The sequence below is a fragment of the Cydia splendana genome, chromosome 7 (assembly GCF_910591565.1).
Source record: "Cydia splendana chromosome 7, ilCydSple1.2, whole genome shotgun sequence".
Classification (NCBI taxonomy): domain Eukaryota; kingdom Metazoa; phylum Arthropoda; class Insecta; order Lepidoptera; family Tortricidae; genus Cydia; species Cydia splendana.
In genome coordinates, this window is record NC_085966.1 from 16193343 (window position 1) to 16265431 (window position 72089).

The 72089-nt window shown below is 35.9% G+C and overlaps 2 protein-coding genes across 2 annotated transcripts; one reads left to right on the top strand and one right to left on the bottom strand.

Moving 5' to 3' along the window:
* Positions 1-2250: 2250 nt before the first annotated feature.
* Positions 2251-6448, bottom strand: LOC134792306 (uncharacterized protein K02A2.6-like). The gene has a single exon (XM_063763575.1). The coding sequence runs from the start codon at positions 6355-6357 to the stop codon at positions 2251-2253; it is 4107 nt and encodes a 1368-aa protein (XP_063619645.1). The 5' UTR covers positions 6358-6448.
* Positions 6449-16264: 9816 nt separating this feature from the next.
* On the top strand, positions 16265-29759 carry LOC134792368 (sodium- and chloride-dependent glycine transporter 1-like). The gene is made up of 11 exons (XM_063763649.1): positions 16265-16383; positions 16540-16818; positions 16906-17128; positions 18721-18835; positions 23019-23198; positions 23689-23878; positions 24813-25012; positions 25626-25757; positions 26514-26648; positions 28924-29076; positions 29505-29759. Exons 2-11 carry the CDS (start codon positions 16566-16568, stop codon positions 29625-29627), a joined length of 1704 nt encoding a protein of 567 aa, XP_063619719.1. The 5' UTR covers positions 16265-16383; positions 16540-16565; the 3' UTR covers positions 29628-29759.
* The last annotated feature ends 42330 nt before the right edge of the window (positions 29760-72089 follow it).

Consider the following 72089-nt stretch of genomic DNA (forward strand, 5'->3'; position numbering starts at 1 on the left):
CTCTAAAAACATAAGTAACAAACGCTGAAAAATATACATATTTCGACCTTACATACGTATTCCTTTATACATTAATAGAAATGCAATTTATCTGTCCTATTAAAAAATAATCCAAACAAAGTCAGTAGTGCATAAACCTTCGTATTTTTGTAGAAGAAAATAGTAAGTATTGGAAAGTCGACAATGCCATCCCTGAGGATGGGATGCTTATCGGCTAATGAGAGCCGGATCAAATGCACCTCACTATCTTTTGTTGTCCCATGCTATGAATTACATTTCAGCTCAGCTGTTCTAGAGAGGGGAACGTTCCGAATTTATTATATCGGTATATTAGAACGTTTAGCCAGCATTGTATTTAAATTTCTGGAAGACTGGGGTATTGTGTATTTTGGATTACTAATTGGGACAGTTACTGTGCCTAGTAAACGATTTAAAAGTAATACTCAAGAAATAAATGAATAAGTTAAAGCATTTATTACTAACACTTTTGGAAGTCGCTACTTAACAGTATAAAAACAAACAAAAAGTTGTACATAATTGTTACGAATTTCGCACAATTGACGGTCAAAGTTGATACAGTACTAGTAGGTAGGTACTTAGAATATAAAAATCGTTTACATGCAATTGCATTGGTTAAAATGCCTGTTACACCAGCCGCCGAAGAAGATTAAAAGAAAATTAATTGATGAATCTATGCTGGAGAAACTAAACAAACGAAGCAAACCATGCCAAGAGAAAAGTCAAGGTCCTCAAAAATTTCCTGGATTTAAGATAAAAACACTTTATAATTCCAAAACCTTTTCAGTGAAGCATATTTGCTGTAATAAAGGTGAGTGAAAGTAGCGATATTAAGGGTTGCACGATTAGTCTTCTCAAAATTAAAAATATTCAGCCAATGTAACCTCATAAAACCCCGCGTACAAATTTTTGTACATGTTCCACAGTGTGTTGCGAACTTTTATAGAGTAACAAAAGAGTTGCAAATTCAAAAACAAAACAATTGCTTCTGGGTCTCAGGAGTTTGCAAAAAAACATTGATTTATTGAGAAAAGAGACAGATAGCTAAAAGTATAAAATCAAGATCTAGTGCAGATAGTTTGTAAGTCTCCCGCAGCTAGAACACGTCTAGGTAACGTCGATAATGTAATTCAGTTGTCTTTAATGTAAATTTCGATACTTGTTGATATTATGTATGTAACTAGAAGGGGCCTTCAGGTATATCCAGGACCAGCAATGAAACACCGGGCTAGCTCAATCGTGTGTAATTCAGAACTGACAAACTGACATACAGAAATGTTTGACTACCCTCTAGTCGGCGCATGTAAACTTAGGTCTACCCCATATTACATATATAACACCCCCCTTCTTAATTTAGTAGTAGTAGTAGTAGTAAAATACTTTATTGTACAAAAAGAAACATAAAACATGAAAGAACACACATCATTAGTACAAAGGCGAACTTATCCCTTTCAGGGATCTCTTCCAGTTAACCCTTGAGCAGTTGAGGGAAAATTGGAGAACGGTAGACATAAAAGCTGTACTAAACGGCATAAAGATAAAATATTTAATATCCTACAAGATAGGTAAACCTATATCCTACTATAATTATGTACCTATATACAAAGTATGGGATATGAAATATAACAAATATGTAAACAACTATATATATTTAAAATATATAATACATATAATACATTGTATATGATACAATACATATATACTAAAACTACCTAACCGCATACATCTTTTAGATTTCAAGTTCCGTCAGAAAGCCATAACTTTTTTAAATTCGCCTTTAGCGATGCGACCGATTGACACTTACGAAGAGAAGACGGTAAGGAATTCCATAATTTGACAGAGTACACAGTAAAAGACTTGTCATAGGATCGGTGTTTGTGTGGCGGGATAGCCAGAGAGAGATCTGCACTGGAACGGAGCCGGTGCCCGCTGCCGTCTGCTAAAAATTTAAACCTCTCCGAGAGATAAGGGGGAGAAGAGGGAGAGAAAAGGACGTTAAATAGAAGGGAAAGTACATGAATGATTTATAATTTATACTACCAATCTTAAACATTAGAGGTAATAATTAACATATTTAAACAATACAGTTAACAGCGGTAACTCCCTAAGAGCAAAGTATTTAACTTTAATAACATAATAAGTTTGTCTTAAGTATGTACTACTAACTAGGTATATAAAGAAAAACAAAGTATACAATAATTATTAAATATTAACAGCTTAGCGTTATTTAATTTAATCTATTTCGAAACCAAAACGCACAGGTGGTTTTCTAATGCGTTTCAATTCTGGGGTCGGGGCTAGTGTCAATGCGGGCGCGGCAGGTGGCGCTAGCGGCGCGGGCGCGGGCGCCGGCGGCGCGGGGGCGGGCGCGGCCGGGGAGCGCGGCGGCGGCACCGACGCGCGCAAGGGTGACACCTGCGGGGTGCTATCTGACGGACTAGAGCTTGGCAAACAATACGCATATCGCGACTTTAATTGATCTAAGTGTCTACTACATGTGGTACCATTTTCCTTTGTCACTACGTAATTACGAGAACCCGTTACTTTTGATACTGTTCCCGGTACCCACTTATCCCTCGCGTTAAATTCTTGTACCCATACTGGGTCCCCTTCGTCCATTTGATTAGGTAAAATACCTCCTGCTGATTCGATCTGTTTATGTTGAGCGCGATGGACTCTCTTTTCAACTGCGCAGGTAGGCTTTAATTGGTCCAATCTAGAACGAAGTCGTCGTTTCTGTAGTAACATAGCTGGAGTTTCTCCCGTAGTACCTTGCTCACAGTTACGGTAATTCAGTAAGAAAGTTTGTAATGTCTCCTCTATGTCTCGATTTTCTCTTATAGCTTTTTTTATAGCTCTTTTACACAACTTAACTGCACCTTCTGCGGCCCCGTTAGAACTTGGGTGATATGGTGCTGTAAATGTATGTGTTATTCCATTTAATCTCATAAATTCATCCATCTCTTGACTTGTGAACGGCGGTCCGTTATCTGACACGACTTCCTTTGGCAGTCCGAACCTCGCAAAAGTCTCCCGCAACACCTTAATTACTGCCTTTGCTGTTGTCCTGGTCATTAGGAAAGCCTCAATCCATTTGGTGGTTGAGTCGATCAAAATAAAAAAAGTCCTACCTTCATAAGGTCCCAGAAAGTCCACCTGAAGCCTACTCCAGGGCTCCGAGTAGTACGGCCAGGGTTGAGATTTAACTCGGGGTGGTGCACAAGCCTCCACAGCGCAAATAGCGCAGTTTCGACTCATCGCTTCTATATCACTATCGATATTTGGCCACCAAACGAAACTACGAGCAACACTCTTCATCTTGACCATACCTTGGTGACTGCTGTGTAATTCCTTTAAAATATTGGCTCTTAAGTTTTCTGGAATTACCATACGATAACCCCACATTACACAGCCACCTTCGACATACAGTTCGTGCCTTCTGGAGAAAAATGGTTTTAATTCTTCGCTAGTAGAAGATGCTGGCCACCCTCCTCTAATGTATGTAAGTACTTGCCTTAAAATAATATTTTTCTCCGTCGCTTTCTGGACGTCCTGGCTGGTAAGGGGCAAAAAGTTTTGTACGAAATTCAGATATGTTATTTCCTCACTGGTCTGATTACTATCGGGCCTGTGCGGCGGTAGTCGAGAGAGGGCGTCAGCTCCATTTTTAGTAGTGTGTACATACTCAATATCATATTGATAGCCGCCTAAAATAATTGCCCATCTCTGCATGCGACTGGCCGCCATCACCGGTATCCCGGCTTTGTCTCCGAAGATCGTCACCAACGGCTTGTGGTCGGTCCTCAAAATGAATCTGCGGCCGTACAAGTATTGGTGGAATTTCTTTACTCCATAAATAATGGCAAGTCCCTCTCGTTCTATCTGTGAGTATGCCTTCTCCGCGCTGTTCAATACTCTCGAAGCGTAGGCTATGGGGCGCTCCGTACCGTCCGGCCATGCATGCGATATCACGGCGGCCACGCCCACGCTGCTCGCATCTGTCGTCAGAATCAGTGGGAGGTCTGGCGAGTAGTGGGCCAGCACCTCACTGGAAGCCAACAATCGTTTAACCTTATTTAAAGCTTCCTGACAAGACTGCGACCACTCAAATTTAACATTTTTTTTTAGCAACTCATATAAGGGTGTCAGTATTGTGCTAATATTTCTCACAAATTTCGCATAGTACATCGCCATTCCAAGAAAAGAACGTAACTCGGACACGTTACTAGGCGTTGTTACATTCAAAATATCCCTAACCTTCTTGGGACAGGTGTGGAGTCCTTCTTTATCAACTACATAACCTAAATAGGTAATTGAATTGGCCAGGAAAGAACATTTATCTTTTTTAATCTTTAAACCGTATTTCTCGAGCCTTTCAAACACTCTATAAAGGTTTTCTATGTGTTCCTTGTCATTTTCGCCCGTAATGACTACGTCGTCTAGGAACACACCCACTTTCGGCAAATCTGCAAACATCTGTTCTAGAATCCTTTGGAAAATGCCTGGACTCGAGGATAAACCGTAAATCAACCGGTTGTATTTAAATAAACCTTTGTGCGTATTAATCACAGTGTATTTGGCAGTATCATCCAGCACCAATTGTGCATATGCTTGAGAGAGGTCAATTTTACTAAATTTTTGACCTCCATGCAATTTTGTAAACAAATCTTCGACCCTAGGCAAAGGAAAACGGTCCACATCTAAATGTTTATTAAGACTTATCTTGTAATCTCCGCAGATGCGTATAGTTCCGTCAGACTTGACCACCGCTACGATAGGTGTCGCCCACTCGGAGGTCTCGACGGGCGTGATGACGCCGTCGCGCTCCAGCCGCTCCAGCTCGCGCTCCACCGGCTCGCGCAGCGCGTACGCCAGGGGGCGCGCGCGTAGAAACACGGGATGCGCGTCCGGCCGCACTCGCAGTGACACTAGACCGCCGTTGTACCTCCCCAGGCCCTCCGAGAACACACTCTTAAACCTGGAACTGAAATTTGACAAATTAAAATCTTTCGATGTTTTTACATAATTAATCAAGTCTGACTCGAACGAAACCTTAATAATTCCTAACTCAACTAACCATTGTCTGCCTAGTAAATTAGTTTTACCATCCTCTATAACAAACAAATCGAGCGGCATTGAGCGATCCTTATACTTAATTAGTGGCTTCAATCTACCCAACGGACGAACTTTCTCCCCCGAATAATATCTTAATATTAGGTGACCCGGTTTAAGCTCACAATTAGAAAAATATTTTTCATAAACTTTTGGACTAATACAACTTATAGCACTACCCGTGTCAATCTCCATCTTAATATCGTGATTGTTAACATTTAGGGTCACATAATAGGGTTTATATTTACTGAAATTATCTTCTTTTACAAAGGAAAGATTTACCTCTAAGTCATATGTTTCCTCTTCCGAATACTCATCCTCAACGTAGTTAACTTTCGTCAACCTCGGGCACATTTTTTTCAAGTGTCCGTCTTGATTACAAACACGGCACACATAAAGTCGAAATTTACACGTCTGAGCCGCATGCGCACCACCACACGCTGAGCACGTCCCTTGTCCTTGACCTACTTGCGCGCGGTTGCCGTCAGCTGATCTCGACGTCACAGGTCCCCGGTAACTATTGTTCGGCCGCTGTCCGTTCGGCCTCCATCGGTTAACTTCGTTGCGAACTACTTTGGTTTGCTCGTCGCTTTTCGGATAACTTCGTGTGTTCCGTAATGGCGTCTTGAAATTTGAATGCTTGTCGTTGCTTATCGAAAAACATGGCGTCGTGGCGTCATTTCCTGATGACCGACCTCGACTTTCTACCGCTGCCGCATTAACCTCTGCTGCCTCCATCGCTATTGCTAATCCCTTAGCCTTAGCAAACTTCAGGTCTTTTTCCGTAAATAACCGCATTCGAATAGTCTCATTATACAATCCACACACAAATTGATCTCGCAAGCTGTCATCCAACCACGTACCAAACTCACAATATTTAGTTAGCTTTTGCAAGTCCGTAATAAAATCCGCTATCGATTCATTTTTCGACTGCTTGCGTTGACGAAATTTATATCTTTCCGCTAAAACACTCGGCCGCGGCTGCAGATGACTTGACATAAGTTTGACAAGTTCATTGTAGGTTTTTTCTGATGGCTTAGTCGGAGTACACAAGGTCACTAATAAATCGTAGCTATCTGCTCCCATCGCGGTAATTAATAATGGTACTTTGCGGTCATCTTGCACAACATTTACTATAAAATACTGCTCCAGCCTGTCTATATACGTCGCCCAATTATCTTTGTTCCGATCAAACGCGTCCATCTTGCCAACCGACATTTTTGCCATTCTGTTCGCACAAGATATCACTCAAGTCACTCAACTACGTTCGCGCACTCGCTGATTCGATCACGACTCGTCGCCAGATTATTATGTATGTAACTAGAAGGGGCCTTCAGGTATATCCAGGACCAGCAATGAAACACCGGGCTAGCTCAATCGTGTGTAATTCAGAACTGACAAACTGACATACAGAAATGTTTGACTACCCTCTAGTCGGCGCATGTAAACTTAGGTCTACCCCATATTACATATATAACAGTTGACTTATTGATAACATCACTAGTACGATCATTGAAGAGCTGCGACCCGTCGATACTCGACATGAAGCATTCCTACAATGATAAGAAAAATAAACGACAGTTTGCCTTCCATTCCCATCTAGCAACAGCGTACATTTCGAAAGTACTTGAGTGTTCGAGATTTTATTTTTTTAAGCTTTTAAGTTTATTGCTGACTGCTAATGATTCTGTCTAAAGTTTTACCTGTTTATTTTTTCTTAAACATCAAAGATCCGTATTACAATAGAGCATTAACTACCCTTTACTTACATATTTTGATTTCCTGCTTTTATTGCTTACACGTAGAAAGGCACATAATAAAAACTACTCAATCCTTAAAATGAATGTAGTGAATTGTGATTCTATTCTAAAAATGACAATTATCGAATTGTCAACTGAGATAAGCCAACGGTATCGAGTCGAGAGTATAATAGTCACCACACACAGTCATCAATCCGTTACAGCTGAATTTTTGGCATAAAATCCTTTGAAAAATTAACTTTGTTACCGGGCAGGATGGAAAAATAAAAGAGAATTTTCGAACACGTCAATGTATACATTCGCTATGACATCTAAAACGTGTCATTGGTTTTAATCCGTGTAGTTTTTGATAGGCGAGTCGAGCTCGACGAACAGAATCGCAGGAATTCGGCATCGAATGATTGAGCTATTCAGTTTTATCCACTTTCCTCGAATCGAGAGATACCTGTATTCGATTGTTAAAAAACAAAACCAGAAAGGTTGTTTATGATACATACGAGTATGTGGGGCCTGAAACACGGGCAAATAAATAAAATATAGATTGTAGTCCTCAGTCAATGACACTTTTATTTAATAACTTTTAAATATTATGTAGTCTTTGGACTTTTTTTTTCATACAATACATTACATGTTTGTAATATGTATGATAAATTTGAAGATTTTCATCTACATTGCAATACTGTTGCAATCAGAATGTAGCTTTTAGTCGAATCTCCATATTTTTGTTTACTCGGAAGCACTGTATTACAGGAGGTCGTATAATATAAAGCGGGTTAATGAATAAATTAATGAAACCTTGCTCTCATTTTCGCACTGTTCCAATTCAAAGGGTAAAAGAGCATAACAAGTAACAATACTTAAAATTACAAAAATAACTGGCACATCAGCACCAGAATCGCATCTTAGTTACAAGTAAAAATTACTTACAAACCTTTCAAAGTTGGTGCCTATAACTAAAATTTAGAGAACATACACATGAACACATTGAGATTTAAGTATAATGATGTCACTTCTTACTTGTATGAAAATATTTACGGCCAGAGAGAGTTAATTGATCAACAGGGCAATTCGAACGTACACTGACATTATAATGATAGTTGAATCATATTATTTAGTTATGGTGTATCTAATCCAGCCAGCCAGCGCTAATACAATACATGTACGGACAAGTACAAGCGAAATGCTCGATGTTTGAATGACACCAGTAAAGTTATACTCTGTATCTTTAGGTATTTAAATAAAAGTAAACAAATAATTTGTACATTTTCGGGTAGTTATAACATTTATTGGTTAACCAACCAAATACAAAAAACCGTCTGGTTCTGTCACTGAACGACCTGGCTTTAACCTACATTATTTGATCATGTAATGTTTTCATCTACCCTCATCTGACTTAAGGAGCCATTTGTGGGTAGATTTTGTTAACTTTTATACTTTCAGGAAATTTTCCGCAACTTTGACATCTGTAAGCTCACTACGAGCTAGTGGCAGTTTATAAAGCCTCCTAGAAAACTCGGAGGCTGTGATCATTTAATATATAAACCGCTACGCTCTCCCAGTTTAGACACGCCATACCGTTCCCACGTCGGGCACCAGGTATAAATCTTAGCCGCAGCTGCTCTACCTTCCGGTAGTCCCTCGCAACAACAATAATTAATTCAATACTTTGCCCTTTAATTAAAATGTTTTAATGTGAGACACTTGGCACGAATGTGTGGGAGTATATTACTCTCGTGTGTGCTTAAAATTAAAGTGCTAAAATTTTAAAAGCCGTAGGAGGTGCAAGCACGTACTGCTGGCCCTAGGCTTAGACGCACTGGTTTCAGTACCGCAAAAAGTGTAACGTACCTATACGGCATACTTCATAAGCGCACGCACTTGCAAGACTGAAACTGCAAGAAATTAGACCGAAACCGCAAGAAATTAATCGCAGTGCGTTCTAAGCCTTAGCCCGGTTAGCTAAAGACGCCGATGCGAATCCAGCCTTCACCACTGGAGGGCTTCGTCACTTGTTTTTTTATGTACCACCTATTACAGTTTAGTATTGAATAAACTTTTATATGCGCTGGAATAATGCATTTACTTGGTGAATTATGATAATTCCACATTACTTCGGAATATCTGGTTATTCCGAAAATCAGCCATAATTCTATCATGTAAGAGTCTATTTTCGGAATAACCCGACATTTGGCGATAGAGATTTGAAATCACTCGAATACCCTCAAACGAGTGTCAATAACATACGTACCGTAAAATGGGGTGAGTAGGGTCAAAACTGAAATTCAAACCTCGATAACATTTTATTTTTACATATGAAAACTGAATGGTGTATATAATAAGTGTTCCGGACGTTTGTATTTTAGTTTTTATTTTATTTTGGGTAGTTCCATTTCATAACTTTGACGATAAAGAGGAAAATCCACCTCACCCCGTAGTGCGTCGTATTTGGGGTGAGAGGGGTTTTCATACAAAGGTGATTTTGGAAGATTGTTGGATCGATTTTTTTTTTTATTATGCGTATTACTATAGCTCCATTTTAAATTGGAATACATTATTATTGTAGCAGTAGCCTTAAAAACCCTTCTCACCCCCCTCTCAAACCTTCTCTCCCCATTCATAATCCACCTCTCCCCGCGAAACCTACTCACCCCGTTTTACGGTACGTCATAATCAAAAGAAATATATAATAAGTACTCTAAAGATCAATATAGTTTTCTACCGTATTATCTTTCAAAATTAATTACTACAATCAGTATTATTAAGTCACTAGGCTTGTCAGATACGGAGTGAAATTTACCCAATAAACGATTGATATTTATCATCTCCTATCAAATTCGCGCGATAAGGTTTTAGGAATACTGTAATCGGTTACCTTAGTCGGTAATAAGTATCGCAGTGTTGTGCTTGTATGAATGCATATGCATAGGTCTTGGCGTAATAACAGTTCTTATGTGTTCCCTAAAGTGCTGCAACATTGCCTTCGACAATTCTGAGGTCTGTTTCTTGCAATGGCTGGTAGAAATTACACTATGAACGAGGCAAGTTTTTGTGTATTGCTTTTTTAATATTTTCATAAAGAACAATCATATTTGAATATAAACATATACCGTGAACGATAATATTTGTTTGATTCATAAGATATTTTTATGCAAATCAAAGAAGAGAATGATAAGTTGATGTTGATAACGAAGCAATTCGCTCAAAATGGTTTTTCTTATTTCTTCTACCAAATTATACCTATATATTTATATTTATAAGACATTGATTTAAACTTTCATGATTTGTACACATTATTAACTACATCTAACACGGGACTTAATCGCGTATAATTAAGTTTTAAAATTTTGATGACCGTTTTATTTATGTTGCAAAAATGTATAGGTATAAAACTTTTTTCCAGGTTATTTTTCACGATGATATGATTTTTTTATTATAATACTCAATACTTATAGTTTATTATTAACATAAATAAATAAAACATACATAAAACAGATTAAGCTCACAGTTTTCTCTGTCTATCTATGTATATTTATCTTGTTTTAGTATACATCTATTTAGTAAGATATATACTGTGAGCACCTATTTACGTTTTTAAGGTGACAGAATATATGTAGGTAATTTGTGCAAAATGTATGTATTTTTTAAGTTTATATTTATTTGAAATAAATCACCTCATTAATTTTTGTAGGTAATAATTGTATTGAAATATTGTGTGTATCATCCTAAGTTATTCTTATTCTTGTAATATTTTTTATTCAATTGTGATATCACATTTGAATGTACTTACAGTACACTTGATAGAGTCTGTGCGGAAAAAGAAGAGTCATAGAATATATTGGTTCCCCTATATTCCACGACTCTTCTCTTTTTTTTTTAATTAATGATAGTTATTAAAGAATGTTGATTACCTTATCAGTTATTGACAATCGTCCGATAGTAATTTAAGGATTATCTATAGCCAATCACACTGACACACACCTACATTATGAATGACATTTGTACTAACAGTGCAATAAAAAATCTGATTCCGGTTTCGTTATCGGTAATGATTAAAATGTAATACCAAACCGGTCACTTCCAGTCTTAGAGCATTTAGTAACTGGAGACGCCTTAGCTGTCACTTTCTGTACCTACAAAACAGTTTGCCGATGTTTGCGGGGGAGGGGCACGTCAAATGTATGTCTTTGTCTATTTCTATATGATTTGTACGTAAGGTACAAATAGCCATATCAGATAAACGTCAGTCCATACAAAAGTTTGCACAATTGTGCAAGGTTTTTGGCAGAGGGGTAAGCAAAGAGTAGTACATAATATAATATAATTATAGGGGTAAGCTCTAAAAGGCGACTCCGGCTAATATATGCTCTAAGCTTCCAGTACTAATGTACCGTACCCAGGTACATCAAAAAATAATTTTTCTGTTTGATCTGTATTCAACCCGTCAAAATCAGGTTTCTGAATAAAAATATTACAAATGTGCCACTATGTACGCATTAAAATTTTTGAATTCACTGAGAAATTAAATTCCAGCTGTCTGGTAATTTCTTGGTCGTACGTAGGTATTTTTAAATGGCCCATGTTTTGCAAATACTCGATTTATAAAAACTAGAATGAAAAACGGGTGCGCCAAAGTTCATATAAAATTGCAAATTCGATGATTGAAACTCCGAAAATGTATCTCATACAATTTTACATCCTAATGATCATTATACATTTGTAGTAAGGGTTACTCCACGGACGAAAACAACGTAGTTATATCTCAGTCGGCTTCTTTATTGAAATGCTTCCTATAAACTATCTATGTACAGTTACTAACAACTTTTACGTAGCTATTGTAACGTCAGCAGGCGTTTCGACAGAGACACCGCACTGTGATCACAATAACTAGTTCGCAAGATTAATGTTGGAAGGTGTTCAATAGCTTGAATGCAGCCAACCAAGCAACAACACACACCGTTAGCGTGTTCTATCTCGGAGGTGGCGCCATCTCTGGACGAGTTTGGGTACTACACATTTTCATTTTAAACAATACCCAAGACATATGTAACTTCGTATAAGACGAATAAAGTCTAAGGAAAAAACGTGCCTCGGAATTCAAGTAAAAGTCATTCTCGAATAGATGCCGCACACACCTTTAGCCTATCCTCGGCTAGATGGCGTAACGACACCGTTTCATATTTAACAATTTTAACACATAGATATCAGTGAATGAACATGGGTCAAAATGATATAAAAATAATAAAATTATTTATCCATATATATTCATTTTTTGATAACTTTATACGTTTTCATTTTGAGTTTTAGTCGTGTGTCGATAGATGGCAGTAAATTTACAGTGACTACAAAATTTACAATGACAGGACCCCTCTATACTATCTATTCTTTTTGACAATACTCATTGGAACTTCAAATTTATTATATTCATAATGACATTCTACATAAATATCTCTATTACTAAAATTTATGCATATATTATTACTCGACATATCGATGCACCTGCAATAGTAAATTCTAAATAAGAAAAAAATACAAAAATAAACAGAAAAGTAGGTAAAGTCTGGTTAACATCCTGCCAGAAAGGTGGGTTAGGTTGGGTTAGAACTGCGACCCTCACAGAACCGAAATGCTGCCAGAAAGGTGGGTTAGGTTAAGTTAGAACTGCGAAAGGTGGGTTAGGTTAGGTTAGAACTGCGACCCTCACAGAACCGAAATGCTGCCAGAAAGGTGGGTTAGGTTAGGTTAGAACTGCGACCCTTACAGAACCGAAATGCTGCCAGACAGGTGGGTTAGGTTAGGTTAGAACTGTGACCCTCACAGAACCGAAATGCTGCCTCAAAGGTGGGTTAAGTTAGGTTAGAACTGCGACCCTCACAGAACCGAAATCCTGTGACCCTCACAGTGAGCGAGCGTAGCCGAGAGCAAATGCTCCCGCCTTAGTCTTCGAGGTTATTTTTTTTTAACAACACATAAAGTATAAGTATGTACGCAGTTAGTCCAGTACTTGGAGATATCGGGTTGAACATTATTGGTACAGCGACAGTGAAAAAGTATTGGTAATTTACGTTTCGCTCTGTAAAAATGATTGTATGAAATAAGTTTATAAACAAAGAAATTCTTACAAATAACATTATGGGCACAGATACATTCTCAGTGATAACATTATGAGTAAAAAAATGGAATATGTATCGTTATGAATAATGTAGGTAGTAGTACAAAAAACTATTAAAAAATATATGAGAAACAATTTTCGGAGAAATGATGATTATGACTACAAAGCGGAATTATTAGAAATATTCGAATAATAAATTGTATATGAGCCAATATGGACCCATGAAAAACAAATACATTTCTTACAAGTTGATGTTTTTTAGACACAAAATCTTTGGTATCGGTTTGGTTCTTGTGCGCACGTAAAATATAGTTCAGTTAAAAGAGATTCATTTCATGATCCGTCTGTGAAAGTTTCACGGTTGTTTTATATTTATGACGCGAATGTATTTTTATATTTTATATCAAATTTTAGAGTTATTTTCATTGGAATGGATTTTTCAATGAACGAACAACAGAAAATAATTTCTTATCGTAATCTGCCTCTTCCCACAAATCGATGCTTACCTACTTAAAAATGATCTCAGATTCTGTTTTCTGAAAACTACTTAGCTCGCTATCTTAACATTCTTAACGGTTAAATAATTTACTCGTAAAACTATAAAAATTTTATCCAACACTATTCATATTATTTAGGAACCTGAATCAACTCTGAAAGAAATGATAATAATGTCAGGTTCATTTTAATGACATTCATTCTAATTAAATAAATATTTATTATTGCTAATCAAGCATGTCCAGTCCATTCATGTCCGAGCATGTTAATTTTTTTTTCTTATGTTGATGATTTACCTAATAAAATTCCTCCATTATATCAGTTACCTAATTAATTTATAATTAAAGAATGATGAAGCCCACACTGTGTTGCGGAATATACCTTACCTATGAAATATTTATGTTTAAATTTATCTCAAAGCATTTATAATTTATTTTTATAAATCGAAACGTTTTTAAGTCGGTATTATCTTGAGCTTCGAAAAGTAAATTAAAATATGCTATTTTCTTTTAGAATGAGCAATAAACTGCCATGTCTAAATATACCCACGGACAAATTTAGAGGAACGCAAAAAAAGGTTTAATTACAGTAATTTCAAATTTAGTAATTACACTTTTTTTGGGTTCCTCTAAATTTGTCCATGAGTGTACCTATGCCAAGACGCCGAATTCCGCTTAAATCCAAACTCGTAATTCAATTAGCACCAGCCATCGTTAATTATCCGAGTAAAATGGCACCATAATACCTAACTGTGCCGTAAGTTATGTTCAGAAATTTGGAGTCAAAGGTCTGGAGTTGGGAGTCGGGCACAGGTGCATGATGCACACGTTCTCAGAAATCAGGCAAAGTTTTATTCAACAGAACTCCGGTGCCACCGCGTAAGAAGATTCTAAGTACAAGAGCAGGGCCCGCGCGAAGAAGATTTGTGACAATAAAAGTGACTTTATGTAATTCTTAAAACTCTTAAGACTTTTACCCGTACCGTGCTATTTAATATCGTTAAACTTTATACTAGTCAACGTCCGTTTACTCTACGAGTATCTGCTTCAGAATATTAGTGCAATTTTGCAGGCTTATTTTTAGTTGTGGATTGTGGAAGATGGAAACACTCTTTAAATATAACGTCAAAAATATTTAAACGCACTCATATCAACATGTGTCACATCTCTTTGTATGTCTATACATATATAATTCAAGAAAAAAGTTCAATCTATGTAGACTAAACAAAACCGAAGCCTGCCCGCCTGACTGAGCTTATTTAATCTTCAATTTATAATTTTTGATTATTATTTATTTTATGATGGTAGGTAGTTCAGCACATTGTATTTTTCCTCACTGTCGGTTTTGCGACACGCGATTGCGGTAATGGATTTGAAACATTGAGATGTACATATTTAAAATTCATACGTGTCCTTTATACGTGTTCATATTATACGTGTAGCTGTAGCTAAAGCTAGCTGTAGTTTTAGCGATCATTACCTAAAACTTGAACTTGGGCGAACATTTAACATGGTTATAAATACCTAACACGAAAATAGTCACGATATTATTACTTAAATAAAACGTTACCTAGACAAAATATTATCCGTGGAAATGATAACACACATTTTCACGGATATTTTTTTGTCTAGATAATGATCGCTAAAACTACAGCTAACTTTAGCTACAACTACACGTATAAAATAAACGCCTTTTGTATCTGTCAATGAGTTAATTACTATAGACTAATAACTGACGCTACACCGTACTTTAATATCCAGTAAAATATTTAATACAATACCGCCTCCACGACTCTCTTGATCTTGAATAATAAACATAAAGTATGTGGTAGCTGGCTCCTAGTTCCTTATTCTTACTCTGCAGACCAACTTGCGCATAATATTATTTGAATAGCGAGAATGCGAATCGAACGAAAACTTACCTACTCCATCCAACTCTGGTTTGACTCCGAATTTACATTTAAATGAGAACGATTAAACCGTTGTTTGAAACCATCCACTCCAAAAAGTACTTTCGGATCCTTGCAAGATGGAATAATAGTCATGCAAAGTACCTATGATTTATAATCTTATTTTGCGATGTAATATTTTGGATATATTATACTTACGATTACTTTGGCTGCAATATTTATAGCCTGCCGAACTTGATGCGAAGGTTGGATGCATTGATCCTATTACTTAGATACTCGTAGTAGCTTTAACTTTTTTAAGCCAATTAAAAAAAATCCAGGTTTTATCTTCGAGTGGTATTAGTAGGTGACGGAAGATTAGAGAGTTTGTAAGTTGTATTTATCAAGTCACTGACGTTGAAATAATTTAATCAAAACTCTTAAATCATAAAATTACTGAATGAAAATCTTTGAGAACAAAACAATCATTCGGCACTCTACGCCTCTCAAATGTGCATCGTAAATCATAAAAACTATTATACCGGCTTTTTTTACTCATATTGATGCGAGATTCATACCTACGCAAATAGTTTTGTAAAAATGTTTTAAGATGGTTAAAGTACGTTTGTTTTCATATTCTTCAAAAATTCATCCTTTTTAATTTTCATAAGTAATTTTAACGTGACTTGTGAAATAAATATGACTACATTCTACATAACTGACATAAAATATCGATATTCTTAGAATTACGAGACAAGAACTGGTTTTGAATTCATAATATTTTTAAGTACCTGTGGCCCGTATGACTTAAGGAATTTTTAATTCACAGCCAAATGTGGCAAATGGCAAACCATCGGCAAGTGGCAGTTCTTCTCAATCCTCGACGGAGGCGCGCGCGTCATGGGGCAGCCCGCTAGAGTTCATACTGGCGTGCCTCGGCTACGCTGTCGGCCTCGGCAACGTCTGGAGATTCCCTTATCTGTGCTATAGAAATGGAGGAGGTGAGTTTGTTGTATAGTCTGCCCGCCTTTCTAAGATCAAATACGTCATAGTAAATGTATGGCGAACTTGATCTTAGAAATTGGATAGGCTATATCTCTAAATTTATTTTTTTATCAAAAAATCTGCATTATTTTAATTAAATTCGTTTCTTCTAGGTGCCTTCCTCATTCCTTTCTTCCTTATGCTGATCTTCATTGGTCTTCCAATCTTCTTCTTGGAGCTTTACATTGGACAATACTCAGGCATCGGGCCACTTCAAGCATTCACTGCTATCTCACCCTTCTTTAGTGGCCTGGGCTACTGCACCTTAGTAGTCATCACTATTATAGTAATCTACTATATGATTATCGTGGCATGGACCTTGTTTTATACCATTGTGTCTTTTGCTGGAAAATTGGATTGGGGATCGTGCGAAAATGAATACAATTCCTTAGGTGAGTTTTCACTAAACATAATATATAGATTTATTCTTTTCAGCGCATCCATATAAAACTTGTGTACTTACATATACCTCATTTTAGCCTGCTACAGTGGAGCATATGATATGGAGTGCAAAATTCGAGGAAACAACTCGGGTCTGGCGACTGATCTGACTTATTTTGAACGTGATTGTATTTCCATTGGTGACATATGCGAGCGAACTGGATACCAGCCCTTTGATGGTTTTTCGTGCCTAAACGGAACAGAGACCATACCTTGGTACTCGAATGTCACAAGAGTTTTGGCTTCAGAGGAGTATTACAAGTGAGTTTTAAACATTCATTTGTATATTTTAAAATGTCCGATACTTAATAATTATCATTTTTTTATTTTACTTAGCGAACACGAAACTTAAGAGTATCTTTCGACTACACAAAAGGAAATGAGTTTCGTAATATTTTAGTGATTATTTATAAAACTCAAATTTGAATTACGTATACTTAAAATCACATTGTATAATTTGTATGGTATCATATAAAGTAAAACATTAGCAGTCAAAAGTGACAATTTAATCTAAATCGCGTTATTATCTCACGTCTTTTGTCGTCTTCTTTTAGTGCCAATGCCCACATTCCTCAATGATAAGATTGCAATTATCTATAGAAACTTACTGGTGCTCGGAGACTGTATGATTTTGGATGATAAATTATATGACTAAATAAGATTAACAAAATGACAATTAGAAATTCTTCTCAAAGTGCTTCGTTAATGTGACGGTTGAGCAGAGGACTGGCTTGTGTCTCGCCATCGCCATCAGTACGACATTGCTGTCGGCCTACCGTTCATTGACTCCTTACATTGATAACCATCAGACTAACTTCCAGTCACATTTGGTTAATAGTGAGTAGAGTCTGGTCTCCTGACCATTATTTACTTAATTAAAAAGTTAGCTTAGAAATGTTGACCTAGAACACAAAAGCTACAATGATTTCCCCGAAACTATTAATTTCTGCTGAAAATAAATGTGGGTCCATTCGGTAGCATAGAGAGATTAAAGATCAAGATCAATATTAAATAATAGAATAAGTATAGATAAATAGTTTACTTTGTGTAAAAGGGTCAAACACAAAACTGTGTTCGAGTTTTCCCTGTAGACATATCCAAAAGTTAAGAGCTATACACGTTAATTTTCTTATTTAACGCTTATCCACATGAAAAGGTACTCCTTTTATTTGGATAAAGTGTGATAAAATCATTACCAAGATGCCCACAAGCTGCTAACTATTGCCCACAGGAGAGAAAACTTGCGTGTTCGTCCGAACTGTAAATTTTTCTCTGTTTGACCCAAAAATAGAACTTAAATTATATTAATACATCTTCTTGGTCAACCCTTTGATCAATACTGAACGCGACAACTTATTTACATATATCTATAAATATGAAATAATAGTTATTTGTTTTACAAGGGGGCAAAGTTGTTGTTTAACCGTTCGTGCTAATATTGATACCCGAGCAAGCGAAATATTCCAAAATTGAACCACGAGCGTAGCGAGTGGTTCGAAAAATGGAATCTTGAGCGTTGCGAGGGTTTCAAAGCACGAGGGTTAAACAAAATTTGGCCCCGAGTTGAACACAAAATTTTTCACCACACCAACCCGAAGCAAATATTAAATGTAAAATATTAAACAAAATCAAATAAAATCAAATCCAAATGAATGTTATTAAATATTTATCATCCAAAATCATCATTTAAAAGTCAATTCTACCAGCAAACATAAGAAAACAACTAAAAATTTGCATTTGAATACTTTGCCTCACAAGTGAATAAAATGCAACTTTGCTATCAGTTTTTGAAGTGCAAAGTAAGCCTTTCCGAGCTGGTGTGGTGAAAATAAAATTGATCTTGTTATTGATAGCGAACGCGTACTAGGCGTTGGCGACGCGACGTGGGAAAACTGGGGCACGATACAATGGCATCTTGTTGGCTGTCTAGCGTTTTCCTGGTTTGTGGCCTTCCTTGTCGTCATCAAAGTAAGTACAGCTGAAATTAGTCGGATACAGACTGCATAGCAACGCTGGTAATATCGAAATTACTGCACGAACACAGTCGACAGCAATACTGCACATCAACGCAGAACCAGTAACGCTGGTGCTGTCTGAATCCAAATTTTACCTTAAATTTAAATCTGCAATACAAGTACAAGGTACCCATTTTAACCCAACACTTTTTCAATATTTTTTTTGGGGTACCCCTCAATCGAAATTTTAACAATTTGTTCACATTCACCCCCTTGAACTATCGTCTTAAATCGCAGACAGAGAGTTATATCTTGTAGGACATCAATCCAGTGGTCATTTGTAAAAAAATTGAGGGGGTGCCCCAAAAAATCGGAAGAAAAAGTGTTTTTTTCAAAATGTATCGCCATCTACTCGAGGATAGGCCAAAGGTATGGTGCCATCTTTTCGAGCGATGGCGCCATACCTTCAGCCTACTTTCGAGTAGATCGTTATTTTTTGACATTTAACAAAGTTAGCACATATCAGTGAAAGAATAAGGATCAAAGTCAAATGGTGTTCTGAAAGTTTTAATCATTGGTATCAAAAGATGGCAGTAAATGTACTGACTACATTATTTACTTTGACAATACGCCTCTGGTCTAAATTCTCTTTGCTAACATTAACGGGCAAACGAAATTAAGTCACAGGTAGGTTAACCTACCTACTCACACTTTAGTTAAAGTAACGGGAAAACCGATATTAGCATGATATTGGAATATTTGGAATTATATCCGTTAGCTGCATGTTAGCTGTCATTCGCGTGGGCGCCTCGCTCGCACCAATACTTGTGCGGACAACGCTGAGCGAAATGAACGCGCGAATGACATGACAGCTAACTGATATGATTCCAATATCATTCTAATATATGTAGGTTTGTCAGTGCACGTTTGAATTGGCATGTAAGATTAAAGGAAAACGAATATGATAAAAATCATACGATTTGATTTCCAATTACTAACTAATCTAATTATGATACCTACAAATATTTAATGGTATTTAATGATAAGGATCAAATAGAAGGTAGGCATTTATACTAGGGATGTCACGAATATTCGGCAACTATTCGGTATTCGGCCTATTTGGTCAGTTGCCGGATATTCGGTATGCGGCCGAATGTAGCCTACTATTCGGCCGAATACCGAATATCTCCTACACCTACCTAAAAAGATAAATTTCTTAATAAAAATAACCGCAAACCGCTAAATTGAATGTTTAAAATGTTTTCTTGGAAGTTTTTAAATACGAAGACTGTTTTTTTGAGCATTTATTGGTTACTAATAATTTAATCTTTATTATGGGTTCGATTTTATTGACTATGACTACATTCACTAGTTCTGACTAATAAACATTTAATCTTAGCAAACGTTGTGCTTTGTTGGCGAACAATTTTATAATAAACTAGCTGACCCGGTGAACTTCGTTTCACCTAGAGTCGGTCCATAAAAAGTCTGCAGCGGATTTGATAGCCCACGCAGTGCAAGTGTCATTTATACGTCATAATTTCATAGAAGTTTGACGTTTAAAATAACACTTGCACTGCGAGGGCTATCAAATCCGCTGCAGACTATTCTTGGTCTGACTCTAGGTACATGTATGCATTTGGTTTTTTTTGCACTTTAAATACGGATTATACAATCATTGTATTACAGGCATTATATCAACAAATACGTATACGTACCTAAATATCTGTTGTATCGGTTCACTATTATATGACTTGTACGAAACAGGCAACATTATACTAAAATATGTCAATGTCTTGCATTCAAATAAGCTTGTAAAATATAACGCGAAGTTTTCAAATTATCATTACACACATCTTTGATTCCAAAATAATCATCATTTTCGAATTCTGCACTCCCTGAAACCTATAAAACGACACCCATGACGACTTTCATGACAAAGTGCACGGCAGACATCTTGGATTCCAAAATAGTCATTATTTACGAAACCGGTACTCCCCAAAACCTATAAAACGACACCCATGACGACTTTTATGACAAAGTGCACGGCAGACATCTTGGATTCCAAAATAGTCATTATTTTCGAAACCGGTACTCCCTAAAACCTACAAAACGACACCCATGATGACTTTTATGACAAAGTGCACGGCATCATTTTCGAATTCTGCAGTCCTTAAAACCTATAAAACGACATCCATGATGACTTTTATGTCAAAGTGCACGACAGACATCTTGGACTCCAAAACAGTCATCATTTTCGAATTCTGCACTCCCTAAAACCTATAAAACGACATCCATGACGACTTTTATGTCAAAGTGCAAGGCAGACATCTTGGATTCCAAAAGAGTCATTATTTTCGAAACCGGCACTCCCTAAAACCTATAAAACTACACCCATGACGACTTATATGACAAAGTGCACGGCAGACATCTTGGATTCCAAAACAGTCATCATTTACAAAACCGGCACTCCCTGAAACCTATAAAACGACATCCATGACGACTTTTATGACAAAGCGCACGGTCGACATCTTGGATTCTAAAACAGTTAACATTTTCGAAACCGGCAATCCCTAAAACCTATAAAACGACACCCATGATGACTGTTATGACAAAGTGTTTGGCTCCCATCTTTTTTTTTTACGTACAAAAATGACCCCCTGTCAACATTCAATCGAGATTTAATCGAAAATTTAGTCGATTAATATTCAGATTAATTCAATTTCAATCGTATGTTAGGTCGACTAAATTAATCGCGAATAATTTAATCGACGATTAAATTTGACGATTAACTATTTTATTCGATTAATTAGTCGAATAAAAAGTTATTCGATTAATACTCATCTGTTGTCAAGTCATTACATTTCCGTAAGTTGATGAAAATCGACTAAAAAAAACGATACAATTAAAACAAAAACTAAATGACAATAAAATCAAATTCGATGTGAAAAAAAGGTTATTTAATAATACAAAGTTGCAAAAATCGGCATTAAAATCGATTCGACTAATTCGTTTATAATCGCTACATTTGACAAACGTAAACGTGATGTAACCTTATGGTTAGCCTCATCACTATAGTGCATGCATAAATATAAATATGTCAATCCGTTGTCATTACTGTCACTATTTTACAATTTTAAAATCTCAAATACGGCGTAATCCTAATATTGCGGATATATCTTGTCGGTCCGAAACCCTTTTTTTAAATACGTTATTTAATTTGAGGTAAGAGTTTACCGTATCGACGGGATGAACATCAAATGTTTGACAGGTAAGATACCTAGGAACATTTTGTATGGGAATGATTTTTCTTTCAACGTTTTGTTTTCGTCATTTTTTTCAATGGTTTTAACAGTTATTCTGCTATTCTGGGCCGAGACTAATCCAACAAATCAAAAAACATGAAAATCGGTCCAGCCGTTCTCGGGTTATGGGTGCTGGAACAAACACGACTTTGTTTTATATATATAGATGTGACTTAAAATTTACAAATGTTATGCCAAAATGTTCGGCGCTTCGGCCGACGGTGGGGCCGAATATTCGGTATTCGGTATTCGGCCAAAGCCACTATTCGGGGCATCTCTAATTTATACACATGCAGCCCGTAATACAATAAAATCGTATAAATTCATAAAAATTAAATATTTTTTATATCAATGACAACCCTCCAAAGTTATTTACATTTTAAATTGACATATATGTCTTTTTTGCTAGGGTTCAAACATACAAATTTTTGCACGAATGTTTAACAAACTGTATCTCGAAAACGGTTAGAAATATTAATGTGATTAATTAGTAAAAAATAAAGTAAGTACGTAGCCTAAACAATTCCCCGTTTGCATAAAAGTCCCTCGTTCTGTTCCACCCGATATATGGACCTACAAATAACAAGAAAGTAACCACAACATTTGAATTTACAGAGTTAATCAATGGAATTGTTTTCAAAATCAATCTATGCCCCGACATAAATATGTTGGGGCAGAGTTTGATTTGGCAAACAATTTCGTTTCGTTAGAATTAACGTGGAATTCTTGTTGCTTTAAACATACAGGCTATTTTGTAGGTATGTGCAGAACTTTAAGGTTGGCGCTTAAAATTTTACACCTAGCTAACTTTACACCCTGTATTCATGGTTTATGTGATTTTATTTCTATTTGGATAAAACAACGAAATTTTTACTGATATTATTTTTGCAGGGCGTACAATCAGCGGGAAAAGTTGTGTACTTCACAGCTCTGTTCCCGTATGTGATGTTAACAGCACTTCTAGTCAGGGGTGTCACCTTAGAAGGGGCAGCAGACGGCGTGTTGTTTTTCATAACGCCAACGTGGGAAACACTTTTGGACGCCAGAGTTTGGGGAGATGCTGCATCACAGGTACCTACGTTGCTTATACAATAGCAATTTTTTGTGCACTGTCCGTGCACTTAAAAGTTCTTTAACAGAAATTTTATGATTAACAGAGATGTAACTTTGAAACCATACTTAAGTATCACATTACCCATGGGATATTATTGTTTAAGTCGAATGAATTAACAGAAAAATAAAGTTTAAGAAAAGTAACGTAATCATAAAAGGAAATCCCAAGACGACAAGTGACTATACAGTCAAATTAAATTTTACACGGGTTGTTTTACAATAATTTTACGTATTCACCGTAGAGGAAAAATGTCATTTGTGACTGTACTATTTATACTTACTTATGTTGATCATTAGATACGAAATGTTTAATTACTTGTCACTAATCTGCAGACTAAACGGCTTTACAGATTTACTCGTAAATTTAAATTTCGAGAAGAACTTGTTTGTGTTCAAGTGCATACCATTTTTATATTAGTAACTGACTTTACATGACTTTTGATCACAGATCTTCTACTCGTTTGGCCTCGGCTGCGGTTCTCTAGTTACGCTGGCTTCCTATAACCACTTTCACAACAACTGCCACTTTGACGCCGTCTTCGTTAGTATGGCCAATTTCCTTACGTCGATTTACGCTAGTTTCGCCGTCTTCTCTGTCCTCGGCTTCCAAGCGCAGCTCATGGGAGTTACCGTAGATGGTAAGTACAGTATTGAAATTTAAAAATGTGACTAAGTCCATAATTTTGGCTTTTATGCGTATATTGTTTGTATATGTCCATAGTTTTGGCTTCGCTTACGGAGTTGATTTAATGTCTCAGGTGAAAATAAACAATGAAGTTACACTGGATTTATTCTTATTATTTCAAACATAGCTTTTATAAGGAGTTTGGATGGGAATATGCGCAGTTATGATAAATGGAGTATATCCCGTATCCGCCAAATATATCAAACTATCTAATAGATATCCTATTTATAAAACATAATTTCTCCCTTGGCGCGATAAGGCGTGTTATTACATTTTCACTATAACAAATGCCATCACGAGTTATCGCCCAATAACGCGTCATATTGACATCGCTCTCGACTGTTATTAACACTTCATATCGGTCGAGAGATCATTATAACACATGTTGTGTTTCCGGTGGCGGCGCGACTAATAATTATTTTCAAGCAATCCAGTAGAAACTTAGTTTTATATACACTACGCCACTAATTGTAACAAAACTTTGAATACCTCAAAAGAGTCATATAAAAAATATAATAGGTTCAATAAAGTACCTAATCTAACTTTACTTATTGTAAATTGTGTGTAGTGAGGTAAGCCCTTATTTGGGAATTACCTACTCGTATTTTATTTTCAATCTGGCATTTATTAAATACTAAATAATTAACAGCCCATTCGCGGCTGTCTTCATTGCTTTCTTACCATCTCATTGTATTTCAATTTGTATTTATAACGTATACAAACGGTTTTAAATAATTAAAATCTTAATACTTAATTTGATTTAGTTATAATTCATGCCTTCTAACATGGTTTACGACGTTCATTTGCAGATATCATTACAATATTTATCTTAAAAAAAAAAACAACACTTTTTTAGAGATTTATCAATCCAGAAAATTTATTTTCAGACGTTGCATCCGATGGCCCTGGTCTGGCCTTCATAGCTTACCCAGAAGCCTTGCTTCAGATGCCAGTGGCCCAGCTCTGGTCCATCCTGTTCTTCCTAATGCTGTTTATCCTGGGCCTCGGCAGCCAGTTCGCCGGCATTGAGGCCATCAACACGGCGATAGTCGATCAGTGGCCGTCTTTGAGAAAGAATTACTGGATGGTATAACCAGCTTTTAAGTTTTCAATGTTTTAAATAATTACTAAATATTATAGGTACTAAAGTGAGCAAGGGTGGAGCCAGATTATCGATTTCTACGTGGAAATCGCGGCAACTTCTAAGCAGGATCGTTCAGTAATTGGATAATAGAGAGTATTTTATTGTAAAACAACTTTAATTAATAGTACCTACCTACTAATCACAATTTCGCCGGGCAGTCTCATGGCTGGTCAGATATAAAAGTTACGCCTACCGGAAATACGGCCACATCTTAAAATTTATGATTATTGCAGATTCAATCTTAAATAAAAATAATAAAGTTAAGTTTCTCTTTAAAATTTTGGTGCCCAAGTGGCCGTATTGCAGGCACAAAATGACGTGTACTCGTAAGTCAGGCGATCCCTCTGCGGCCTTAGGGCTGCTAGCCTTCAGTGGGTATAATCGCCGCCGATCGCCTTGTTGCCGGCGGCGGCACTCTAAGTTAACCTTTATTGTACAACTTATATTGTTTTTTTTTTGTTTACCTAATCTTATAAAAGAAAAATATATCCTAGATTCTGAGATACCAGTTTATAACCGAAATCATTTCTCATCACGTTTTTTATTATTCTTTCAGGTAACCGCATTCACTTGTTTCTCATGTTTCATCTTGGGGATACCCATGTGCTTCAGTGGAGGAGTATACCTGCTCACTCTGCTTGATTGGAACACAGCGTCTTGGGCCATCTTACTTATAGGAATGGCAGAGGTACAATCTTGTATTATAATTATCCATACTCTATTCTATAGGGTAAATCCACTTTCATAATTTAAGAGTCGTTGAAAAATTCAGTGTTTCATTTGTTATTATTAAAATGTATGAAATAATTCTGTTACCGGGCTTGTGAATATTTAAGATAAAACCTGCTGCAAAAAATGTTTGTATAAGTAACATAACTAGTTATAAAACAACAATGAAAACACAATAACTGACTATTGATTTGAGTTTATTGTAAAGTGAAAACAATAATATTCGTTCTTAGAGCATTTAATAACTGGAGTCGCCTTTAAGAGCTTTTCCTTCTGACGAAAACCTTGCACAATTGTGCAAACTTTTGTATGGACTGACATGGCTATTTGTGTGTCATGTAGAAATAGCATTCTATTTCTACATGATTTCTACGTAACGTACAAATAGCTGGGAACGTCAAATGTATTGACATTTGACGTTCCCTCCCCTGCAAAAATCAGCAGACTGTTTTGTACAGAAAATGACAGCCATGACGTCTCCAGTTACTAAATGCTCTAATTATTCGTTACATACTGCCCGATTCAAACTTTAAGATACGTCAAATATTACGTCTAGACACGATATGGATTAGATATGTCAGTGTCAAAAGTGACGTTTTTGTTTGAAGAAACGTCACTTTTCATCTGCATCTAATATATATCGTATCTAGATGTTACCTAATAGTTGACGTATTCGAATTGGGCCGTTTGTACCTAATATTTCGTAATTTTATAGTGCATGTCTGTGGCGTGGAGTTACGGTATCAACCGAGCGATGGAAAACCTAGCGACGATGAATATGAAGATGAACAAAATCCAACGGTTCTTCTGGAAAGCAGTCTGGACTGTCATTTGTCCGGTCGGCAGCTTCGTAAGTACTTACAAGAGTCGATTATATCGCGTATATTGAATTCATACTATATACATCCCGACGTTTCGAACCCTTTACAGAGTTCGTGGTCAACGGGTGACACGAACGCTGTAAACTTGTAAAGGATTCAAAAAGCCGGGGGATGTACCTGAGAGTTTTCCATAAAAAAATGTACATTTCATTCATGTCTTCAAAATATTGACTTCTTGGGCTCATTTTACTCAGAATCATTTGTACATTCACGCCTCATTCATGAAAAAATGTGTCCCAAAATGTTGTATGAAAAAATACTTTTCCAGTGCGCCACGTTCCTACAAATAAAAATAATTATTCATACAAAAATGTGACGATCTGGAAAGGTAATATTGGGACAGATTTTTTCATGTATGAGGCGTGAATGTACAAAGGATTCTGAGTACAATGAGCCCAAGAAGTCAATATTTTGAAGATATGAATGAAATGTACATTTTTTTTGGAAAACGCTCACCTAGTATAAATTCAATATACGCGATATAATCAATTTCAATAGTTTTATTTCATGAGTGACAATCGCGGTAACCGAAGACAATATTAATAGTCTTTAAGACCAAGTTCGGCCTGGCCTGCCACATTCGGGCCCATAATAGGCGTAATCCGTAATTGCTGAGGTCCCCGTCATCGAAACCAATGAGGAGGACTATATACGAGTATAAGTACAGGAATTATATCAGTGTTAATGAACCAACAAGAAATATATAAACGTAACGGGAAACAATAGTTACAAAAGGTTATAAAAATATTTATCAGTCTTGGTGTGTGATTGCATGTAGTTAGGTATGTAGATAAGGTTAGTAACAGCAAAATAACTATTTTGATTTATGTATTTAAACATTTTACCGTTGAATATACGAAAAAGTATTAAAATATGTTGTGGGATGTTACTAAACAAAATTAAATAAATTTTGGATTTAGTATACATAAAGAAGCCAAACCATTAAAAAAAGATAAAAGATTTTTATTCGTGACGATCACAAAACATTACCATTACCTATATCCAAAATTTATACTCCCTTATTCAGAAAACTTTACCAGGCCGGTAATTTAACGGAGACTTTTTTAGTTAAATTATATTTTATCCCTTTCTTACAAATACATAAGTCAAACTTACAGATAAAGACGAACGATTCATAGCTAATTCAGTCCAGTAGTAACGCATTTATGAATAACGCCAATTATTGGCGTTATTCATAATAGTATTCTACGTGACCACAGTGCGCTTCTGCCTGTTCTATGTAAGCCTACTACTTACTAATGTAAGACGCCCTAGGTGACGTTACATTAGTTAAGATACGACCAAAAGGTATTGGCCGATAAAAATATAAATCAGTTATTATTTAAGCCGATTTTACTGATATCAGCAGGCCAGCTCAATGACTATTAGTTATTTAGCTAAGTATAATAATCATCTTAGCTCTGCTATTATCAATGTCAATTATTCCCTTAATCTCAAGTTTATGTTTGATTAAAGCTTTGATATTTGACTAAACTTGATTGAACATAAAATTGTAGACTGATTATAATTATCAAAAATATATTCATCATGTAATATTTAAATTATGTCATAAAGTTACCGAGACCCTAGGTATCTAAAACCAGTCAAAAAATTATTTTTTGTGTTAATTATACTTTGGGTCAACTATGAGACCACTCAGAAAAGTATACCTACCTATAAATTCGTAGAGATTAACATTTATAAAAATCAAAGTTAAATATTATACCGGGTGTGGCCTGTAACACGAGCAAAAAATTAAAACATAGATTGTACTCCTCAAACGTTGACACTTTAGTTAAACAACTTTTAAAAATTATGAAGTACTATTTAGACTTATTATTTTCCATACAAAATAAATATTATTAATTTCAATGGACGCCATCGCCATGCCATATCATTTGTGATTGACGTTGCTTGTCATGCCTTAACATAACAAAATTCGCAATACATTGCGTCTTAGAATAAACTTTAAAGTGTATTAAAAATCAAACCACAAGTTATTTTTTAAAGTTGTTGGACAAATGTTAGTCAGTATGAGGAGTACAGCCTACAGTTCAATTTTTTGCTCGTATAACAGGCCACACCCGGTATTTCAGTTTGATTTTATAAAACCAAATTATTCTTTATAGTATAGGTAGGTACTTATTATTTACTCTCTTTAAAGCTCTCTCTCTTTATTTTTCAGTGGGTACGTGTACGTACGTATCTTTGGGTACGTGTATGTAACAATATTATTTTTTGCAGGCCATTTTAGTATTCATCCTAGCGGATTGGACCCCGCCTTCATATGGGGACTACGACTTTCCGTTTTTCGCTGACTTTCTCGGCTGGGTAGTGGGTTTATCCACGCTCATGTTCTTCCCGGTTGGAGTAGGCTGGGCTCTCTACAAAGGCTATGTAAGTCGATCAACAGCCGGCGTATTATGGATGGCTTTATCCATCTTTATCCACGTGATAAAATAACTGTCACTTTTTGACACCGTGGGATAGAAAGCGACGGACACCGTTTTGTCACGCTGTTACGTAGACAAGAACGACCATAATATCCGTACTGATTTATTATAATTATGTCAAGGCAAGTAGAGTCTGTGCGGAAAGAGAAGAGCCATAGAATGTATTCGTTCCCTTATATTCCACGACTCTTCTCTTACCGCACAGACTCTTACATTATTTTAAAAGGCGATTTAGTTTTATCATTTAAAAGAAGCAACTTACCTTAGCTTTAGGCAGTTGGCTAAGCAGTTAATTTCGTTAGTTTTATCTACATTCACTAGCCAAACGCTACTACCTTTATGGGAATAATAGGAATGCCTTTCGTTTTACAGCGTGGAATGGAGCTATTCACTCCCACCCCGAGTTGGAAGCCAGCTGTCAAAACCGAAGCCGCCTCAGACTCGACAGACACCCTCGCAGAGACTGGCGCCGACAATGCAGCCTTCAGTACCTAGGCATCTGGATTTGACATAATATTAGTCTATGCAATCATATCGACGTACTCAGACGAAGAAAGATCTGACAAGCTATGAATAGGTCGATATGTATATATGTAATTTATTTGTATGTGATTTGTCCAAATTGGACAGGACTTTTGTTAATTATCACCATTTAATTGCTTAGATATAAACGTATTAAAACGCCTTTGATAAGTTCCGAATAACTCATTGGTACGAGTCAGGATTTGAACTCGCGACTTCCGAATTGAAAGTCGGACGTCATATCCACTTGGCCACCACCACTTCCAATAAATCCAACTAATTAACTATCCAATAAATAAATAATATCCCTAATGGAATAATCATCTAAAAGCTTATTAATGTTTTTTTTGTAGGTACCTAAACAATAATTGTAAAAATATTATATACCGGCCGTCTTCGGTCGACTTATTTTTAGCTCGATAAATATAAATCAGTCCCAAATTGATGCGGTGCATTCATAAATAACAATAGCCTACCTACATAATAAAATGAATCAGATTAAAATTTGGAACAAATTCTTTATCTAGACATTTCTTTTTCGAAGTATACATAAGCCAACAATGTCATATTTCTGTGGCCTCGTTAACGCTACGAACTTTTCATACGATATTGTACGAAAAAACTTATTGCGCTGCGTGCCGGCATGGATAAGTTTTCCGTCAGTTAAAGACTTCTTTTGACACCCATTTTTCACATACTTGTAACTTTTCGTTTTGTATATAAATAAAACCGAAGCGAATAACTTTACTCGGTAGTTACTTAGTAAAACATGGATTTAAATTTCAAATGTAATCATAATTTTAAGTAAATAACAATGAAATGTACGAGAACTTTATTTTCCTACGCCTATTCAGATGTCTCACTGCTGAGCAAACGCCTCTCCCCTTGATCTCCACGACTTCTGATTTAGTGCTTCTTCTGGCCAGTTAATAAGGAGGGCGTCTAAGTCGTGCCGCCATCTCCTCCTGGCTACTTGGTAGCTATTACGCTATACCGCGATCTAATTGCAAGCGGCATCGGCAGATATGACCAAACCAGTCTTTGAACCTAGCAGTCTTCTTGCCAACGTCAGCAATTGTTCTTTAAATAAATATAAGTGTTATTTATTATGTATCGGAAATAGTTAATTACCATACACATTTATTTCCATTGCATCAAGATTTATACGTAGTTAGGTATAATGGGTCCATAAACGAAAATATATAAACTACGAGTATTACACAAACGATTTCTAGACTTGTACACGAACGTCCGGAATTCCATTTCACGCACGGCTCACGCTTCTCACTCGAGATTAGGTGAGTCCGATGGCGCCAATTGTCATCGGAAGCGACGCACGTGACTGTCCCACGATGAACTCCGTGTGAATAGTGAACTGTGCAACAGTGAAACAGGATTAAAAGTTTGTAAAGCTTCGTTACGGGCGCCAGAAACCAGGTGGTGCTCGGATTACAACTGCAGCGGCGTTGCTGTTGCAGCGCTAACACAAGTAAATTCAATGACATCGTGTCATTGCCAAACTAATGAATATAAGGTTTAATTTTTCACTCTTTGATATGTGTTATAAATTGAACCTTCTATTGTCAACAGCAATGCGGCAATGATAGCAATGCAATTTGCCAGGAAATCAACAGTGACAAATCCCATTTCCCGGTGCTGCAATATTGTACCAGTCCCAATGCAAATGTAACCTTTAGCTGACTAGCAGATGTACAAAGCACGTGAATAGTTTATTATTTTGTTAATTGAAAAAATCTTTATAAATTATCTTAAAACTATATTAAATAAGTATACTATAACTATTATTAAGTAACTACTATATCTCGTTATTTTAACATTAGACTGGTAAAACAATCTTGACAGATTTTTTAATTGAAAAATAATTTTGAAAAATAACTCACACCAAATATGTACCAACACGTAATTCTATTTTTGCAGAGTCTGCACCTACTGTTCTTTAAACCACTGCAGCACGGAGCCGCGGACCGTGGATTGCCTTTGTTTTACAACTAGGAAACTCGAATCACGGCAAATTTCCGCTCACACTCAGTGCGGCATGTCTGGGCTTTAACGTACATTGAAGAAAGTAATCTAGGATACCTATATATCACAGTGTCACTTTGTCACATCGACAAAGTAAAATGTGTCTCATTAATTTTAATTTTAATTATTAAAATGATAGAGATAGAACATAAATAATAAGATAATAATAACGCAACATGTATTAAATTGGTGTAAAACCCAGAAGAGGCATCGGAGGTTGGCACAGAGCTGTGGGGCAATATATATGCTGAAATCTTTCTTGTTGAGAGAATATTATGAGTATGTAGTCCTTTTACAAATACAGTTCGCGCACGAAACTTTATGTCAGATTCATATTAAAATAAAACAGCACACGATAGAACGTACACAAAGAACTACTCAGAACTCCTAAATTACTGTAGATAAGATTCGCCGGAATATCTACGAAAGCATTATTCAGCGGAGGTTGCACCGGGTCGAGACTTTAATTTTTAATCTTCAGTTAGCGGCGCAGTTTTGGGCGTGATTCCAAGGTTTCTGTACTGCAAGTTAAGCAAGCGATTTTCATTCAGAATCATTTCGGTACCGAATTTAAAAATTTTTGATCTCTACAAAACAAAAGTGTTCAAAGTATGTATTTGTCAGCGAATTCGTTAACATTAAATCTCAATTAATTTTTAGGTACCTGTTAGGTATTTGGAATGGTAGAATGGTGTGAATTTTTCATTAAAGCTTGATCAATAGGAAAGTTTCAATCAGGTTTTGCAATGAATAGCGTTATAAAATTTACAAAAAAATCCTAAAAAATCAAGATTCTATAGTATTCTGGAATAAAAAACAATTATTACCAAGAGGGATAAATTAGTACATAGGTATGCTAAATTACGTTTTCTGAATTGCGTAATTTTCATATTGGCACCTACTTAGTTAAAAAAAACATAGTCTATTTTTAAATATTTGTTAAACGAAACAGTCACAATCTCGGCATAAAGAAAAAAGAAGCAATTGACATCGCTGGCATTACGACGCTTATTCATTTTAACAATCTCATAATTCCATTGCATTTTCGTCGCCATAGATATTGCAAGAGGATAGCGAGACCGAATACAATTTATTTATTTCATCGGATGGAGATATATGAAATATTTTCCTATAAAATAAATATCTGGAACGGACGATGTGTTCTTAAGTTAGTTTGATCAAGTTATTTATTTATTACGTGCAAAAGTATCTATCAACCGCCACTAAGGGCCACTTGCACCATTCACTAACTGGGGTTAACTGGTTAAACCTGGAGTTACCATGGTTACCAGTACAATTTGACACTGGGTTAACGGTTTAACCGGTTAACCCCTAGTCACTGGGATGGTGCAAGTGGCGCTAAGTATATAAGTACCTACCTTATATTGCTTTAAAAATATTATGACAGTGTGTAAAATCATATCCAATAGGAAAAAACCTACACAATGGTTGACTGCATACAAAAGTTGGCAAACACGTGTAATCTACTATCGCTGATTGATTCAATAGACTGTTTAGTAAGTAACAGACTAAATTACAAAATAAATTCTATAATGTTTTGCAATGTTTTTTCGTATTTGATTATCTGCATTTTATTTACGTATTTTTACTACTAAGCCAAATTGAGCTTAAAACGGAGAAGAGAGGAGGCTCTGATCGAAAGCTGTGGTAGCTGTAAGCTCAAATCTTTATTATTACATGATATATTATTGGTTACCTATGTATAAATTAATAACCAACAGGACAGCCATTTTTGGCTATGCCTAAGATCAAACTGAAGACCATAAATAGCCGCTTAAGCTGCTAGATAGCGGGTAAGATACTCAGTTCTATACTACCAAATCAGTTTAGCTATCCTGTTACGCTTTCAAGTCAAGCGGGGCGGAGATAAATGGGCGTCATGTTGATACTCATTCCAGGGGCGAGTGATAAGCAAAATAAATGAGATATCTCCGTCCGTGCCGTCGATACTGCTGACAATGAATTTCGACTACATCTGGGGGCGTAAGTCTCCTCTTGGCCGTTGATAAAACGCTGCATCGTTCAGGGAGATAATTTAAACGTGGGTAAAATGCAAAATATAAAAAATTGTGAGGGACAATTCACTGTAGGTAATATTATGCGGCAGTATTTGAAGACACATGATAGTGACCATTTTCAAGAGATATACATAAATTAAAATATATATGTAATATGTGGTATGTGTGTTTATCTATATAAGTATTTTTATCGTCGCCCCATAGTGCAAGCTTTGCCTAGTTTGGAGCTAGTTGATCTGTGTAAAATATCCCCCAAATGTTTATTTTTATTTATATTTATGTATTCGACATTTTAATTAATCACTGTCGTAAAAAATCTAAAATGGTAACATTGCCTCCGTAATGAAAACCTTCAATACCGAAGTGCCTAATCCTTAATTCAAATAATCTTAAATCTAAGTTTAAATCATTTTTTAAGAGAGACTCAATGTTATTTAATCTCTTCTAAAATTAAAAATTCTTAACTACCAATATATATACCGGGTGTGGCCTGTAACATGAGCAAAAAATTAAACTGTAGGCTGCACTCCTCATACTGACCAACATTTGTTCAGCGACTTTTAAAAATAACTTGTGGTTTGATTTTTATTACACTTTAAAGTTTATTCTAAGACGCAATGTATTGCGAATTTTGTTATGTTTAAGGCGTGACAAGCAACGTCAATCACAATAATATGGCGTGGCGATGGCGTCCATTGAAGATAATATTTATTTTGTATGAAAAATAGGGAGTCTAAATACTTCATAATTTTTAAAAATTGTTGAACAAAAGTGTCACCGTTTGAGGAGTACAATCTATGTTTTAATTCTTTGCTCATGTTACATGCCACACCGTGTATATACTATATTTATTAACAAAATTAAAAGTACTTACCTATTAACAAAATAATTAAACTAAACATTAAAACTAAAACTAAACTCTAACAACTATATACACATATTTACAAATAAAAAATGGGAGCTAGCTCGGCGCCGGATGGTAGGGTGCCCAAAAGGCTGGTGGCATTGCCGCGTTGAATGGCAATGACAATTCGCTGGGCAAGGCAGTACCCAGCCCTCTGGTCACCCGTAGTATCAGTAAGACGCTTCGCCAGCTCCCTAAATATGCAATGTGCTCCGGGTCCCCAAGGCCCGAGGGTCTCCACCCCAAATGGCTCAAACATGCAACCAGAATCAATGGCTGCATATTTGCGCCGTTTGAGGTGCTCGGCCGTTGCGGCGGCCGTCCCGGCCTTGGTTGCCTATCTACCTAATTTCAATAAGTTGCTCACACCTCTATTAAATCAGGTACCTAAGTAATTGACTTAAGTTCTGCCTTCCTATACTTACTCCATCTCTCTCGAACGACAAAGATCTAAAAATTCATAGTGGTAAAGCTGGGTTGTTTTGAAGTAATCAAGCTTCCATATTGGTTTTTATCTCTCAACTTTATAATATAAATGTCAGTTACTGTTGTGCTTTGAAATAAAAACCGTGTCACCGTCTTATTTCTGTATTTTAACGTTCCTCTGGATTTCATATTTAGTACTTTCACATCTTCGCGTTAGACCGTGTTGTAATAAAAAATATTGTACTAAATACTTGTGAGCAATAGACATCACAATTAAAATAAAGTATACAAATGTGATATAAAAATTCGAGGTAGCAATATGAAGTCCCGTTAGTCATAAGCCAACTTTCAATAAATATATTTACACGAACTTTTTGTCCGTGTCGTACATGCCTAATTTATCATATAATTTATTGTTTCTAAAGTACTTCTTTTTTATCAAGCCTCTATTGCCCACTATTATATAAAAAATATAGACACTTCGTTATTCTCAATCTTTACAAGCTTACTTACTTATACTTGACCTGCTAGCATAAGTTGCGTTCTCGCGCGCGGCTCCATACATCTAGCGCGACTTCAAGTATATACTCGCGCGCGAGAACGCAATTTGGCTGGTTTAGACGGCGCACGAACTCGCATGCGATTTTAGTTACATTGCGGACTGTTGGTTGCGTCCAATTCAACCAACCAATCAAAACCCGCAATGTAATGAAACTCGCATGCGAGTTCTCGCATCAAATCTCGCATCATCAAATGAGCCCTTATGCTAGACCGCCTGGAGTAGATATCATATGCGAAAGAAGAAGTGACTAAAGATACCAGTGTCCGAAGCTGGATTCGAGACGGCATCTTCAGCATTCGCGTCTAACACTATAACCCTTGTATTGAGCCACAATGCGGCACCTCTTCTAAATTCTCAAGCATACCTATTATAAGAAATAATAATAACAATCATATGGGATATCTAAATTTTAAAGTGATAAGTAGTACCTAAAGTCAACATAACAATGCTCGTTACCAAATAGCTGTAAAGCCAAACTTGAAGGCATCTGTACCGAGACAGTAACAAGATCGATTTGCAGCGCAAATAAGTTCACTACAGAGAGACGGTCCAGACGTCAAGTCTCGAATTTGCATTCCAAATTCTGCAATTGACGTGCTTCGGACTTTCGGGACGACTGTTTCACGATGTTGTAATGTGAATTAATAGGAAGTATTAAAAAGGTTAGGTACATATGCTTGTTTCGTACAGTAAATTGTTTATTATTTATTATTAAATAACCTCAGGTTAGTTTTGGGATTTAGTGCCGACTTTGGATGATAAACGGATTATTATTAAACAATTTTATGTATTTATCCATATTATAAGTATGTATGTCGTCGCCTAGTACCCACAGAACAAGCTTTACTTACTTTGGGGCTAAATCTATATGTGTAAGATTGTTCCCAAATATTTATTTACTTATTTTTATTTTATGTATTTAATATTTTATTTTACTGGTTACTCAAACAGACCTCATTTTCCTTGTGTCTTGTATTTGCATATGTAAATTTATATATGTATTGTATTTATTTGATTCGGCCAGCAGCCCTAATGTGAAATTACGTTATATTTCTGTTAATTGCGACGGACGGACGGTACCTAAATCCCAAATCAGGTTTTTTTTAACAAGATTTCGTACGTAAATATTTATTCGAAACCATTTTTTTTTCTCTTTTGATTTTTTTTGATGCAATACATTTAACGTTACAAAATCCGTTCGTTTAATACCAATTGTCTCCATCCTATTCGGGTCGGTGTGACGCGCGGCGCATGTTACAAGAAACGGACTATAAATTTCTGTACCTTACAATAGTTACAGAGATTGCACCTGGGAACTGTCTTAGTCTAAACTTGGACTCGAGATAAATCCACTGAAGTTTACCGCCCCTGGCGTGGGGACAAATTGAGTTATCAACTTATTTGCCATGCTTGCTCATTTTTCTTCTAAATTTATAGATTTACTAGCTTTTGCCCGCGACTTCTGCGTGGAGTTAGTAATTTGGGTACCTTATTTTTTTATCCAATCTGCTTTTTATCGATTCTCCATACAAACTTCCACCTTCTTTTCACCCCCTTAAAGGATGATTTCTGTGATAAAAACTACCCTATGTCCTTCCTCGGAACTCAAACTATCTCCATACCCAACTAAATCGGTTCAGCGGTTTAAGCGTGAAGAGGTAACAGACAGACAGACACACTTTCGCATTTATAATATTAGTATGGATTTTATCGTCGTAATATAGAACCTGACAATTTTTAAAATTTGTATTTAGTTTGGTTTTGTATCCGGAGTTTATTATTGTTTACCTACAGCTTAAAAGACAACATCGTTTCTGGCTGGTGTCACTGTTTCGTTCCATTTTATAACTTTTATAAACATGTAACGACATATACCGTAAAATGGGGTGAGTAGGGTTCGCGGGGAGAGTTGGGTTATGAATGGGGAGAGAAGGGATGAGATGGGATTTTAAGGCTACTGCTACAAAAATAATGTATTCCAATTTAAAATGGAGCTATAGTAATACTCATAATAAAAAAAAATCGATTCAACAATCTTCCAAAATCACCTTTGTATGAAAACCCAACTCACCCCAAATACGAGTGACTACGGGGTGAGGTGGGATTTCCTGTTTATCGTCAAAGTTATGAAATGGAACTACCCAAAACAAAATAAAAACTAAAATACAAACGTCCGGAACACTTATCTATCATATACACCATTCAGTTTTCATATGTAAAAATAAGATGTTATCGAGGTTTGAATGTCAGTTTTGCACCTACTCACCCCGTTTTACGGTACTATGTATATTTTTCACAACAACGCTAGGGAGTAGTAGTTTTTTAAGCGGGTCTCTATTGTTTCCCATAAAGTTTCAAGTCATAATGTATTGTTTGTACACATTTTCGTTAGTCATAATTTGGTTTTTCTCAGAACCGGAACTTTTCAGGATTAAATATCATAAAACAAACCTAACCTATCTATAGGATAACCTTACGAAAATCCTGAAAAGTTAACGGTTTCAGAATTATGACTAATGATAATCTGACAATCATTACATTGTGACTTTCAATAATTATGTCAAACAAAGGGATCCGTTTTTAAGCATATGTGACTTGTGTTCTTTATTTACCTAATTGATGACGAACTTGACATATGTGTCATTAACTACAGTCAAACTCCGCTATTTAACCATATCTCATTGTTACCTAAAATCTGAACTAGGTACCAAGTTATTCAATTTATCATTTTCAGAAAGATAATATTCTGCGCAAGTACCTGCTAGTTTCATTTAAAACTTATGTCCCATCCACTAGCAATATGGCAGAAGACCCAACCCATTTCCAGTTTGACATTATCAGAGTTTAAACACGCAATAAATACATTATCTACGCGAAAACGTCACGCGCCGAAAAAACCGGAAGGGTTTTGGGTCCGTAATTCAATAAGAAACCGGGCCCCAGCGGGGCCGATAACCCACGATGCCATGCCGAACAAATTGATGAGATTTATCGACGAGATTCCCTGAAGTTAGCCAAAGGGAAATTAAGTTGGGTAAACTTCGTACTTGTTCTACCACTGCGGTACCCTTATCGTTTTACAGTTTGCAGAAAAGGGTTTCCGGTAATTTTTCTGAGACCGCCACGTACTAGAGAGCAATTCAAAGTTACATTGCGACATCAGAATGATATATTATCTAACGATGATGCCAGTCGCCCGTTCGTCTCGCTCGCGCCAATATATTATCCACTATCCACTTTTCTATTACAATTAGTATGGGGACCTGGGTACTTAAGTTGGGGCACCGACCGTACGGATAAGTACGAGCGAAAAGCACGCGCGACTGACATCATTTTTAGGGTTCCGTACCCAAAGGGTAAAACGGGACCCTATTACTAAGACTCCGCTGTTCGTCCGTCCGTCCGTCTGTCACCAGGACTGTCTATCACGGTTCGTGAGATACATCTCACGAACCGTGATAGACAGTTGAAATTTTCACAGATGATGTATTTCTGTTGCCGCTATAACAACAACTACTAAAAACAGAATAAAATAAAGATTTAAGTGGGGCTCCCATACAACAAACGTGTTTTTTGACCGAAGTTAAGCAACGTCGGGCGGGGTCAGTACTTGGATGGATGACCGTTTTTTTTGCCGTTTTTTGCATTATGGTAAGGAACCCCTCGTGCGCGAGTCCGATTCGCACTTGCCCGGTTTTTTGAAGTGAAAACTTCTTTAGCGGCGCTGAGCACTTTTTGAGGTGGGGAAAAAATGATAAACTCGGGACAGCGTAACGCGTAACGCGTAAGGCGTCTCTCCTCTCTTTCTACCGCACGGCGAAAATTATGCCTGAGCCTGCTGTTTCATGTAGGCGGCGCAGGGCGCTTGCGTGACTTTTGTCATGTGTGACGGACAATGTTATTCACCAAAGAACTTTAGTCATAACGTATCATAATCAGGTCAATTATTTAAAACTGGACTTTTATATTAAGCAATAAAGCTCAATGTTCTAATCTCGGACGGGCTGAAATACGAAGATCTCACAGTTACATTCTAACTTTATATCACTCCAATATAATTCAATAATTCAATAAAGTCTCATCTTGATGAAATCACTAATAAAAGTGAACTCTAGTACTGGTGAATAAAACTCAAAATATCATGACCAAATATATTTAGATGCGAGGTCTGCAAGGTAACTTTACAATTTCTATTCGAATTTTAAACAATTAACGCTACAAATTTAAACTCACTGACCAGCAATTTCGGAACTAAAGTTTTTCAATAGAAAGGAGGATGGGTCAATTATAAATAGTGCTGCAAACATTTTGGACTAGTTATTGAGTTTTCACTTCTTTCGGCACTCCCGGAGTGTAACCCGTTGTTTTTTTAATATCATTTTGATGTCACAATGTAAGTTTAAATTGGTACTCTTATTAGATATAGGTACTTGTTTCGAAGCGAACACAGTGTCCACAAATGTTTAAACTTTATTAACCAAGCGTATAAGCATGTTCAGATAATTTGAGCGCAAGAATCATGTAAATACCTATATATACCTGTATAAATAAATATAAAAAAAGCAAAACAGTCCGTACCTACTTTTACAGCTTGGAAGAAAAAATACCTAATAAAACAGCTCCAAGTGAACTCAGTAACTGAACGTAATGTCAACAATAAACAACGAGGGGAGTTGTTCTCGCTGCACCGGATTTAAAGCGGAAAAGGCTATCTGGATTGTAATTGCAATAATGGATTTAGAAAGATAAAATGAAAAAAAAAACATATTGACAAGATTTATCAAAGTAAAACGTGGGAATCAATTTATTGAGTGGATATAAACTTATCTTAGCGCTGGTGGCCTAGCGGTAAGAGCATGCGACTTTCAATCCGGATGTCGCGGGTTCAAACCCCGCTCGTACCAATGAGCTTTTCGTAACTTATGTACGAAATATCATTTGATATTTGCCAGTCGCTTTTCGGTGAAGGAAAACATCGTGAGGAAACCGGACTAATCCCAATAAGGCCTAGTTTCCCCTCTGGGTTGTAAGGTCAGATGGCAGTCGCTTTCGTAAAAACTAGTGCCTACGTCAAATCATGGGATTAGGTTGTCAAGCGGACCCCAGGCTCCGATGAGCCGTGGCAAATTTGACATGAACAATATGAACATTCGGATAACTTAGTTATACTTATCTATGTCTGGTACTATTGTTACACAAAGAAAAATAGTGCGAGTTTCTTTGTATTACCGAAAACTTTTATTCTCATTTCTCATTTATTTCTTTTTATTGCAAATTATAGCAACTAAAACTAGTATCAGACATTATTTGTTACGTAAATGTTCATGCCAAGTTTCATGTAACTGAAGCATGTCGTTTTAAAATTAAAGCGAAATTTCGATTGTATGGGAGCGACATTTAGACATTTATTAATTTCTATGACATGAAACATCAGTATTAAAAATAAATCGGCTGAATTCTATCAAGTGAACAAATTGTGCATCAAAATTTTAATGTTATATCAGTTTAAACATCTTCACCGCTCAGGTATTTTTCCTAAATAACTGTATAAACAAGAATGCTTATGTTACACCATAAAAATAAAAAGCATCTTGAATGAAAAAGTGTCCAATTATCTCATTAAATACTCGCTCATTCTCCCTTTATTCTGGATACTGGTGAAGTACTCCTTGTTAATTAATTTCATATTTGGCAGTTGGTGAATGAAGCCACCGCAGCGGAATAATCCAGTTGCCGTGTATTACTCAATCTCGGTGTTTATGCAGGATCGCCGGCGTGTGTGATTCGAGCGAGTATTACATTAATTGTATTTGCTCGTTGAGTTTGTATAGTGCTTAGGCAAACTAGACACAAAAATACCTATAGACTGTCTTGCAAAATGTAGTTTTCCTTTGTACAGACGTATGATCATGAATTTATTTTAATTTTTAACAAACAGAGACGTCTGCGAACAATGCTATTAAGCTTAGAATAAATTTAAAAGTGGAAAAATTTCTGTCTTGGGTGAGACTTGAACTAACGGCCTCTGGATCGATACTCCTGCGCTCTGCCATCTGAGCCACCAAGACCTTATACATAGCCAGAAAATCTCATCATGATCACTTTTATTTAAAATCACGATATGAATGATTTCCTCTTCATAAAATGTAAGTTACGTAACTTTACATCATTCTGTGATTGGTATTGTTCTAAATAAAATTGGAAAACATCCGTTAGCATTTTAACTTTCGGTCAATAAGTATGTTACGGTTTTATTGTTAAAATATTAGGGGGCGATTGAGATAAATATTAGGGGGATATTAGGTGAGGGAGCGCAAAGTGGAGAAAGGCAAGTAGGAAAGCGGACCCTGGCAAAGGGTGTGTAATGATCGATATAACAATAAATGATCTATTTTCATTCGATATAACAACATATTGTATAATTTTGAAAGATATATCACTAAGGTAATAATGTGTATCCCAACAAGAGGAATAATTTTATATGGTACCTATAGTTAAGGGTAGATATAAAATAAATTTAATATAACTAGTACCCAATATAAGTTATAAATGACATAATTTCTAGCTGTATATTATATCATATTAAATACATTTAATATTTCGTCCCTAAAATTGAATCATCCAACATTTGTAAATGCCTGATAAATGTAGGTTTTAACATAGCAAGTATGACTTGGTGACATATCGACGAAGCGATCTTGTAATACATTGTAGCGAACGTCGTTACAATGTATTACACAGACACAATGCTATAACGATCGACAAAACAAAACTGTTCTATTTGATATCATTGGGCTAGGAGGCTAGGACACTATTCCACAATTTGGAAGCCTGCCAAGAAATTGGCGATATTTCTGCTATCTCTTATTGTTATTAGCACTTTTATAGCTACACATTGATAGTGTACCTCAATAACGACGAGCAACTTAATGGTCGCCGTCGAAAAGGTACAAGATAGCTATTTGTCCCGTTTTATTGGAGTAATTATTTCTGCTTTCGTAAATTGCGCGGAAATAACGGAGGCATGTCATTTCCTCTAGTAATTGTTAGACAGTTGTACCATTTGGTCATTTCCTATTAAAGGAATGCTTAAAAACTAAAACGTGATTGTAAATCTCATTTTATAATTCACATTGTAAGTAGGCTTCATATACGATTTCTTTTATAACTTAACACACTTAGGTAGGCGGGTAGTAAAGGTACGTTTTCTAAAAAGATCAACTCATCAATTCAATTTATGAAGTGCGAACGTTTTTAATAATATCCGCATCGTCGGATGTAATCTATTGGATCCTTGAGATTAAAGACTTTGTCGCGCACTTTAATATCAACTATGCCTTTGAAGTTGGTCGTTCCTGCGACATAATGCCACACCTTCACTTCCTTTGCGATGCACTTCCGTGAAACGTGAAATTAATATTCAATATGAGAAAAGGCACTCAAGTGATAACTCACCTAACCTTTGACGATGTATTTAAACGTAGACACGTTTTTGTTCATATTTATTTAAGCGTATGGCGTATTAACATTGTATACTAATAGTGTAACTTATTATAAGTCGACATCCAGGCTACGCAGGTCATGGTAGGTGCAATTATATGCGACACAAATGGGGATGGAACGAGAGTCCATTGTGTGACTACGGCCTAGAAGAACAAACTACCCAGCACATAGTTGAACGATGTCCAAAGAGACGTTTCGGATGGCTACCCGGAGGACCTCTATACCAACCTGACGCCTGACGTGATTGGTTTTTGTTCATAAATAGGTTTCAAATAAAATAATGAATTTAGTTTAACTCGATAACACTGAAAACTGTTGAAATAAAACTTCACTTTCAATAAAGTTGTAACAAATGCTTTAATTTAAATAAATCGTATCAAACTCAGAAAACTAATAAAAACGTATTTCGAAAATCCTAAGTCTTTTAAGATGAGTTCTGACTAGAAGTCCAACTTCGCCAGAAGAGTCATTAGCATTTGTACCGTAAAACAAGCCCGATGGAAATGCCTTTCTTCGGCGGCACAAAGGAAAAGTTCCCGAGAACACTATTTTGCACAAAGATGTGCAAACACACTAACGAACTCGTTCCTGGGCTAATTGAAGTTTAGGAACAAAAATTACATACCCACTGTGCAGTACAAGCAATCTGTTCCAAGGATACTGCTCATAGCTCATATTAATTCTGTACAAAATGCTTCATAGATATGTGGAAAGTCATTACTTATAGATGAAAAAATGTTGCGTAAGGGCCATAATCAAAAATGTCAACGGCCGCCATTTTTCGAATTTTCTTCTTAAACCCAATCATTACGTCAATTTAATCAATGAAGCGAAGTCCGTGCTTAGTACATTGTTTAATACTAGTTACTTAGGTTCATTGGAAGTGAACTAAAAAGGCTAATCCATTACCAACAAACAATTAGTTCACCGCATTCTTTCCCGATTGTGAGTTCTCTGCAACATTCAACAACAGAACTTAACGGCTTCCTAGAGTTAATTTGAAAGGTTTGGCAACGGCACCCAACCGGCTGCGGCGGTTGGATCTTGCCAACTGCTTATTAACAGTAAACCCTTCTTTACGATTTCTGTTTATCACATTAAATCCACACTCGGTGCTTGGACTATTTCCAGTTGGTTGCAAGTGACGGGTTATTAGTCGGGAAAGATTTAACGAAACGTTGATTCATGGCTGTACTAATTACTAATTTTATTGTACGATACAATTTAAAAAAAAAGAATGTAAAAGAAAGCTCATATCGATTAATTTGAATTTGATTTTATTCTTTGTCAACGAAGATTTATAAAACTTAAGTCAGGGTAGCTTTTGAACAATGAAGAAAGATGTAAAAGAAAATTATGGTTTATGGTAATAAATTCATATTTCCCGGAAGTCATCAAGACTTGTCTTGCAAATGAGCGAATAATGCTCTCGCCAGAAGATACTGGAGAAAGAAAATTATGAAAAGAACATTTGCATTGTTTAAGTCCGATATAAATATGTAAACGATGATTAGTATAGAAAAGTCGACGTTACACTGTGGAAGCAAGATAATGGTGAACGGTCTCGAAATTTTAGTTTTGCAATTTATTATATTTATTTAGATGAATTAAACTCAGAAAATGAGTTAGTACCTATACCCTACTTACTTTTTTACATATTATTATGTTCTTCGAAATAGGTATAAAACTTTGTAATTTTATTAAATAAATTAACCAAATTCTCATCAAGTAGTACCAGTGTGAGGTTTTACATAGCTTAATCGAATACATTTTCTGGTGCAAACAATATACCATTTTACTGGTCCTGTCGACAGAAACGTAATAAGTACACTTCGTCGAACTGAGCGTCAATTTGTAATAATATCAATAGGCTACAAATATAATGACCACCAAAAAATACTTTGGTACCCTAAATAAAAAAATCATGCTTACCAAAAAAAATTACTGAACACCAAAAAAATAAGACCTAAAAATACAAAAGTACCACCATTTTAATTACGACTGCACTTCAAATTGTATTCAAATACCAAATATATTGAATGACTAGCTGTGCCCGCGGCTCCGCCCGCGTGTTATTCGATCTGTGTCAGTAAGCGGCTAATTTCTAATCCTAATTTCTCTCCCTCTCCCCTGGAGGCGGAACTTGAAGTAAAGTTGACATATGGATATGCTAGAGGACTGAAGTCCAGATAAAATATTTTACAATTAGGTACCACTAAATAAAACTACACTCCAAAATCAATAGTTTTATTCGCCCTTATTCAAATTTTACACGTGATTTAAACTTAGAGAATATAACCAAACGGAGTGGTCATTAACAGGCGTTCCCCTCTGTCGAAAATAGGCGGCCAATGGTCAACCGAAGTTTATCTGACATGGCTATGTTTACATTACGTAGGTACACACTTGATGTGCCCCTCCCCCGCAAAAAACGCCAGACTATTTTGTACCGAAAATTATAGACGGCGTCTCCGTTGGTTATATTCTCTAAGGATTTAAACGACAGAGTAGTAGGTGAATATCGGACAATACAGTAAGGTATACGCGCGCGAGCGAAAGCGAAGCGGCCTGCCTGGCTAGAGCGCCACTTACCGTGGTCTTCTTCAGACTCCTGAGGAAGACCACGTGCCCCTTGTAACCTCAATGCGTTGCGAAACTTTCGCGAATGATTCGATTCTTTTCGGGAAGGCATGGTAATGCGTATAAAATGCGAGTCCCAAATCGTTTGACTCCGTAAACGACCAGTCGGCTGGATTAAGATATTTTCATGCCCTAAGTATTTCTAGACCATGGTGCCCCCTCTAGGGTCATTAAGATTACATTGAATTTTTTTGATAAGTTGAGTGACGTTCATTGCTGCATTTCAGCTGAGAATGGAAATCAGTCACATCATTTTATCACGAAAATTGACAGTGCCGCAGCAGTAACGTTGCAACAGAGTACCTAATGCTGCTGCAGGCGCCACCCGAATGTCACCTTTATTATATCTTAGAAAGTTATTGAAAACACGAGCGAAGCGAGCGCGACAATTTTTCGATATAAAAAAAACGCAATTCGATAGACAGTTGTACATTTTTACTTTTAGTATGGAAATCAGTCACATCATTATATCACGAAAATTGAATATCACTTTTATCATATGTTAGGAAGTTATTGAAACGCGAGCGAAGCGAGCGCGAAAATTTTTCGATATAAAAAACGCATTTTGGTAGACAGTTGTACATTTTTACTTTTAGTATGGAAATCAATCACATCATTTCATCACGAAAATTGACAGTGCCGCAGCAGTAACGTTGCAACAGAGTACCTAATGCTGCTGCAGGCGCCACCCGAATGTCATCACCTTTATCATAAACATCTTAGAATGTCATTGAAAACGCGAGCGAAGCGAGCGCGAAAATTTTTCGATAAGTTTTGGTGCCCCCTAGACATGGTGGCAAGTGCTTATTTTGCTTAAAAGGGTTAATCCGGCACTGCAAATGACAGAGGTCAATGTTTTTTTTTTTTCAAAGTACCCACCTTCGTGGCCATTATTAAGTGCTTAAGGAGGCGATACGTATGAATATGGATTTGATATGGATGCGATATAATTACGATTAGGTATAATTCATGACGGAGAAAATAAATAATTTTATGCAATTATACGCGTGTTGATATGTGTGTTTATTTTACCACTACGTAACTATGTAAACCCATTTTTAGTTTTCTTGGTTACTAAATGTTTACTCAGCTCCCCAAAAGATGGCACTGTGCAATGAGGGCCAATTAATTTACTGTCGTTTAATTTTGTTGTATTATTAAATCAACACAATTATTCAATTAAATTTGTTGATATCCGTACGATTGATTGAAATTTTAGAAGAGGGGTCTTCTAAACTTCGAGTTAATTCGGCAAAATCCTTCCTCGGTGGCTTATTTATGTCACATCGTATTAAATTCAGCGCCATCTGTTAGTTTACCAGGGTACTCTATAGTGTTAGCACATATTTGAAAAAAGTTTGCCCTTTCTTCTTTCTTCTTGCGCCATACGATTCAGGGGCAAACTTAAGTCAATCGAGTGTTGTGGCTACCCCCCCTTTTAGGGGTTGAATTTTTATAGCCTATAACCTGGCCGGGGATTGTCTGGACAGATTAGTAAAGTTTTCATCAAAATCCGTTCAGCCGTTTTCACGTGATGCGCGTTCAAATAAACGGACAAACAGATAAACAGATAAACAGACAAACAGACAAAAATTCTAAAAACTTTTGGAACGTGTTCTGTTATCGATTCTAAGTATCCCCAGCCAAGTCTTTTTCAAATATCTTCCATGTACAGACTTTCGTCCCTCTTCAGCTTTATTATATGTATAGATCACCAAAAATCATTAATGATCACCAAATCTTGAAGACCAAATTAATGCGATATTTTCACCTAAATAAACCACTATGATTACCAAAAAATGTATACATATTACCAAATAAAGTAAACTGATGCCAAAATTACTAGCCCCTCCCGCTCAACCCCCCGTACCCCGCACCGCATACCTACCTTACCTAATCTACTTTTCTAGTAGCATTTCGTTATGCTACTAGAAAAGTAAGTCAAACTGCTATCAGTTAAGTGGGTTAGGTTAGCACTGCGACCCTTACAGAAACGAAATGGTACTAGAAAAGTAGGTCAGGTTAGGTTTGAACTGCGACCTTTACAGAAACGAAATGCTACTATAAAAGTGGGTTAGGTTAGGTTAGAACTGCGATCCTCACAGAACCGAAATGCTACTAAAAAAGTGGGCTAGGTTAAGTTTCAACTGCTACCCATACAGATACGAAATGCTACTAGAAAAGTGGGTTAGGTTAGGTCTGAACTGCGACCCACACAGAAACGAAATGCCAATAGAAAAGTGGGTTAGGTTTGCTATCCTATTAAAGCAAATTACTCCAAAATAATCATTCTTCTAGAGACGAAATGCTACTATAAAAGTGGGTTAGGTTAGGTTTGAACTGCGCCCCATACATAACCAAACTGCTATCAGAAAAGTGGGTTAGGTTAGGTTTGAACTGCGACCCTTACAGAAACCCAATGCTACTAGAAAAATAGGTTAGGTTAGGTTTGAACTGCGACCCTTACAGAAAAGAAATGCTACTAGAAAAGTGGGTTAGGTTAGGTTTGAACTGCGACCCTTACAGAAAAGAAATGCTACTAGAAAAGTGGGATAGGTTAGGTTTGAAATGCGACCCTTACAGAAAAGAAATGCTACTAGAAAAGTGGGTTAGGTTAGGTTTGAACTGCGACCCTTGCAGAAAAGAAATGCTACTAGAAAAGTGGGTTACGTTAGGTTTAAACTGCGAACCTTGCAGAAAAGAAATGCTACTAGAAAAGTGGGTTAGGTTAGGTTTGAACTGCGACCCTTGCAGAAAAGAAATGCTACTAGAAAAGTGGGTTAGGTTAGGTTAGGTTTGAACTGCGACCCTTACAGAAACGAAATGCTACTAGAAAAGTGGGTTAGGTTAGGTTAGAACTGCGACTGTAACAGAAATAAAATGCTACTAGAAAAGGGTGACGAAGTGGATTAATTAATTTAATAGGATAACGATAATTATATTAAATATTTGCACATTTTTAATTAAACTGTGGTTAAAATTTTGGTGGTCATTTACTAATTTTGGGTTTACAATGATTATTTTGGAGTCATTTGCTTTAATATGATATCAAGATTTAAAAATTTGGTTATAATTTTACATTAAAATGGAGTTCTAATTTTGGTGGTCATTTACTATTTTTGGGTTTACAATGATTATTTTGGTGTCATTTTCTTTTATAGGATAGCAAGATGTAAACATTTGGTTATCATTTCACATTAAAATGGGGTTTGAAATTTGGTAATCATTTAGTATTTTTGGGTTAATAATGATTAGTTTGGTGTCATTTCCTTTAAAAGGATAGTAAAGTGTAATAAAATTGGTAATCATTTCACATTAAAATGGTGTCATAATTTTGGTGATCATTCATTATTTTAGGGTGGTAAAATAGAATTTTTTGGTATTAAATTTTACTAAATCTGGTGATCAGTTAAATAGCAGCCATATTAATAGTAGTGTAGTAATATTTGTAAAAGGCATAATTAAGGTCCACCGATGTACAGTTAATAGTGTGGATGATGGTACTAGCTATACAAATCTTGACATTAGGCAAAATAAAGTAAATGTCAAATCATTTTCAAGTTGAGTTTTTTATTGTATGTTCAAATTCGTATAGGCTTCCAGTACCTATTCACATCCGACTCGAAGCTCGCAGAAATTTTTACGTTCATTTTCCTAATCTCCTTGATAGAGATCGACGGTATAAGGGGAAGCCTTCAGTCATAAAACGCACTCCCAATTGACACCTGACTTTATGCCGCTATTAACGTCACGTGAGAGATATAACAGGGGCTCAATTCGAAAAGATTTAACAGTATTTTGTGATATATCCAAGCACCATACTTATACCAAGCATGTCTTACAAATGGCGATGTTATCAGCGAGCTGTTTTATTTTGTTATTGGAACTGTTCTAGAGTTTTTTTTTTTTTATCTAAAAAGTTGATAAAGAGATTAGGGCGAATCCATGATACAAAATTGGGAATGTTAGCTACCGACAATAACGACGCATGGTGCTCCAAAACGCCATAATCGACCACCTCCCTTTCAACCTACACAAATTATGATCCTTTCTTTCCTCTTTAAGTCCTTACCCTCCTAAGGACAAATGAAAAATCCAGAATTTACTACTGAAGTTTGAACCTTTAGTGCAGGGAATAGTTGGTTTTGTTTGAAAATTGAACGAAACAAAACAAATGCGACTCTGTTCCAATTGAATATGATTTAAATTTCATCGAACTGAATAAGTACTATAGGGAGGACTTTGGGCCTTAGGAGGTTACTGCTAAGGATCCAGGTTTCAATCAAAGTACCTCTTCACTTTTATTGTCTTTATAGTAAGTCAGAGAGCTTAGAATCTGATATAAATTAGGACGATATACCTAACTCTTCCTTTATGAACAATTTCAAGCTAAGCAAACGATTTACTCCATATTGCGCATAAACTTCACAGATGGGTAATAACTAAAATGAGTGAAACACAGTTTTCACCTCACAAAACCGCATGAATATCCAAGAATCGTTTCTTAGTTTTATGACATCACATATTTATGGAAAATACAGCCTTATACAACGGAAATTAAGTTTAAAATTCGAAGCATGTGGGAGACAGTTATTTGATTTTGCTTAACTGTACTTATTCCTCCGAATGTTGAACTCATAGACTAGGAATCCACTAGACGGAGTTTAGAGCAATTATTTCATGAAACCGATGCTGCCAAAAATACGGGGGTGCGGGGGACGAGGTGAGCGAGGTCTCGTGCCGTGATTGGTCCGTTCAAAGACACGGACGTCACACAAAGACACTTTCGACTCGAAAATGGAGTAAAACTACCGTATGCGTGGCAGAGGGGGTAGAGATCCTATGCTCAGTCTGGAGGATGTCTTGTCTGTGGTTGAACTTTACCGACCGTCAACTAAACAATTTTATTCTCTCATATTAGCTACCTAGTCGTTAAGTTCTCTGATTATGACATAATATAACTGATCCCATGACCACAGTAAAATTGTTCATTTTTCGCCTAAAACAACCGCTCTCACTCAATAGAAATACCGGGAGTGTTATTTTAGACCTTACCGAGCACGAGCGAATGAGTCTCGGGAAAACAATATAACTACGCTCTCTGATACCATTTAGTAGTTATGGATCTCGAGATTATATTACATTGGTTTATCCAAGTACTAAAATTACCAAGCATGCGCGTAAAATGTGAAAACACTGCCAGGCCAAGCGGTGTAAAAAGTGGCTCGTTGCAGCGGCGATAAAGTGCCCCGTAAAATTATTGCCTGGTGATAACCGCCGCTGAAACAGGGGTTTATGTTTAGCCGAATATTTACTGGATTCTTGTTACGATCAGCATCGGATCCGCTTAGGCACAGAGTTTAGCGGTGTTGAAGTATAGAGAGAGCAATGTTAATAGCGTATTAGAATAAACTTTTATAAGGATATACCATATTTTTATGTAGGTACATTCATCATTCATTTTCAATCACTGGTTACTTCTTTTCTTTTTGCTAGAATTTAAAAAAAATGCTACATAATATGTACTTGGATTGTCAACCTTACCTACTTGTCAATACAATACCTCAGTAAAATCGTCTTGATCAAGAAGCTCGCTAAAGTTTTGATCGAAACTAATTTGGGGTTGTCTTGCGCGATATTTGCCCTTAAAGAAAACAACATTTCTTTTTTTTCAACTCACGCTGATTTTGTTTGTTATTGCTGCCTTTGTGTCATTTGTGCTGCACCATCAATTACAATCCGTAGCCAGACAAATAGACAAACAGACGGACATGGCGAAACTATAAGGGCTCCTCCGTATAGTTTCGCCTTGTCTGTCTGTCTGTGATGGTTTTATCATCACTTACTTCACTCAATTTATTCAGCATATTCTTAAATAGAATGCGTTGGCGTAGTGACTAATTACTCTGAACAATATAAATTATCTTTATGCATACAAGCATTTCAGTGTTGGCAAAGCTGTGCGAACACGAATACAATTTAAACTTCGAATTTTCCAAAACTAGTTACTGTGTTTGTTAGTAGTAGTTGGTAGTAGCCTCAAACAGTGTAATGGAAATGTTATTATAACATTAGTGTTAACGCTAGTTTAATTTAAAAATAAATATATCTATTTTAATAAAAGGAAAAGTTGGTATAACGTAATAGAATGTTCACTCAGTTTTGCCATAGTCAGTTTTTTGAAAACAATACAACCCATAAAAATGTGTACTTACCTAAATTTTAAGGGCTCTGTAAAACTTGACATTACAGTAAAAATTTATGACAGCAAAAACCTTGTACCGAGGTGACAGCTATCACAGAACCCTCTATAATGCAAAGTAGAAAATGTATTTACGAGTTTTTCAAATTATTGAAATTACGACATGACTTGTATTTATGAAAACAGATGAAAGGGGATATATGTAGGTAGGTCGAGAGAGTGGAGGGAAAAAGTTAATTCAGAAATAAGAACATTTCGATTCAGAATGACAAAAGAGACCGACAGGAGTGACTTCAATAATCTTTATACCGCTACTTCCACTTTTTATCTAAAAGTGGGTAGTAAGTTTATTTGTACCACTTTAGTGCGTGGTCAACCCATAGTTTTAGCAAAAAGAATAGATAGTATAGAGGGGTCCTGTCATTGTAAATTTTGTAGTCACTGTAAATTTACTGCCATCTATCGACACAGACTAAAACTCAAAATGAATACTTATAAATTTATCAAAAAATGTATATATATTTTATTATTTTTATATCATTTTGATCCATGTTCATTCACTGATATCTATGTGTTAAAATTGTTAAATATGAAACGGTGTCGTCACGCCATCTAGCCGAGGATAGGCTAAAGGTGTGTGCGGCATCTATTCCAGAATGACTTTTACTTGAATTCCGAGGCACGTTTTTTTCTTAGACTTTATTCGTCTTATACGAAGTTACATATGTCTTTGGTTTTAGTAAAACCTAAATATATAGCGTATCGCATATTTGTGTATACAAACGCTTAACTATTTGTTTTTTAATATACCTATTAAATTCAAACTGCAGACTACTGCAAATTATTATGCGTTTTCTATTTTGTTAATTCATTAGGGACCTCATATTTTTCTCTTAGCTTAGTGACGTTTTTCGTAAGCGTGGTGGAAGATTGTTTAGCGAGACCCCGGATAAAAAGGATTATGGGACCGGTTGCACCAAACCGCCTGAGGACAACCGTGTAGTATTGTTCGTTATAATTTACTTGCCCATAATTTACTTTGGAAGATTCACTATTGACGCCGAGAGACCTGCATTTTGTCCTTTAATAAGCTGTCAACTCAGAGAATCTTTATATAGGTTATAATTATCTTCTCTCTTCTTCCTTGTCGTATCCTCATGGCTGAGGATACAAAATATCATCAAGAATCATAGAAAACTCCAGGTCGCTTATAATAAAAGGTATGTGATCTGTAAGCGCTGATTGCCGCTCTTTTTAATTAACAACCTCATTACTCCTTTTATAAAACGTGACCATGGATTTGCATCCATGGTTTTTTTTTGGTACTGTTGTAGTATAAAAGCTGAGCGCCCGACTCGCCGATTTTGGTATGCAAAGGGAACACAAGGCAAGTTGGTTTACTATGTTAGTGGAGCGCATCTGTGGGTATCGCTGTAACGCGCTGTAACCTGCCTTGTCCGGTGATTGCCGTTAGGCCCGACCTCTACTGGTTGCAGCAGACAGATTCTACACTTGACCAGATATTATGGTTTTTTGAAACGCAGACGTAGAGTGCATTTCGGAGGTTCAGACAGTTTTGTGTATTCCTTGATGGTGTGTCCCAATAATCCGCAGTGACTGCATGTGGATTCAGCTTCCCTGCAGTACAGAGCGTACCTACTGCTGACATTTGAAAAATGGCCTGCCTGGTTCTAAAAAAAATGATTTTTAAACAATAAAATTTAAAAATAGTGTCAAACGCATCGACAGTAATGGCACTCCAACTGTAGGGACTGTTCAATTTAGTAGATGGGCCGGACAATAGTCGCTAACTGTTTCATCATAGCGCAAGCCTGTGCGCCATTCCCTGCGTCCTCCCTGCACCTGCTACTCAAGTCATACGATACTTGTTAACTTTCTAATGTTTTTAAGCTCCTGTAGTCAACATTGGCGTTCGAACACTTTTTGTTGAAGAATATACGGGTAAATGTACCTATGTAATGGTCGTTTCCGAAACTAACTAACACCAACTCAACACCAACTACTGAAAAATCGCGCTCCATGAAATAAGAAAAAATCTTGTCTGGAATTGATATAGAGAAAATATTGTAATTTTGTATTATCTATATGATAATGAAAGGGCAGCCGTGGTCGTATTCGTATGCTATAATAATCGATCATAAACTATATAGTAAAGTGATAATTATGTCCATACTTTTTCAAATGCGATATTCCAATACATATTTCGTTGAAATTATTAAAGAATATTTTGTTGATAATGCAAGGTTTTTGTTTGAACTGGAAATAATGTTTTATTTTTTATAGTAATCCTGATCGGCTTATGGCAGCTTAACCCTTAAATGCATAGTGTTGCCAAATGTCTACAAAGCATTAGACAGCTCACAGATAAAAAAAAGTCGTACGTTCTTGAACGCACCTTTATACCAAACGTCAAGTAGTAGGGAGATGATTTAAGGGTTAAATTTACGCAATATTTTTAATTTATAAAAATTACATTCGTTTTAAGACGAAAAGTTGGAAAGCTTGGAAAAAGCCAGAAGTTGATAATTTTTAGTAAGTATGTGATTTTGAACGGTGTTTTCGGGATTTGTAATTATTTTATATTTAAAAACTTTATCATAGGTATATCACAAATAGTGTACCTTTCTAATGGTAGTAAAAAAAATCATATGTCTATTACTGGAAATATTTACATAAATATGATTTAGCCAATTCAACTTCTAACACTGATTTCGCAGTGAAAATCGAAGTAAATTTTTTTTTTACAATTTTTCCTAGAATCGGCAAACAATTATGTGATACATATATTAATTTCGGGCAAAAAGAAAAAATCATGCATTTAAGGGTTAAATCCAGTTTGTTATACCTACCTACTGAAATTTAGAGGATTTGCTCTTATTTACAGTATTATAGAAGCCTATTTATAATTTATATTCATTTTTTTTTTAACATTAGAATTTTTTTATAGAGATTCTATTGTTATGTAAGTTTTATGTTTGTTATAAAACGCATAATGGTCGACATTTCAATTTACAAGGTGTTTCATTGTATTTTGTAGGTACCTATGCGTTATGTATATATGTTTCTTTGCTTGAAAAACTTCATGTACACAACCGTATACCTCCTAGAAGTAACTCTACTTTAAAATGGATTGGTATTCTTCCAATTTCTTTATTTCCACACACCTATCTGTTTTCACGAGTAAATAAATCTCTACTTAATCTGACACGTCTTCAAAAGTCTACTCTTACTAATCAAAGACAGAAATTACACATTAAACAAAGTTGTCAACAAACTCGCATTTCGAATATATATTTTATATGCCTACATTACATAGTGATTGTTACATACATACTAGAATATCGCATTTCCACCGCCACTATAACGCTGCATAATGTTGTTGTTATTAGCGCAAGACGTTTGCTACTTAACCTCGTCTAATAAATTAGCTAGATCAGAGACGGGAGTCTCCCAGGCTTAGATCAATTTTAGACCATCCGTATTACCTGCAACATATTTAACATTCAACCATAATGAACTTCGGCAGCGAGTGTGACTTTTAAAGTGGAGGTTTTACTTTTAGGAATAATAAGTTCCTCGAAACCTATGTTAGAAATATCATTTCAATATTTACAAGAAGTGAATAAAAACATGGTAAGGAAACTTAACTAATCTGAATAAAACCCACAGGAAGCCCGTCGAATTAGTTTCGGAGGTCAGAAGGCAATTGGTGTCGTCAAAATAAGTGCCACTAAAAAAAATTAGAAGGTAATTAATAATGTAATCGAAATAAAAAACACTATTAAAACAATATAAAATAGTACTTATAGGTCAATAATATCCCTTTAGACAATTTCTCCGTAAGATACTTACTTCAACACTAAAGGACCTAGGTTACCTTTTACAAAGCTTTAACCGTAGAAAATATGTTCGACTTTTGTGTACTTGTCCGTCCAAGAAATAGATAGGATGTTTGTCTTTGTTACGCCAACCTCTCGACAACACTCGCGACAATTTTCTCCGAATGCGCCATAACTCGAAAATGGCGTCGTGACTCCAAGTCACAAAACACGGTTTTAGTATAATTGAACTTAAAAGCATAATAGCGGGTTATCAAGTGTAGCGTGCACTGACACCTCGCGAAATTAATACTGTAAAAGCATCCCGCTGTATATCTGGGAATTAGCACTCTACTTAATTAGTTACACTTGAGTTTAGTGTGATCCGAGTAATTTATTCCAACGGCTTCAATTTATAGACTTAGTACTCTGCTTGAAATATTTAAAGAGACTCTTAATCGTTTCATTACGGAAATTACTTAGAGACGGGATTAGAAAGTGTTTTAGACAGTTATGCTGAGATTCTAGATTTCATTTGGCAGTTTGGTTGCTAAAAGACGTTTCTAACCGAAATTAGCACTCACGTCTCATCAGACTCGCTAATTTCTCGTCTCGTCTCGCTGTTCTCCTTTTATATTTAAATGTAAGTAATAATTTTTGATCAGCGTTTAAATAAAAAACGCCTATGAGACTCGGCAAGTCGGCACTTTTAATATAGACGAGTCAATCATGTTTTACATTCGAATATAACTTGAAGCTGATCTCAATCGGATGGCCGTCTTAACTCTTTGACTGCAAAAGCAATCCACAGACGCACAGTTACTATGTATATAAACCTTCGACGGAAAACGCGCGACAAAAGACATTCAATAGAGATACAATCGCATAATATCGGGCTAGCATCACTTCTGCAAATTGCGATTCTAGGAATTCATACAGTAATATCGCGTTAGTAGCTAAACTAAACCATCGCGATGAGACTGGCTGGTTAAAATAGCGCTATCCTTGCACGTGATGCTTTTCAAAGATTTAAGTCGAATGCGAACAAACGTCAATGGAATTTTAAATCCTTCGTTCGGATGTTCTACCTCGTGTTTCAGTCATTTGTTTTTTTTTATGTTTGGATTATAAATAAACACGTTAGAATCTAGATGGTGTTTTTGTAATAGCATCATTTGGTGATATTGGGTTCCGTACCCAAAACGGCAAAAACAGAACCCTCATGATTTCATCATGTCCGTCTGTCCGTATGCTACAGCCATTTTTCTCAAAAACTATAAGGTGTAATAGAATAAAATTAGGTTCATTTAGTGAGCCGCTACTTATTTTAGAGGAAAAATACAATAAAAAATATCGAAGTCAACAACGACGCATTGCCTTAAGTAATAAATAATAATTATCTTGGCTCTTATTTCACATTTATGTTTTTGATGGGATTTTTGTTACAGCAAAATGTCTGGTTCTTTTATACTTTATGAACTTCAGAGGCCTACTAACGAAACGGGGCCCGAATCGGATTTTGAAATAGACATCTATTAGATATCTTTTAGACATCACCAAGATACGATAACGATATGTTTAAGATCTAACCTGTCAAATTTGACATTTGCGCGATTCTGGAGATACTCTAGAACGATTTCCTCAGGATATGACTTAGAGATCCAATTCACATCTAATAGATATCTTACGCTATCTATCGTAAAAGTGACATTGGTTGCCCGAATTGCGCTGCAAAAGAGAACTAGTTGATATCTAAACTATAACGTGTCTAGAATGGATCTAGTACGTGTCGTCTCTTGTGAATATCTTGAAGTTCGAATACGGCAGACGCTTAGTGCGCGAGTTTGTATTGAGTACTTGATCGGTTTCCTTTGCTTAAAGACCGCTTTCAATTTTACTTATTTTTTACTTATTATTTCCTTAATTTCTCGGCAGCCTTCCAAAAGAAAGATATTATCCTTCAAAAGTTGTTAGTTTCTCTTTGGATATAAATTCGTTATTTAATAACGATAAGAATTGAGATTTATTTATGAACCGGAACTGGGACAATTCTAGTTTTATTGTTTTGTTTTGTTCTTTATTTGCGTAGAATGTTTTTATTTGATTATTTAATGGTCACGAAGCTATTTTGTTGATAAGGCTGACTAATATTGACGTAGAGAAAGTGTTTTTAGAGTTCCGTACCCAAAGGGTAAAAACGGGACCCTATTACTAAGACTCCGCTGTCCGTCCGTCCGTCCGTCACCAGGCTGTATCTCATGAACCGTGATAGCTAGGCAGTTGACATTTTCACAGATGATGTATTTCTGCTGCCGCTATAACAACAAATACTAAAAAGCACGGAACCCTCGGTGGGCGAGTCCGACTTGCACTTGTCCGGTTTTTTATTTATTATGGAACAAGATAATCTGGGCGAAGAGAAAAATGTACCTATGTTACTTGTAAAAAATAATAACGTCAAAGTATAAACGTCATGTAAGGATCAGAGCCTCTACCATCAGTTTTGACATTGACATAACGCTCACGTCTACGTAATTTACTTTCTGTACATCTCGCTTGCACTAATATGCGAGTACGAGCGAGATGCATAGAAAGTAAATTACGTAGACGTGAGCGTATATGTCAATGTAAAAACTGATGGTAGACGTACAGATTGACTCATCTGTCTTCGATTTAGAAACATGCTTTTGAAAAATAAAAGCTTAATGTGAAAATGGACACAAACATTAGGTAATTACTGTAATGATAACTATGCTTAATTGATTATTACCTTTTTTATAATTTTTTTAGCTGGTAGGTAAGTTTATTTAGTTACACATCTCGTTACTTATTTATAATTCATTATTATTTTACCCATTTATGTGAAGTAGTGAGTGCATCTTCAATAAGAATTCGTAGAATCAGGGAAGAGACCTATACTTAAGCCTTTACCCCCCGCATTAGAAGTTTCTTTGCAGTGGGTCAACCATCTCTGCAGCTGACTATACATATTATACGAGTCATGCACAAAATTGCTTATCATAACAAAATACTACTTTTAAATAATTAAATTCCGGTCGTCAGCCTACATTTTTCGATGGTTTGTTTTACCTTCAGTGCACCGAAGGCTAATTATCGCAACAACTCTATCATTTTAGTACCTACCTAATTTACTCATTTCTATGTTGGAGCAGGATTAGCGTTAAAAGCGTTTTTGCCGAGGCGTGAAATAGGAGCAGGACATGCAATGAGCAGCGCTAAATACGAGCTTAATGCCGTAGTTTGCGAATAAATCCGAAAAATCGCGAGTAATTTGCACGATACAAAAGGAATTTATGAATATCTGACTAAGCACTGTTGCTAACTGTTATTTATGGACTTTGCCAGGAAAAGTTGGCTGTGAAAAGGCGCGGATACATATATTATTCATATTTGTGCAGTTTTTATTAAAATTATCACTTTAAAAACCAGTGCCAACACATTTTTTTTCTTGCTTGTGTAATAATAGAAATACTTACATAGTACGTACTTACATTATGTTACGTCGAGGTTTTAAATTATTTTTGTATTCTTGTATTATTTTATTACAAATATAAATTAATTTGCTAGTAATGTAGTAGGTACAGAAATAAGGTGTTATCATGCAAATTTGCGAGTTCAGCACATTTCGCCAATAATCTGGGCATGCAAATTATTATTATGAAAAACCAAGCCGCGAAATGCGGGGGCCGTTTATTTCCAAAGTAAAGTTAAACATGAAATCCCTTGATTAGCTTATTTAGCTGTTAATGAATTTGAGAACAATTTGTCCGAATAAGTAAACAGTTCGCTTACTTGGGAAGTTTAATAGGCCAGTTTCCCATGGAAACGGGTTACTTCCGGGAATGATAATAATTTCGTATTGTTTATTTGAAACGCAATTGTGCAGAATAAATTGGTTCTACAGTGTAATTAAACTTGATTCAGGAATCAATAAAATTGAAACAATGAAAAACGAGTACATAAAAAATGTGTATATATCTATTGGTTGTACTCTTATTCTAGACTGTTCAGTTCAAATTCTCTAAAAAGATTTTTAATAGCGTCGGATATCTCATGATGCTTGACATGTAAACTCAAGAAAATTTTCTTAGGTACTTAAATAGTTCGTTTTTGTCTCAGTAATTTGACACGACACGACTGGCTTTCCTGTTGCACAACTAACGTTATTTGCACCTACCCTATTATTCTATAGGTTAGCAACATTTCTGTTTGGAATTCTCAATATTTTAATCTTATGTTGCTTTCTGATCTCTAATCTAATCTGATCCTACTTAACTTTAAAAAACGTCAATATTTGTTTTCATCCTCTTTCGTAAGTAAACCATAAATCGACTTAGTTACACAATTGTTGCTGACACACAAAGCTCCAAGTCAAACAAAAACATGTAAAAATAAATTTCCTGCTAATGCCGCGGCTAGGGAATGCAATTTCGCACCAAGATTGGCGATTCGAGATCTCGCACGAAAAATCTAAATCGAGATAGGGTGTTTCGAGATCTCGACTGTCACACTTTCGAGATCGAGATTAATCTCGACGAGATCGAGATTTCACAAAGTAATTAAAAATGTGTTATTTTGAGCAAAAATCTCTAAGAATTCCGTATATACTACTTATTTAGAGTACATCATGTTTTATTTTGAAGATAAAAACAAAAAATTAACCAACATTTATTTAAAAAACTACTTTTGTTAAAAAAAAACAAACATGTTTGTAGCTCTAATTTGCATATTATTATGAAAAAGTGGTAATAATTATTTATAGATTGTAAGCAGAGGCAGTAACATGCTTAGTTGATATTTTTGACAAGCACTCAGCGACTTACAAAGAAATGTAGGGTAAGCGAGCAAAAATCATAAATAATTGGGACCGGGTACGTTAAGTTCGTCCAATTTTTCCCCACAGAGCGCGCCACAGTTTTTATCGTCAGTTAAAGCCGGCCGCACACCATAGCACTGCCTGAACAATATGAACCTAAGGTCAAAAAGATTACTCAAAACAAAGTAATTCACACGGATGAATCTTTCAATCTCGTTCGAGATCTCGAAAATATTAATCGAGATCTCGACCGAGATTGCTTAAATCGAGATTTCCTGTCAACAAGATTGAATCTCGAAAATTCGTGCGAGATCTCGAAATTACGAGATCGAGATTGCATTCCCTAGCCGCGGCAGTACAAACAGCGCAATAAGGTAAACTAGCATGCAACGGCCACAGATAAATGTGTAATGGACGTATCGTGTTTCAGGCCACATTAAGGCCAGAACATTTAAAATTTGCACGGGCGTGGGTAAAAGCATTTTGTGTCATAGATAAAAGTGTTTTTAACTTTCAGTCACGGTAAATTAAAGGCGAGTGTTGTTTTACGAGTTTTGCTTAGTGCTGCCTTTGTCCTATTGTTTTTCATTCTGACGGGATTTTCCAGATTGTCCGGCTCCAATTTCACCACGGTGACAGGTGCGACAATTGTAAAACATCACTGTTGCTGACGTCACAGGCATCCATGGGCTACGGTTACCGCTTAGCATCGGGTGGGCCGTATTCCTGTTTGCCACCATCATTGTTTTATTAAAAAAAACTTTATTATATCGGAAGTAAACAGATATTTCTCTTGCTAAGTTTATGACAATTGTCACAAGAAACACTACAATTGTCACGAAATTCCGACATATACCTCATTACCTGTCAAGAATTACCTACAATTCTTCTAAATCTTGACAATTGTCAGAAACTTCGCAAAAGAAATATCTGTTTTTTAGGGTTCCGTACCCAAAGGGTAAAACGGGACCCTATTTAGGGTTCCGTACCCAAAGGGTAAAACGGGACCCTATTACTAAGACTTCGCTGTCCGTCCGTCCGTCCGTCCGTCCGTCCGTCCGTCCGTCCGTCCGTCCGTCCGTCCGTCTGTCACCAGGCTGTATCTCACGAACCGTGATAGCTAGACAGTTGAAATTTTCACAGATGATGTATTTCTGTTGCCGCTATAACAACAAATACTAAAAACAGAATAAAATAAAGATTTAAATGGGGCTCCCATACAACAAACGTGATTTTTGACCAAAGTTAAGCAACGTCGGGACTGGTCAGTATTTGGATGGGTGACCGTTTTTTTTTTTGGCTTTTTTTTGTTTTTTTTTTTTTGCATTATGGTACGGAACCCTTCGTGCGCGAGTCCGACTCGCACTTGTCCGGTTTTTTCCGATATAATAAAGTTTTTTTAAATAATACAATGATGGTGGCAAACAGGAATACGGCCCGCCCGATGGTAAGTGGTAACCGTAGCCCATGGATGCCTGTGACGTCAGCAACAGTGATTTTACAATTGTCGCACCTGTCACTGTGGTGAAATTGGGGCCAGGTCGAAGGTGCTAGTGAAATGAATTATTTTATGTCGCATAGGTATTGATTATAAAATATGTTGCTATGATACATACCGCCGACGAATTGTGAAGTAAAAGAATATTCAGGTTTTTTTTTATACCACATCGGTGGCAAACAAGCATACGGCCCGCCTGATGGTAAGCAGTCACCGAAGCCTATGGACGCCTGCAACTCCAGAGGTGTTACATGCGCGTTGCCGACCTGTTTATTACCTGAATATTAATAATTAAAGATAATAAAGAGATTAATATCATAATCAGCCAGCTTTTTAAAATGTAGGTGCGAAGGATTGATCTCCCATACCATACCACACAATAAATAATAGTACTGCCATACAGAAATGACAGTTCCTTCAAAACCGAAGTTTGACAGAGATCGTCCCTGAATCATGTTGTCCCTTTCTACAGTATGGAACTATCCCTTTCGGCTATTTAGGGTTGTCAAGTTTGCGCGCTAGCAACGTCAAGCAACGCCACAGACTAGGCGAGAGACGAGAGAGAGAGAGACTATAATATGAGACGAGATGAGATGCGATGAGACGAGACAAGATAGACAGATAGATAGATAAAATAAAATATAATTATTCGTGGCAATCACAAACATGTACGAAACTACACTATCCAAATCACTAATTCCACGCTGACGAAGTCGCGGGCAAAAGCTAGTATATATATATATATATTTTTAAAAGTGAGATATTTCAAGATATATTTCCAAACCTCTTTTTTCTCTAGAGAGATCCCATTTGTGCATCTCGTCAATGTACCAAATATATTTATTATAACTTAAATTTTCTTTGCATTTTAATTTTATTGAAAGTTTCTCTGTAAGCAATCTCCGGTCTATAATTTGAATATGCACTTGTCGGCTCTAGACAGTCTAAAATCCAGATGATTATAATCTTTGATCATATCCAGACTCTGTATATGATCAAAGATTATATTTTTTCCATTAAAATTTATAGTGTTCGTGAATCATAGGTTCTAAAATATATAATAATTATTAAAAAACTGTTAGCTTTGGCCCTGTTCTGCTGCTGACGATAGGTTAGGTTTTAAAATATTGTTATCGTTTTTACATTTTTGACGCGTAATTCTTTTTTTAATGTTATAAGAATATTTGCTCTTAAGGGGCCCAAAGATTACCAGTTCGCCGGAAGATATCAGTTGTTCGGAACTGTCACCTTTCACGTTTAACTGACAGGCCGATATCGTTCGGTGGACTCGTAATCTGTCCTCCAGTCATGCTCCTTTAGGCATAAATAAATAAAGAATTGCTTGTAATCGAAAATAGGTACTAAAAATAGTAGAAGCAAAGCCCGTAAATAAAACTTATTTTCCCAAATATAATGCCTAGTTTTTATCTTAGTAAACCCGATTATTTTCCGGCTGCGTAGTCATGCGCGAAACGATTTGTTTTATGAGGTGTACGATCTATTGCTTGGAATAGTGGCAAAAACACGCTGTTTCATACCCCGTCTGTTGTTAGTTACATCGTTTAAGAGTCTCACGAACCTGTCGCCACAATCCGCTCCCATACAATCGAAGTTACGCTCTCGTTTTAATACAACCAGCTTTTTCGATTACATGAAACTTGGCATATACATTTACGTAACATATATACTTATCTACGTGTATTACTACTATTAGTTTTCGTTGCTATTGCTATACAAAAAAGAGCGATATGAAGTTTTGTATTGTAAAACTTCTACTCCCTCTAATTTTTTTCAATAACAATTTCTAGCGACGAAAACTAGTAACAGACCAAGATATAATTAATATATTAGGTACTTGAATATTTATGTCAATTTTCAGAATGTCGTTTTTAAAATGAGAGTGTAAATTTAATGGTTTGCAGCGGCTAGGTTCATACGACTCTTAAGTACCTATTAGTCACGCTAGACTAATACTAATTTACAATTTAAAAAAAAACATGTTTATTAACACCACATGTTTAAAAAAAATCATTATAATATGTCACGCAATTTCAAACTATTTTTGTTTATGCTCTGCCTAACCCTACACAAGCCTAAGTATTTTTGAACGAATTGTCTATTCGACTAGGTACGTAAGTAAAAAATTGTAGTTAGTGAAATACTAGTAAGTAGATATTTAAAGCGACTCGTAGTAAACGTGATAAATTTCAAGATTTCTTTATGTGTTTGCATACAATTTATTCGTCTCCCACCCCACGTAAAACCTCTTGACCGTTCCGTCCAACTTGTTCAATTTATTATTAGAAAAACTTGATCCTAAACTCAGTCTCGAAGGAAACACGTCACCCTTCGTTAACCATATTTGCAAAGTTTTGATACTTGCAGCAACTCGGACTGCTTAAAAACTGTATTGATATTAATTTAAGGTTTAAGTTGAGAAGCCTTTTTAGCATTTTTATTTAGCTTAGAGTCTAGTATCCATTATTTTAATAATAGATTATTGATCATTTGTTATGCAAATTATGTATCAATTACTTAAATACTGAACAAATTTATTTCATAATTAAAATAATACATAAACTAAGAATAAAACTAATTAAAAACTAAATTTAAATATAAATATAAACTAAATAAGTATAAAAAAAAATTGCCTACTGAAGCCCGTCCCGGGCTGCCCCCGACGCAAAGGTGCCCATCACGCTAGCTGCGTTGACTCGTTGGACTGTATCAATTTGGTAAATGAGCAAAAAAATATTTTTTTGACCCGATAGTACCAATTATTGTTTTCGTAATTATTTTTACACAACTATTATAGTACAACGATGTATGTTCGTATGATATGAGTTTGCAATCCCTATGTAATCCAATATTTACATTTATCTTAGGTCTTAGGTTAGTTAGGGTTTTATAATATGAATATATGTCCGTAGCCGTCTTGAATTAGCTTGTGTCGTTTGGAAGCCTTTTCATTCTATACACACACATCGATAGAATTGTAAAGCTCCAAAAGAAATTTATTAAGTCGCTTGATTATAGAACTGGTAATAATTATGTTAATTACGACAACTCTTTGCAACGCCATAAAATGCAGTCACTCAGCGATCGGCGTGCTTGTGCAGATACTGTTTTACTATACAAAATACTAAATTCAAAATTAGAAATCCCTTCCTTACTTGAAATGGTTTATCTCAAGGTCCCTCGTGCCCGTATACGTCAGTCGGCTCGATTCGGAAAATGAATTAGATTTCTACTAGACTTCAACAAGTTACGATACGGATAATTTAAAGATATTTGTAAGATAGATATGTCAAATTTGACGTTTCCGCGATTCTGGAGGTCCTCTTGAACGATTTCGACAAGTTATGACTTAGATATCCAAGTCACATCTAGTCGATATCTAATGTAGATCTAGTTGATCTCTAAATCGTCTCAAGATCTTGTGATTATCTCGAAATCCGAATAGGCCTGTATGTCGCAGAAAGGAATTGTTCTCTATTCCTATTAGCAGAACATGTTATGCTCGTAATATGTTTATTAAACGTGCTTGCCGACTTTTTAATGAATGTGATAATCTAACCGATTTTGACATTTTTAATAGTAGCATAATATTATCTTTAAAGAAAATGTTCCATTGATTAGCAATACAATTCGCCACTGTTCTAAACCTTTACATTACATTAAAATTGATATTAAAGTTTATGACATAATGTGTAACTTCTCAAATCTTATTTGTTTTGTTTTTTATCTTATACTCGTAGTGAAAATGTATTTTCTCAAACATGCAATGAAATATTGATGTTATGTTCCTTATAATAGGCTGCGAAGTATGACGTTTCAGGCGCGGCTAGGACAAAAGGTCGTTAATGGAATTTCATACACATCTTGCAGGCCTAGGCCGGCAAAGTCCTCTTTTTTAATTTTCATTTCACAGATATTTGTGACACAGCTACGTGGCATTCATCCATTAAAAAAAACTAGAGGCAATATTTGCTTTATGGTTCGTAATGACACTCTGCCACTACGCCTATAAAAAAAAACAAAAAACAATGTTTGCTATAATTTGCAGTTTTATTTGTATAAAATCAACATGAACTTAATAAATAATACATTCAATAATTTTATAATTTTAAATTATAAATTTAACTACACAAATAAAAACATTTAAAATATTTCATCTAAACGTTAGCGGTAAAAAGGTCTACTCAAACACGCGTAGTTATATTTTTTAAATTGTTATGGAGGTAAAGTTGAAAAATATTCATTCTGTTTTATTGGATTTATGGTGCGTTGTTGATTTTTTGACTTTAATATGAGTTCCGACGAAATAATGAAATTAATATTAATTGTAATCGCAGGTGTTGGAATTGGCAGCGTAAGCAGAATTGATTTTAATAACTTGCTGCCTCTGCCGCCAAGTCAAAGACGAAGTATGTATATGGTTGCTTATGGCAATTTTATTATTTGAGAAACTAAGAAAAATGGCTTACAGTTTATTAGAAACAGTTTTGTGGCATATTTTAAATGAATGTAATTACAAACTCGTCAACACTGTGGAAATTATACTTATTTACTCCATGCATAAAGCAATGATGTATGTGAAACATGATATCAACATGAAAGACTATGTAAACTCATGTAACGAAAACGACAGTCAGACGGATACAAGGCGAAAAAATCAAAGATACATGAAAATATACGGGTAGTAAAAATACACGACTCGTGTAAAACATACGCGTGATAATGATATAGGTACGTGTTGGTTATATTTTGGGTGTAGTTTACTTTTAGTTTTTTCTATAAATAAAACTTGGGTCTCGTGGATTTTTTATTTTATTTATTTCATTGCATGTTTGAGAAAAGCACTATACATACCTCGGCGGGAAATGCGGTTGCCCGCGCTCAGACCTATCCGGCCTCGCTTCGCTCGGCCGTCTATATGTCTTCGGCCGGCAACCCCTTTCGTCCCGGCCTCTGTAGTAATGTACTATTGTACTTATATAGTATATAGCACAGTTACAATTTAAGGAAACTGTAGGTCTTGTATGGATTATAATATAAATATGTACACATTTTTGTATTTGACCGTTTGTTTCTCAATAAATAAATAAAAAATAAAAATAAAAACTATAAAAGTAAAATATAATAACACTTACAAAACAATAAAAAATACGAGTACATATAAACACATTTTAAAAAACCTAACCTAGGGTGCCGCCGGCAGCGGGGCAAGGCCCAAGCTGCGTTTTACTCAAAATTGCCGAAATAGGCAATCGTAAATAAATCGTGATGAACTGATGACACGCGGCATATAATAATTGCCCTTTAAAATAAAATAATTACATTTTCTGTAACTGTTTTTATACCATACACATTTTTAAATACTATCCTTATACACGCGAGCATCATAATTATCCCTCCAAGAAAACCCTTGTTGTAGTTTTCCCATACAAGTAACGGGCTGTCTCGGGAAAAAACGGGTAATTATTCAGAACAGGGGGACATTAATTCCAAGACCTCCGCGGACGGTCGCTAAGCGGCCCATAAATAAGAACGATGGGATAGCGCGGGATAAACTGCCGGGAATTATGTTCCGGGATGCTTCACCTACTTGTGACAGGTTGGTTCTTGTAGGTTGAGCTTTATTCTTTTTTTGCCAACCTAATTATAAACAGAGTATTATTCAACATCTAAATAATGTTAAGAATTAAGATGTCTAATATGTCTATACATATTAGACATCTTACGCAAAGCTTTCACATTCAGCTTTTCAGCATGAATTCATCGTGAAAGGACGTCGCAAACACGTCATCCCTTATGCAATAACATGTTAAAGTATTTTCTAACTAATAATACACGACTTTTTCAATCTCAATTCTTATTTTATTTTCATAATTCTAATACGTTTTTCTTAATGTCCAATAAAAAGAATTCAATTTTCCTGCCACCTCCTCATCTCGTGAAATGGATCCATTATGCCAGCTGCCCTCGCTATATTCCGACGATTTTCGACTGGAAAATTTTTCGTGACGCAGTAGGTATAAGAAAATTTGTAAAGATTAAAATAAAACATGAATTGTCAAAAAATGCTTTTTAATCATGCTTGAACTTATGTAGACACCTACATAGAGTTAGGTACAGTAGAAATATCTATTTAAGACCAACAAACACGCTCTGACCACTTATAAAAGCATAACCGACGGCTTGATTCGGAAAATGAATTAGATTTCTACTAGACTTCAACAAGTTACGATACGGATAATTTAAAGATATTTGTAAGATAGATATGTCAAATTTGACGTTTCTGCAATTCTGGAGGTCCTCTTGAACGATTTCGACAAGTTATGACTTAGATATCCAAGTTACATCTAGTCTCTCTAGTTCTAGTCTTCTAGTTGATCTCTAAATCGTCTCAAGATCTTGTGATTATCTCGAAATCCGAATAGGCCTGCGAGTCCCATGGTACACGTATAAAACCGCCGGCATGTATTAGAGCCAATCAGGATCTATCGATAAATATAGTCGTTTGCTGAAAGTCAGATTAGTACCTATGATTGTCACACCAGAAAAATTAGCTGTAGGGGCCCTCTGATTACCAGTTCGCCGGACGATATCAGCCTGTCAGTTAAACGCAATATTTGACAGCGCCGAACAACTGACAGGCTGATATCGTCCGGCGAACTGGTAATCTGTGGACCCCTAGAAAAATCAGACATCGGCATTTGCTTTGCGGCAATATATATCAAAGAGCGGTAGGAGTAACCACTTAGAAAAGAGTACTAGACTATAAATAAAATAGAAGTAGGTACGTAAAATTTAAGATAAGTATTATTACTAAGTACTAGATATACTCCTCTACCTTCAATGTGGTTAGATTTTTTACCTTTATCACAGTATCAAGGCTTTGCCTGCAAGTTTCATGGTTCAACAATCGATGTAATTACAATGGTTGTTCATTTAAAGCGATCGAAAGGCACGGCTGGTTAAAATAACCGTTTTTACTGTTCATGATCACGCGATGTTACCTGGGTTTAGTTCTCGTCGCTTTTCAGACTCTCGTTTCAGGCTGACCATCCTAAATTGTGATGTCGAGATACGAAACCACTACTTATGATTCATTTTGACGGCGCAAGAACTGCGAGTTTCATTACTACTGTATTACGGTAGTTTTAATAACGAAAGTTTTTAAGACAATCCAAACGGACTTTGAACGGAAAAAGACCCATGAACCCGGATGGGTAGAGACCCATGAACGAAAATGCCATTTTCTCAGACAAAGACAAGTCAGCAACGATTTTGATAGCACACGTGTTATTACGTCAAACTTCTATGAAAATATGACGTATAAAAAACATTTTCACTGCGTGTGCTATCAAAATCTTTGCAGACTTATATTGATCTATAGCGTAGGTAGGGTAGGGTAGCTCTCTAGGTAGCGATTATTTTATTTGTTTTATTTTTTAAACTGGAAGGGTATTTAAATATGTAGATGGATCAACGGATAAGAATGTTTGGTAAGCAATTAGAATGCCATCTTTGAACAACATGGCCACACTGACTCGTGTTATTATGACGTTTTTATTAGTTGCTCTATTTGAATTACTAACCTAAGTTATTGTTGGTGATTTTTTTTTATTACATATATTATAACATTAAGTAGGTTAGAGCACTTACCTATTTGCGAGATTTACTAGAGTAACAACGTCAGGGCTTTGGACGGATTAAATATTTTAAGAAGGTTTCTAACTACATCTACTGTTTCAACTTTTAATACCTGGTCAACGTAATATAACGTCGTAAATAATAATAACGTTGATCAGGTATTGCAACTGATATACTCATTGAGAAAATGACTTGTTAGAACTCTCTTGATGTAGATTGTTGTCTAACAAAAAATAAAAGCGTACCTATATTTCAAAATGACAACAAGTTGCTATATATAAGGTGTCCCTAGCCATTGGATAAAGCCGAAATGTACATAATATGCATTAGGGTATTTAGAACCAGTATACAAAGTATCATAACAATCGGTGTAGCGGTTACGAAAAATTAACAAATTACGATTTTTTTACTTTGGAGCAACCTGTATGTGTTAGTTACCTGAGGTAATAAATAGTATGAAAACTTCTTCGACCGTTTTGATTATCTTTTTAGTGTTCCGTACAAAACTTTTGTTCACGGAACACTTATGGGATCACTTCGGTCTTGTTTATTTATGACATTAATAAGATTCTGACGTTTAACAAATGTCATTATTGCCACGCTTTTCAAACAAATTGTCAAAAGCACTGCCAATGATTAATACAGTATGGGCCCGATTCGGATTTTGAAATAGACATCTATTAGACATCTTTTAGACATCACCAAGATACGATAACGATATGTTTAAGATCTAACCTGTCAAATTTGACATTTGTGCGATTCTGGAGATACTGTTGAACGATTTCCACAGGATATGACTTAGAGATCCAATTCACATCTAATAGATATCTTACTCTATCTAACGTAAAAGTGACATTGGTTGCCCGAATTGCGCTGCAAAAGAGAACTAGTTGATATATAAACTATAACGTATCTAGTTTGGATCTAGTACGTGTCGTCTCTTGTGAATATCTTGAAGTTCGAATACGGCAGTATGTTTCTTTTTGTTGTCGATTATTGGAAATAACTTTTGTTTGATAATTATTTTTTTTATCTTTTGCTCTAATTAAAAAAATATTACCGTTACAGTACAGCATTTCTGAGAAGTAACCCTACGTGGGATTTCAGGGTTTGTCCAATGGCTAAGGTCATCCTGTATAGCGTACTCCCATCTTAAAGACCGACTGGTGTTGTAGGGTGTCCATTGGCGACGACGGTAATCACTTACCATCAGGGGATTCGATATACAGGGTGGAAAGATAAGTCGAGCCCTGGAGGGAAACTACCTTAAATCCTTAAGCTGGCTCATTTTACTTAAAAGAGACATTCCTTTATTTTTAAAAAGAAACAAAACTGCATGCAAAGATTTTCTAAAACTCGCTTGCCCGGGCGAGGCACCATCGAACCGACTAAAAATTCCAAAAAATAAAAACTCGCAATTTTATTCTACTAGTCGATACAGTTAATGTTAATGATAATATTTCTCCAAGAAACATTAGGTCTTACACTCGTCTGTCGTACAAAATATCCAAAAAATCGAATATTTAGTACTCAAGATTTTTTTAGACAAGCCAAATTGAAGAAAAGAAGAAAAATACTTTGAATGCAGTTTTGTTTCTTTTTAAAAATAAAGGAATGTCTCCTTTAAGTGAAATGAGCCAACGTAAGGATTTAAGGTAGTTTCCCTCCAGGGCCCGACTTATCTTTCCACACTGTACCTATATGTCATGTTACATTCCCCAGTAAATGTTTACCTTAGATTTGTAGTTCAAAAATAAAAAGTAAATTAATATTACCCATCCAATGCTTTAAAACTACACTTTTACACAATGCATTCAAGATTCAGAAGTAATCATTACGTAGGTCCGTATCCATCGTTTTCTTTTATTTTTTGGCATCTCGCCTAAAAGGAGCTCTTGGCATACTTAAACGTCTTCCAAACTTTCCACGTAATTCAAGCAGTGTTTTGTCACTAAGACAGCAGTAAGTATTCACTGACCTCATAAAACGCCAACTATGTCACCAAGCGAGTACTTCCACCTCGTAAGTTCAGCAGTAACCATTAAACGCTCGGTTTTCCTTGATAAGCTTACAATATGCTGTTAACTAGTTGCTAACCGACTAAACATGCAACTTACCTGGCCAGTAACTAAAATACTAGCGACAACCAGTTTAACAAGGCCCCTGAAAATTCAGAACGCTTCAAAAATAAGCCTTATGAGAGATTCCCTAGAAATACTTTTCAAATAACGTTACCTTCGTAATCGTTTTAAATATAAGCTTCACGTCAATTTTACTGACATC

What these genes read in the sequence shown, in the direction of transcription:
- LOC134792368 (XM_063763649.1), top strand. Translation starts at nt 16,566, where the DNA reads ATGCTGATCTTCATTGGTCTTCCAATCTTCTTCTTGGAGCTTTACATT. An exon ending in GGGGAGATGCTGCATCACAG is followed by an intron (nt 23,199 to 23,688) that starts GTACCTACGTTG and finishes TTTTGATCACAG; the next exon opens with ATCTTCTACTCGTTTGGCCT. An exon ending in TGAGAAAGAATTACTGGATG is followed by an intron (nt 25,013 to 25,625) that starts GTATAACCAGCT and finishes TTATTCTTTCAG; the next exon opens with GTAACCGCATTCACTTGTTT.
- LOC134792306 (XM_063763575.1), bottom strand. Translation starts at nt 6,357, where the DNA reads ATGGCAAAAATGTCGGTTGGCAAGATGGACGCGTTTGATCGGAACAAA.